General features: G+C 43.9%; 1 protein-coding gene across 5 annotated transcripts; it reads left to right on the top strand.

The window, feature by feature from the left end:
• Positions 1-12,050: 12,050 nt before the first annotated feature.
• On the top strand, positions 12,051-67,218 carry LOC147451374 (NAD(P)-binding Rossmann-fold superfamily protein). 5 transcript variants are annotated; one of them, XR_015189221.1, is made up of 7 exons: positions 12,051-12,249; positions 40,347-40,519; positions 40,600-40,669; positions 40,969-41,145; positions 49,822-49,861; positions 66,691-66,863; positions 66,959-67,218. XR_015189221.1 is itself a non-coding variant. In XM_086520310.1 (6 exons), coding segments are annotated over exons 1-6 (660 nt in total). In that variant the 5' UTR covers positions 12,061-12,194; the 3' UTR covers positions 66,960-67,218. The 5 variants fall into 5 exon arrangements, 3 of the variants coding, with proteins under 3 accessions (XP_086376436.1, XP_086376434.1, XP_086376437.1); XR_015189220.1 differs by having other exon boundaries at positions 12,054-12,249; positions 66,942-67,218; XM_086520310.1 differs by lacking the exon at positions 49,822-49,861 and having other exon boundaries at positions 12,061-12,249; positions 40,969-41,156.
• Positions 67,219-72,089: the final 4,871 nt, after the last annotated feature.

The raw sequence follows: 72,089 nt of genomic DNA, 5'->3' as shown, positions 1-72,089 counted from the left end.
ATGTTGTGCAAGAGTAAGGTTAATGGTGAGATCGATACTCCAAAAAAAATGCTAAGTTTTTTTCAGCTCATAAGGCAACTTTGTGGATATATAGCACCTAGAAATTCATTTTCATACTCTTCAAACAATTCAAGCAAAATGGTCACTTAACAGGACACAAAAATGTCCAAGGACATAAAAGTGTCCTGTTACCATTCTAGTGCTAATTAGGAAGCACACATTCAAAAGGTTTTGCACCATTACAATATGCATGGGGGAAGGCATTGAGTACCACTTTGCCAACATACATTGAGCTTAACAAAGAAGATTCTCCTAAGTCGGATGCTCAAAAGGAAGAAATGGCAAAGGTGGCATATTCCTCAACAATTGGTAGTCTGATGTATGCAATGGTGGCAACAAGGCCGAATATTGAGTTTGCAATGGGAATTGTGAATTTCTATATGGAAATCTTGGCAAGAAACATTGAGAACCAGTGAAGTATATCCTCAAATACTTGAAAGGTACAACAAGCAAGTGTTAAAGCTTTAAGAATAGTGATGCATCTGTTGTCAGATACATGGATATGGACTATGCAAAGAATGTAGACAATAGGAGGTCTACATTTGGCTATGTATTTATATTTTTTGGAGGGTCTTGTTAGGGTTATGGGATTTAGCCTATGCTTGTGTGTAATACCTCTTTTTACTACTAGGATGCACAAGTGGCATAGGACCATGTGGAAAAGGCATCTAAGGGGTGGGGTACCCATGGGGACCATTACTAGACGTTGTGGACTCACCAAAAGATAGTTAAGAGGTCCCTAAAGTAGCTTGAAAGGTCAGCCATGAGTTCTCAAGTGGATCGAGATAATTTGGAGCTTCCATATGATGTCATGTATGATGCTAGGTGCCCACTTTTATGCAATCCAATTATCAATTTTGTGTCCACACTCTACTCCAATTTCCATTGTGTAATTTGCATTGTCATTAGCATGATATTCACATGAATTACTCTCTCTCTTATCCTTCTTAATCCTATCAATTGGTATCAAAGCTTGCTAATGATTAGTATCTCTTAATCACATTGTAGATCTTAGGCACAATCATTTCACTATGCTAGGTCACATTAGCTCTCTCTCTCTCTCTCTCTCTCTCTCTCTCTCACACACACACACACACACACACACACACACACACACACACACACACACACACACATTAATTGTGGTTTTCAACTAATTTTCCTTTTCATTGCATAATAGAGCTAGACTAATCTCTTTTTGGGGGCTTATGAATGATGGGATATGTACCCCTTTGAGAATGTTCCACTACCCACATTATTTAGTCAATGAAGGAAGATAAGCATTAAGAGTAGGAGTTTTCCTTTCATAATCCCTTGCTTTAGTGTTATTCTCCTCTTCTCCAGCTCTCAATAGAGCTCTCAAGCTCCGAGTTTAGATGTCTTTAGCACCACTAATCAATTATCTATTATTGGGTGTGTATGTTCTTGACGGACATCAATAAACGTAAGTGCAGACTACAGGTCTTGAACCTGGGCAACTATCCCAAGATTACACTCTACCAATTAAGCTACACCCTCATTGTGCTAATAAGTCAAGCTCCACACAATATATCATTAAAGTCCTCAAAAAATGAACCCAACCCAACTCATGTGTCAGATCTACCTGCTCTCATGCCCACACCTGCTTGCAACCTGAAGTCCCTGCTCACCAGTCGACCTTTGCTCTTGCCATGCTCATAGACGGCCCCGCCCTCACCTGCTTACCGTCTTCACGTGGGCACCACTTGTCATTACTTATAGTTACAAGCCGTGCTTGAGACACATCAATTATTAAAAACACCCTTTTTTCTGTTTAGAGCTATTCCTGCACATAGTTAGTGCAAACAAACTAGAGCCCATTCCCACTATTTTCCATAGTGCTCTGTTAGCAAGCAGGTCACTCACACCAAGATTGGGGCTATCTTTCTCACAAGGGTGTCATTGCTCGAATTTTATAATAAGAAAGATTTTCTAGAAGTCTGAAACGTTTATTTTAGAGCCTTTTTACACTCAAACTCAATCTTCTCAAACCTAGTGAAGCATCATTGGGCACCATCCTTTTGCAATGTATGCTTTTAAAATCTATCACAATAAAGATGTGTCTATCTGTATTGTGCTTGTGTGGAGTTCAGATACTAGCCTTGACATAAAAACCAAGATCTAAGACCGCTCCATAGCACATAATGGGAAAAGTGAGAGGAACAAAATGTATGTCAAATCTCTTGTCATTAGAAGGAACAAGTGATGCATGCTTGAGCTCGACTATGCACACACAAAAGAGAACAGTCAAAAGCGAGATTGGCCTTCAAGGGGAGGAATTGTAGTCGTATTAGTTCATCATTTCATTTTACATTACTGTTATTTAGATTTGCATTTTCATTCAATAAATCTCATTGGAAAGCTAATCATAACGAATGGAAAGTCACTGAAGATGGAAGACGAAGACGAAGGTAGAAGGATGGACAATTGATGGAAGTGATGAAGTCAAAATTTTATCTTGGAATGGAGTCACATTCGGATAAGCTTGGGTTATCTTGGTTCTAGACTTGTTGACATTGTTCAAGGGGAGGCATTTTTGGCAGGCTCTTGGATTAGAGACTTGCGGTTGCTCCTTAATTGGAGTAATTTTCACTACAACACTACATGAAGATATCGACGACCATGCTTTTCCACGTGTATATCGACGTAATTAGCGTCTGTCGCTATACGCGTCGCAGTGTGTGTCGATATACTCATGGAAAGGCTTTATTTGCCACGCGTATATCGACGCGTATATCCACGCATATAGCGACGCAAAAAAAATTGGGGGAAAAAAACGAAACCTGCGCGCAGGGGCCATTTTCACCTGCTCATATCTTGGCCGAAACCTGCTGTGCAGGTATTATGTCCATCTCCCCCCCCCCCCCCCCCCCCCCCCCCCCCCCCCCCCCCCCCCCCCAACCCCTCCCTCTCTCTCTCTCTACATTGTATGTGTGTGTGTAGGAAAGAGAGAGAGAGAGAGAGAGAGAGAGAGAGAGAGAGAGAGAGAGAGAGCAGTGTGTGTGTGTGTGTGCATGTATGTGTGTGTAGGAAAGAGAGAGAGAGTGTGTGTGTGTGTGTGTGTGTGTGTAGGAAATAGAGAGAGAGAGAGAGCGGTGTGTGTGTGTGTAGGAAAGAGAGAGAGAGAGAGGTGTGTGTGTGTGTGTGTAGGAAAGAGAGAGAGAGAGAGAGAGAGAGAGAGAGAGAGAGAGAGAGAGAGAAATGTGTGTGTGTGTAGGTAATGAGAGAGAGAGAGAGAGAATTAATGTATGCTTAGGAAATTAAAATTAAAGAAAAAAAATTAAAGAGAGAAATGAAATGAAATGTTATATTAACGTCTTCGAAAGGCCAAAGTGACCTATGAGACATGAGACAAGAAAGTTACAATGTGATGGATCTGATACAAAGTCAGAGTAAGAAGATGACAAAATAAAATATTATGGAATCCTAAACTGCTGGGTGTGGACTAAACGGCTAAACCAGCTAGCTGGGATAGGTAGATCATAGGAGATCTAGCATCTGTCGCTGGCGGATCTCATCAATCTCCTCCATGGTCAGTAGTCTGACCGGGCGTTGTGCATGTCGAGCCAAAGTGACCTAGCTAGATCCTCTGATGTAGCCTCTGTCGATGTTGTGTAGTCCTCCGCAGTCGTGGGCGTCTAGATCTCCCTAGCTCAATCGCTCATTCGATCAGTAGAGAGATAGGGAAGTAGAGAGCGAGAGAGAGAGAGAGGTAAGTAGAGAGAGAGAGAGAGGAAATAGAGAGATAGAGAAAGATATATATATATATATATATATATATATATATATATATATATATAGAGAGAGAGAGAGAGAGAGAGAGAGAGAGAGATAGGGAAGTGGAGAGCGAGATAGAGAGAGAGATAGAAAAATAGGAAAATAGAGAGAGAAAGAGAGATAGCGAGAGCGAGATCGAGAGAGAAAGAACGAGAGATAGGGTACGTAGACAAAAAAGAAACTATGGAACTAAAAGAGGCAAAGGGGTTTTGCCTGCTACATGCATTGCCATGTACACCTGGGAGTGCACGTATGTGTCTACCCATATAGGATTTGACCAATAAAGATGAGATTTTGACCCGGTGGTCCTGATCTCCGTACACCTCTGGACCGAGGTGTACGGAGATTGGGCAAGACTAGAGAATGCGAGGTAGTTTACATTGTGAGGAGTATATATATATATATTAAAACAACATTCATAATCATTGTAGATGGCAACATCATCAACTAACATGAAGGAAAAGATTGCATGCTTGTGCACGCTCTGCAAGTATCAAATCCTGCGCAAGCGTAGGATATGTAATGAGCATGTGCACAAGTACGGAGAGTTTGCTAGAGAAACTGTACAAAATCTACGATACGACTCCTACGGAACGGGCATTGATTTCTGCGACATAGCACCTACATATGAGAGAGAGAGAAAAAAGATTATGCGTGAAGGTCCGACCAATATAGAGCCACAGATGGAAGCAAAAAAAAGGGCTTACAGACAGAAGACGACGGCATGGAGAAGATGCTGGATGCCTTCTTCCAGACAAGCGAGGAGAACGCGAACGAAGCAACACCAGAAGCCGTGCGCCTATCTCCTGAAGACATGTTGAGGAAGTTGGCACGTCAACCAATCTATGAAGGCGCCAAAATATATGTGCTTCGTACTTGTCTGGCGTTTTTGAATCTTCAGTCAGTGTACGGGTGGTCAGATGCAAGCGTCACTTCTTTGTTTAGGTACGTAATTTACAAAAGAGATTTTCTGATTGCAACGGTGATGTGCTCGAAGAGCTTTTTAATTTAATGTGGCTTAAACAGGTTATTGCGGGAGCAACTTCTCCCGGCTGGCAATGAAATGCCCCCCTCCATGCCAGACGCAAAGCAGCTTCTGACCTCAATTGGCTTGGACTACAACAAGATTCATGCATGTCCAAATGATTGCATTCTTTTTCGCAATGAATTCACAGATTGTCTATCGTGTCCTAAGTGCGGAGCAATGGGCTACAAACAAGATGCAGTTGGCGAGACAGTGCCAGCTAAAGTGTTGCGGAATTTCCCTATTATTCCTAGGATAAAAAGCATGTTTTGTTGTGGTTCCATGGGAAAGTTGATGCGGTGGCATTCTATGAATAGATCCACTGACGCAACATTTAGGGTGCCCGCTGATTCAAAGGCTTGGAGGCACATTGAAGATACCTGGCCACATTTTAAGAGTGAACCACGCAATTTGCGTTTGGGCATGGCAATGGATGGAGTCAATCCATTTGGCTTGAGAAGCTCGTCATGGAGCACTTGGCCTGTGTGCCTTATCAATTACAACCTCCCGCCGTGGCTTGCCATCAAGAAGGGTCATTTGATATTAAGCGTGATTGTACCTGGTAAGTTCAAGGCAAAAAACATGGATGTTTATCTAGCTCCACTAGTTGACAAGCTCCAGGAGTTATGGCATGGGATCGACATAGCAGATGCGGTTGAACCAGTAGGACAACAGCATGCAAGGATCCATGGACTTCTTATGTGGACTATGCATGATTGGTCAGGATACGGAGAAGCTTCAGGCGGTTTGAGATGTTTTTGTTGGATGTGAAGTGGTTCAAGGTGATTACTTCTGGTCACAATGCAACGGTACGCAGAGATGGAAACAAACTTGTGCAAATAGATTCTACAAAGATTTGGACAGATGCCAGCGACACATTTGCTCTCCCCGAACATTGCGAGCAAGTGGTCTTTGTATCGGACCCTCGAGAGCAACAATGGTGGTTTGTGGTTCAGGTTGCTCCAAGAAATAAACAAGTATTTGAAGGGCAAGATCTCCTAGAGGAAAGTCAGTCAGACGACGTCCATACTACTGTGACATTAGATGAGATGGACGAAGGTATGGCAGAGGAAGCTGACAGATATACGAGGGATGACGTAGACGAGCCAGAATTGACACTTGTAGATGAAGATGCAATGGATGAAGACAATCTACCAGAACGAGTTGGGATAGAGTTATGTTTGCAATTAGAGATAGACGATGATACGGTGCAAGATCTTATCGATGATGCCTCACTCGTCGAGGCCTAGGCCTGTAAGTGTTTGTGTGAAGACGTTGATTTAAAATTAAGCTTAAAGTTAATTTAAACAATTGTGTTCTGACGCTTTATTTTACTTTCTTTGTGCAGGACTTTAGTATGGCAGACCAGATTCCAGATCCCGCTTCCATGAGTGCATATGCATTCATGGGCTTCGTTACACGGATGACGCCTGCTCAGATGGCACAGGCTTCTCAGTACTGGGTAGCCAGAGGCACGAGTACTACGCCTCCGGGCTTCACACCGGAGGGTCCGACTCCTAGGGGGGGGGACGCCTACGGGGGGGAGGACGCCTATGGGTACGACGCCTGCGTCTCCCATCACGGCCGCTTCGACACCTAGGGGTGGGACAGAGGCGGGTACGTCCTCATCTCCGCAGCACAGGCGCACTCACCGATCTCGGTGATCGTCAGGTGGAGGTGGTGGTTGCTGTGGAGGAGGGTCCACAGATGCTTCGACCCCTCCTCGCTCACGACCCCCGTCCTACCCAGGCACACCTCTCGACACACCTCTTGGCACACCTCGGACACCTTGGGGGGCACACGATCCTAGTGCCTCCAAGCTCTATACTGTATAGGCAGATGGGGTCTGTTGACATGGATAGAGTCGGGACTGAGATGCGATAGCGGATTCGCCAGCTCGCGGAGCTGCAGTTTTCGACTAGCCTTTTGACGTCTTGGGGTGATCAGGATGGGGACAAAGTCAATTACATAGTGGAGACCATCCTGAGAGAGTACCAGCCTGCTCTGGGTTCTTCCGTTGTTCCGAGGAGGTGGATCAAGGGTGTTGCACGGGACACCGTGAAACATCGACGAGATGCAGCTCGGAAGGCTTTCAGGACCAGCTCGCCGAAGCCTTCGGGCATCCCACACGAGACGTGGCTGCAGATCAGGGAGGATGAGCGGACAGCGGACACGCGGTTCAGACAGCAGCGTGAGGCCGCGCAGGTACGATAGATGACCAGGGGGACATCTCATCTTGGCAGCGAAGGCTTCGACACCTTTCGCTATGAGTTTGTGAGTTTCTAATCCAATCTTAACTATGGCGTTTTTTAAAACGCGATGAATCATGTATTCTTATTACTTTGATTTTTGTATAAACGTAGAATCTTGCGATGCATCGAGCTCCGACACGCCAGGAGGAGTCAGATGGATATCGCAGAGGTATCTATGAAGTACTGAATGATCTTGAAGCTTCAGGAGAGCCTGTAGACTGAGAGGCCTTACAGTCTCGCGATCGCTTGAGGTGAGACGTTAATATGTGTGATTTCATTTAATTAAGTAAGTATATGTGAAGTAATATCAATACTAATTTTGTGAGTTGTCCTATGTGCACGTTGCGACGCCTAGTCATTAGTGGACCGGATTTCATATATATGCTTTGTGAGACACAGACACGCTTCTGTGTCTCTTTTTTGTACAGACAGTTATTGTTTCCCTTCTAGTTATGATTATTGTCATTGTCATTGTATAGACATGGTTATTTCTCCTATTCTTGTATAGACATAGTTATGGTTCAGGTTTTGTTAATGGTTATGTTTAACTTTTTGGTTATGCTTATGGTTATTGTTAATTTTGTTTATGGTTATGGTTATCTGCATTATGGTTATGCTTTTAAGTTATGGTTATGGTTCGTTATTGTTATGCTTTTAAGTTATGGTTATGCTTTTCAGTTGGTACGGTACTTGTCTTTCATTGGCCTTAAATCTCATGTGAGATCCTACATGGATAGCATGTAGGAGGCGTATACATGATATGGTTTTTTTTTTGAAAAGTTTATGTAAAAACAAAGGGAACTCTACCGAAATTTCTGCGTGCGGGAGCATGGTTGATTTTGGTGTTGCTCGCTTTCTTGGGCAGAGGGCAGAAAGTCTGGTTGTGGCTGTGTCCATCTTTTAACTGGGCACAGGCCAGGCTACCTGCCCTCTGCCCAAGAATTTTTTTTCCTGTTATGGTCATCGCTATGTGCGTCGCTATCTGCGTCTATATCTGCGTCGCAAATAGCGACAGGTTCACAGGGACGCGGATATCGACGCACATAGCGACGCAGTGCGTCGATATCTGCGTCGATATCTGCGTCGATGACACCTTTTTTTGTTGTAGTGTTTTCTCTTTGATGCTAGATTGGAGTGGTGCTCTTGAATTGGAGTGATATCTTTTGTGTTGTCTCCTAGATTGGAGTGTTTCAAAGTTGTTAGATGTCATAGTCTAAACCCTAAAGGAAGGGTTGTTAAGGTTATGGACCTTACCCTATGCTTGTATGTAACACCTCTTGTCTACTCTGGGATGCATAGTGTGTTAGAGTTGTCAACTGTCATAATCTAAACCCCAAGGGGAGGGTGGTTAGAGTTATGGGCTTTGATCTATGCTTGTTTGTAATGCCTCTTCTCTACTCTGGGATGCATATGTGGGATAGAACCATTTGACATCATGTGGATCAAGCACCTAAGGGGTGTGTGTACCCATGGAGGTGAGACGCAATGACAGAGAGACAAAAAATGATGATTCAGAGCGGTGTGCACCCGCCAAGCCTAGCCACAACAAGATTGGTGTGGGTCAAAATTGCTTATATGTGTGTTTTAGACTCTTTGCACATGCGACCTCAATGATAGAATTGCTTTGAGCTCTATCTCCTTCACCAAGGTTGCATGCTCCACGCCTTGCATGCATGCAAGTTACCTCCAAAATAGAAGTGATAACCTATTGTTTGATACGAATGAGAAGCCTAGGGGTGTGGAACCTGATACTTCACCCTACCATCTTGCCCTCTAGTTATAGGGTAGCCCCCATGCCGGTCCCATTTAGCCCTTGGCCTCACACTCCTCCCATCGATTCTCTCTAAGAAAATCCTCTATATATAGAGGCCCTTCTCATCCTAGCTTTGTTCATAGGAGCTTTGCCTTTAATCTACATAGGACATAGATCAAAAGAGCTGCCTTTACCAAAATGGTCCCTTTCTCTCTTATTAAATTCTTCCTCATTTGCCTAAACAAGTCAAAACCCTAAGCTTGAACTCCAGCCTTGCTAAAACTTAGTACTCAAATTTAGCTTTGATTGTTGATGGGACTTATCAATCATATGATGGTGAATTGATGGGTGTAATGTAACCTTTTTCGGGGGTACAAAATTTTTGTGGTAGCTTTCCATTCTGCAAAATGCCGTGGCAACAAGAACTAGGTGTGCCTTTTTGTCATTTTGTGATAGTTTTTCTATGTTAAGGAAGAGTGTCCATAATATTGAGTTTCCAATTTACTCTTTAAATAAAAAAAGTATTGAACCTTAGCTTGTAAGATTAGCATATTACCTGATAGGCTTATAGTATCATCTCCAACCTAGATCTCATAAACTCTCCAAGCTTGCCATAGACAATGCGCTTGAAGCACTCATTTAATGTTGATGGAAATGGTGATAATGATTCTCATTTAGGCATTCACTTGCTCTTTGTTGAGTCTATGTTGAGCATGTGCTTCTCTTTCTTTTTGTTTACAATTGTGTGTGCATGTGGTTGCATGCATTGAAAGAAGACCTACGTGAATTTAAGTTTGATAATGAGCACCATGTGTTTGTGTAAAGTTCCATACCTATTTTATGGTTGCCTCCATTTCCTAGTTTGTATTAAGAGCTCATGTGATTGACCACTATGCTACATGGGCCACACACATATCCAAGTTTCCAAATACATAACCACTTACTCCCACAAATTGATGGGCACCTTTGCACATCAAATTTGAAAAAGTATATATTTTTACTTGAGTGGCGTAGCATTGTAGAAAAAGCTAGGAATAACATAACACGTCATTAGGACGAGAATGATGGTTTACCCATGTGAGAGAAACCTAAGAGGGTGCTAAATGAGATGCATGCCATTGACAACTACTTACAAACCTCAGAGATTATATAGAAGAGTTCTCATCAAGGAACAAGGAAAGAAAGGTCCTCAATTAGCAAATGCAATGGTGAAAAGAGAGCTGGATGGTGGTTGGTCACCAAGCAAACATGGCAAAGGAGGTGGAGACCAAGGGATGGTTGCATGCTTTAGAGAGAGTGCCAAGGGTGAGAGAATCTTTTGAGGTGAGGTCATGACAGAACTAGAAGTAAATTTGAATGTTATTAGGTTGAGAAAGAGGGAGCATAATGCTCTAAACATCCAGATTCTCTCTTTTTGGCAAGACCATGGAGTTTAAAGGCATCAAAAAACCGACATCTTCTTCCTTAGTTGTAGCTGTTGGTGCTATAAAAGATGAGCCATTAGAGGAGCTTGATGATGATTACTTATTATTATTGAAAAGATGAAGAGGTACCGAAGAGAGTGAAAAGAGAAGAGGTATGGAAGAGAGTGAAAAGAGACAAACATTAAGAAGGTGACCCTCACATATCACTCTAAGACTTAATACATTATGTTTAGAAAGAGTTTTTTAGATTGAGGACAAGGTGGCTACCTAGAAGAGAATTGAGGAATCAAGGAAAGGATGCTTCAAGACCCATTAGGACTTGGAATTGGATAGGTCCAAGGAAAAAAGTGATGGAGATAGTCATAAATATGGCCTTTAAGAAGCTCATACTCATTCAAGCTCAAACTCTTTCCATGGTATTGCAAAACAAGCCAAGGGAGAACATTGGCATTCATTTTCTCTATGTTATGTCACATTAAGGATTGGCCTAGTGTGCTTGCCGTTAATGTTGAGTTTATAATAGTATCCATGTCTCTTAAAAAACCCTTTGAATGACTAAGCCCTTCTGTTTTCAATAAACAACTCTAGTGTTGAAGGTTTCCAATTGCCAGTTTTGCTAGGAATGACAACTAAGTGGTTATGTATCTCGGCATAAAAGCCATGAACATGTTCATTACATTCTTTGGTATTTTCAAAACAATTTTCTATTGTCTACCTATATGATAAGATACACATGGTCAACATGAACACCTTTGAACTTGGAATTGATAGGTTTAAGCACAAAAGTGATGGAGATAGTCATAATATGGCTTTTGACAAGCTCATGCTCATTCAAACTCAAACTCTTATTGCAAAAACAAGCCAAGGGAGAACATTGGCATTCATTTTCTTTATGTTATTTCACATTAAGGACTTGCTTGGTGTGCTTGCCTTTGATATTGATTTTACAATAGTATCCATGGCTCTTAAAAAAACCTTTGAAGGATCGAGCCCTTTTGTTTTCCATAAACACCTCTAGTGTTGAAGGTTTCCAATTGTCAGTTTTGCTAGATATTGCAACTAAGTGGTTATGTATCTCAACATAAAGCCATGGACATGTGCGTCACCTTCTTTGGCATTTTCAAATAAATATATCAATTGTCTATCTATATGATAAGATAAACATGGTCAACATGAACAGTTGTCTACAAAATGTAAAAACATACTTACTGTTTGTTCATTTGTACGATGCAAAGACAGGAATGGATACCTACCCTTCATCGGATCATTGAGGACATTGTCACATTTCTCTTGTGATGAGAGCAATAGGAGAAGCACATACTCCTTCTTGAATCACTTACCCAAAAGGTCTGATTGCGAAAGAAATGTCTTTTAGGTTATGTCATTGTTTACAACTCTACACCCACTAGCCTGACTTTCGTTAGGTTGGTTTAGTGTCTCTTCTGTAGGGACCTCCAATTGCTGCAAAAAATATTGCAAAGAAAAAGCCCATTCATCAATGTAGTCTTATATTCAAACCCTATGTTGTTATTCAAGGCACAAATCCACGAGTTGGCTCTCCCAAAGTTTGTCTTTTCAACTCTTGTGCACATCAATCATTCTCCAAGATGACAAAACCCTGATATGTATTTTTGGTTTTAAATCCCTAATTTGGTGAGCAACACCATCCCTAGTTTTAAATCCCTAATTTGTTGAGCAACACAAGATTCACCATACAAAGTCTTATGGGAACCTTTTGATTACTCATTACTCATTTTAAGACTTCCCTGTCACTGATCAGTCATAGTAGGAAAGGAAGGCCGGTCACCATTTCATATGCTTTCACAAATTCCCTCCACATAATTCGGTTCAAATTCACGCGCATTCAGACATGCAGGCAACAACTCATGGTGCAGGCAAATCCTAGCAGCATGCGCCCTCAAGCTTCCCCTGCAGATACAGGTTCGGGATTTCTGGTTTCGCATACATCGCAGCTCTTCTTTCTAGGGCTGCAAAATATTTTCTTGCTTTTTGATTCCTTAACGTTTTTTCATCGTGCACGCACGCACCCACACACACACACACACACACACAACACACACACACACATAGAGAGAGAGAGAGAGAGAGAGAGAGAGGAGAGAGAGAGAGAGAGAGTCTTTGCAGTAGCGATGGAGTATAGACGAGGAACTCTGTACATGTTGCCTAGGAATCTTCATAATTTCGTGCGACACGGTTTTCTGCTGCATTACACAGTAATTGATTTTGGAAGCCTCAGTGACCCTGTGAGTATTGTCTCATGGAATATCCAGGGCCTTGGAGGACCATAGTTTGTATGTCATCGGGGCCATTTGAGATAGGAGCTCCACAGATGCCTTATGGATGGACCTATTGATATTCTTATGCTACAAGAGAATCATATGTGTGAGCCGCATTTGGTGATGTGGACACGTTCTACGAGGTAGGTATGAGACATTTTGGTTAGCGGAAGCATGGAAGGTAGCCTTGTGGACAAAGGTATTATTGTGCTAGGCAGGGCCCAATGGGTTACCATGCATGTTCAAGGTAGCCTTGTGGGCTTCTTGAACATTATGTAGCCAATCATGCAAGTGCCTCTCAGGAGCGGTATATCCAGGAATTGTTGGAAGCGTTTGGTTAGACCGAGTGCAAATTTATCTCTACTCCCATGGATCCCAATCAGAAGTTGTCATAGTTCGATCTTCCTCTTTTAGCAGATGCAACAGAGTATCGGAATCTAGTTGGCTCTTTCATTTGGGTACTCAACACCAGATTTCATGTCAGTTTCCGGTGGGTCTTCTCAGTTCCTTTATGCAGAAACCTGCCATGTTACACATGCAGCAGGACCTTAGGACATTGCAGTATTTGAAGGCAACCAAGTCATTAGGCTTTCAGTATGCTGCTGGAGGTGCGGATTCCCAGGTCATTCTACGAGGATGGACTGATTCAGATTAGGGAGGTGATCCAGATGGATGACGGTTTGACCACAGGTTTTACCTGTTCTTTTGGCTCAGCAACAATTTCGTGGAGCAGCAAGAAACAACTAACAGTTGCCTTGTCTTCCACGGAGGCAGAGTACCGTGTTGTTTGTAGCGCTACATGTGAGTCAGTGTGGATTCGGAGGCTACTTTTGGAGATGGGCTTTCCACAACAAACAACCATTATGTACTCAGGCAATCAGAGTTGTATTGCCATTGCGAGGAACCCGGTGTTTCACGCCTGGACCAAGCATATAGAGATTCAGTACCATTTTGTTGGTGAGAAGACCAAGGATGGCTCTATCCGACTAGAGTATATCCCGACTTCGGATAACCCTGCCGACATCTTCACCAAACCTCTTCCACATGCGACATTATCCTCTCATGCCAGCTCCCTTGGACTACTTCCCCGTCCAGGAGCTGAGAGGGCTTCTTGTCCGGTGGTAGCTCCGGTATCTATCACAAACTGGTGACGTGGCTGGCCCCAGACATACACTCACACACCTTGCTGCCTGAGATGCGCTGACAAGCTGACGTGGCAGCCAGCGGAAAATCCGCCGCAAAACGTGCTGACATGCTGACGTGGCAAGCTGTACGGACAACAGTATGGACGCTCCGCTTTTTGCGTTGACAGGTCGTAGGGAGTTCCCGAAATTACGCTGGCCAACTTTTGGGCACCATGCTTTAATTTTTGAGGAGCTTTTGGATTACAGTTGCTTTTAAGTTTAAGAGCTTTTGAGTTTGAGATTTTGGGACTCCGCTTTTGGGCATCCCCTGTAGAAATAAATATGTCTATTGGGCCCTCATTACTCAAAGCAGCTGGATGCAAAGTTTTGAGTGGGAGTCCCAGCAGATTCCCTTGTACTTTGCACCAAGATTAGTATAGAAAGAAATACCGAAAGGGGTGCCAGTCTTTGGGGCCAATACAGAACTACGTCGAGGCGTGTCGTCTTTTGTGAATTGTTTTAAAGTGAATCTCTGCTGTGTCACGGTAGAATCTTGACTTGGGGTGTGCAAGTTTGTTACAATGGTATCAGAGCACAGAAAGATTTTTCTTCTACAGAGGATCCGATCCTTTTTGCAGCGCACACAGCCTTTGGGAAAGAATCTTCATGTCCCGACCCCGGACTTATTAACCACTCCCACCCTTCATACATCGTGCATCAGGCGTGCTCCCGCCTTCATCGCTCTGTCTTACAAGGCATAAAGCCATAAAGAATCCCAGATTACACATGGGTTCTCGTGGAGAATCTGATAGAGATGACACCTCTCAGTGGGAAGGCAAAGAAAAGTTGAAAATCCGGCGCGGGCGGAAGAAAAGAATGAAGATTTGGGTAATTTTTTTTTCAACGGACAATTTTGCCAGAACGGAGTACAAACATCAACTGCAGATCGGCATATGTGTGAACAGATTGATTAAGTACTCCAAGGACCCGAGATTGGCGAAACACCTGAAGGATTACCCAATTGATACGATTTACTCGAGATGGCGTGTGGCCATTGCTTCTCCTCTTAGGTTAGGAGGAAAGCGAAAGAATAAACGGGTGCAGAAAAGCAGAACCTGTACTCGCAAAAAGAGATGGACAAGAACTCTTGAAAAGAAGATGAACTCAAGGACCACTAGAAGATAAACTTGAGAGTTACAGAGCAGCAGCCGAGTGTGGAAGAAAAGGAAAGATGAAAGCATAACTGGTACCACAGTGAGTGGGGCCCGAATCGAATCAGATCAACAAAAGTGTAAAACTTTGTCGCCCTTGGGGCAAAGTGAAAGATCAGGAAGACCTCATTTTTCTTTGATGGAGGAGCCAAGGCCAACTTCTTGAATTGGCGGCTCGATTTGGAATTACGCCCGACAGGCTGAGGCCACAGGTGGAGGCAATTCTAGCGGCACCCGGATGGGATGTTGCTATTACAACAATCATTGGCAAACTTCGTTTGCAATGTCAGGGGTGTTTAGGGCACGAGGACTTCTACATAATGCCCTTGGGAGGTTGTGAAGTCCTCCTAGGAATCCCTTGGTACCACAAGAACAATGCCGTGGTTGACTAAGCGACTTTTGACAAATGCAGGGCAAGAGAGATTGTACTTGATGAAATTCAGTTTCTTTACTCGATCTTTTTTGAGAGAACTTAATGATGATTGAAGGTCGAATATGTTTGACCTCGAAAAGCAACGACAAGATTTTTCTGCAATAGAGGTTGATTGTTTCTCTGAAGGCATATAAAACGAGTTACCTCCTTTACGTCTTGAAGATCACATGATTGATTCGTGGTAGTACACCACCGAACCGGCCACCTTACAGTGTTAGCTGAGGCCAAGTTAAAGAAACAATGAACCAGAACAGATTTCCACATTTCAAGGATCGATGAATACTCGACAGACTTCAGAATTCTACTTGCCAAATTGATATAAGGAAGTGATTATCATCAGATCTATATTGCTCTTGGAGACGTCTACAAGACAGCTTTCAAGAAGACTTTTTGGATTTTCAAAGAATATCGATCATTTGTGGGTTTTCCAGACACTGAGGAAGAATAAATTGCTTATACATGTGAAAAAGAGCGAGTTTTTCTTGCCCATAAATTGCTTTTACATGTGAAAAAGAGCGAGTTTTTCTTGCCTAAGATACCTTTCTTGGGACACATGTCTCAACAGAAAAAGTACAGATAGATCTGGCAAAAAATGACACTGTCCGCGATTGGCCTGACGATTTGAAGAATGTTCATGAAGTTAGAAGCTTCTTGGGCTTGTGTTCTTACTACCGGTGGTTCATTCGAAAGTTTGTAGAGGTCGCTTCCCCCTTTGCACATTCTGATATAGAAAGGAGTTCCTTTCTTGTGGGGACCCACAAAGGTGACTGCCTTTCAGACACTTGGAAAGAGAAATTGACTACGGGACCAATATTGACTTTGCCAAATTTGCAAAAGTCATTCAAAGTGTATTGTGATGCTTGTGGTTGTAGTCTGGGCACGGTCTTAATGCAAGAAGGCCATGTCATTGCTTATGAGAGCCGATTGTTTTCAAGGCCGGAATTGACAACACAGATTTATGAGAAAGAGCTTTTGGCAGTGATTAATGCTCTTACTCAGTGGCGATGTTACCTACTCGGAGCCGATTTTACGGTCTTAATTGATAATCAGATTTTACGCTACTTCTTGTCACAGAAGCAGTTTTCGGAAAAGCAAATGTGGTGGGCTAATATCTTGTCACAGTTTCACTTCCAGATTGTCCATGTTCAGGGACAGAAGAACTTGGTGGCAGATGCTTTGTCCCGAAAGCCGTTAGTCTTGGCTATATCCGCGCTTCATCATAGAAGCTTCGAGGATATGGTCGATCAGTATGCCACAGATCCGGATTTTTCAGATGTATTCACTTGAATACAGAATGGGGAGATAGTAGCAGGATATTCCTTATGGGATGGCTACTTCATGAAGAAAACGATGTTGTGCGTTACACAGCCGTTGAGGGAAAAGGTTTGGACAGAGTGCCATTGTCCACCTTTTACGGGTCACCGCGGCATTGACACCACCTTGAAAGGTGTGGAGCGTTATCTCTTTTGGCCGAGACTCAAGAAGGATGTGGACGACTTTGTACGCAGTTGCTTGGTATGTCAGAAGGTCAAGTTTGACAGGCATAAAGCACAAGGATTGTTATAGCCTTTACCCATTCCCACCCGCCCCTGGGAAAGTATTGCTAAGGATTTCATTTTTGATCTCCCGAAGAGACAGAATGGACATGATGGCCTTTGCACAGTCATCAACAGATTTAGTAAGCAGGCTCACTGCTCTACAGTAAAGAAACAATTAAGCTCGATTCTTTGGCAAAACTGTTCGAATATATGGCATGTCTGAGTCCATTGTTTCAGACAAAGATCCCCAATCTACTAGTTGTTTTGGACGGCAATCTGGGAAAACATTGGCACATGGTTGCAGCTCTTGTCCTCGTTCCACCCGCATACAGGTGGGCAATTTGGAAATAGCCAATTCAATGGTTTTGAATTTGTTGAAGTCTTCTTCTTTGGATCAGAAGACTAAATGGGAAAAGTATTTGCCCTTGGTGGAGTTTGCCTACAACGATACACGGGAAAGACGCCATTTGAAGTGTTCGAGGGTGCTAAGAAGCTTCTTCAATTTCTAAGCACCTAAGACAAGATTCTTTTGAAGAAGATTTTTGAAATACAGTCTAGAAGGCATGGAAGGCCATCTAGCCGTTTAAAGGAGGAGAAGTCGTCCTCTTTTGACAATGACCAAATCAACAAGAAAACCAAGGAGTTAAAGGAAGGGAGTCAGGCAAGGACACCCATCGAGCCCTTGAGTTGAATAACAGTTTGATGTCGCCTTCTCTGGAGTGTGGTTCTTAGAACATTCCAGGGAGCGAAAGACGCCATCTTAGTTGAAAAGAACGACGAGTATGCAAGAGATATCATCATGCCTTGGCATCACTTGAAAATGAATGAGAAAGATACATTGGATGACTACTGCCAAAGATTTTGGGATACTTGTCGAAGATTCTTTTGAAAGACCAGATTGAGCGGTTTTGCTATGATTTGCTAAAGAGATTCAAGACTATGCTTTACATCAGAAGTCTTACTCCATGGGACATGACTCAGCAACGATTTGGAATGCATGCCGGCTCATTGACTTATGCGACAGACAGGATAATATCAAAAAGGCAAGAGTCTTTCGGTGAAGAGAATGAATCAAGGGAAGCAGATGATAGCTCATCACAGGATTCTGGCGAATCAGAGGGTTCCAAAGAACTAAGGAAACCAGATGCAAGTTCATCAAAGGATTCCAGAGAAAGAGGAATCAGATGATAGTGCGTCTTAGGGTTTCAATGATTGACTCTGACGTGCCAATGGACAGGGAAGCAAAAGACGCTACCCATAGGTCCCAGGGCACAAGGAAAGAAAGGAAAAAGGGAATCAACTCGTAGATCAAAACATTCCCCAGACCCAGGATAAGATTTTTGAAGCCAACCAGTACACGAGGGACTTGGACACTGCTTTTGCCAAGGTCTAGGAGGCTTTAGAGAAATCTCAAGAAAGACATAAGAAGGCAACAGATTGACATCGTTGCGATTTGGATTTAAAGGAGGACGATTGGGTGCTCTTGCATTTTGAGAAGGCACGCCTAAGAAAACGAAAAAGAAAGGAGCAGCTTTTTCCAAAGCTTGGCATGAGGTATTATGGCCCTTTCCAGATAAACGAAAAGATAAATGATATCTCCTTTAGACTGAAGTTGTCCGATACTTGGAAGATTCACAATGCTTTTCATGTGAGTCTATTGAAGCCTTTAAAAGGCGATGTGCCTGATGTTAGGGAGCCAGATGCGCAACCCGAAGTGGAGGAAAGCGAGGAGATACTCGTTCCAAAACAGATGTTGGCACATAAAGATAGAAATATTTAAGGTAAAGTGATTAGGCGGTTCTTGGTTAAATTCAAGGACTATCTTGCAGTGAATGCGAAGTGGATGGAGGAGGAGGACCTAGCAGATAACCCTTAGATTTTGGAACTTTATCTTGAAGCATTTGGTTTAGCATAGTCTACTCCGATAGAATCCCGATCTCAGCATGGGTGAATCTAGTGCAGCGGGCTTGCAAAAGAGGGGAGTCGCTCTGCTCCTTTGTCAACGGATTATCCCGATTTTTGATATAGAGTCATTGATGTCCCTTTGGGTTTCAGGGATACTATTGGGCTGACAGTATTCTATTGTACCACTTTATGAACTGGAATTCCCAAAAATGATATTGATTTATTTGTACTTGACTTGTTTGAGTGCAGGATCTGAAAGACGAAATGACTGCAGCATTTCGGTCTCATAAGTCTCTATAGACATGATTGCATTATGGATTAGTTAATCGGGCATCTGTGAGGTCCCGACTGGATCTAGATACGATTACTAAATACGTTGGCGATTAATCATGGTCTGAGATTTGGAATGAATTTGAATGTGATTTGTCATGTGATGTCCTCTGATGTCAAGTGATGTCCGGTGATGTGGCTGTCGATTGGTACATGTGCTAGATGTGTTGTATCTAGTGCGTCGATGCTAACAGTCAGTGTCTACTAAGACAGTTTATGGCCTCTGTCTGTTTTGCAGGCGTAATCGAGGGCGATTACAATTCTTTCAAGAGGGGGGTATGTCACAAACTGGTGACGTGGGTGGCCCGTGGACATATGTTAGGTGCAGCGGAATGAATGTTGTATTTTCTCAAGATTAGTGATCTTTATTGCTCAAGGTTCCTTTTAGTTCTTAGGGAAAGAGAGAGCTTTCCGTCTTATGGAGAATGCTATGTCACGACAAAGTGGTTGGATATTGTGCGTGCAAGTGAATGAGATTGAGAGAAGGAGAGAGAAGAGATACGACACTCGAGAGGTTGTAAAACCCTCCTCCGAAGGCCCCACTCTCGTTGGCGAGAGTGGTCTATTCTTTGATTGCACAAAGGTGTACAATGCGTATGCAATGGGACTATGCCGATGACGACGACGCTAATGACGACGACGACTCGATGGCTGAAATCTGTAGGCTTCTAATCGCTGAATTCGGTGGCCGTTTCGAGGCTGAAAATGACTGTTTTCTTGCTGTGGTTATGGCTGTAAATGACTGTTCGGGTCGGGGGTCATGCTAGAGATAAAAACGCTGATGTGGCTGGCTGAAAATGCTGCAAATCTGCAAGATAGGGCAGCGTTTTCAAAGGGCTGCCAACCTGCTGCAAAAACGCTATCAGGCTGAAGTCTTCATGCTGATAAAACTCCACAGAATGCTGAGGTTTTGCTGTGAATGCCTAGCATTAGTGGAAGCTGAAAAACACTTATGGAGGTTAGGTAAAAACGCTAGGTTCAAAGCTTTGATGGCGATGTCTGCTAGGGAGGGAAAACGCCAAGCAAGGTTGGTTGTTGGCGATGCTGGATCTAGGGATTGTGGGAGAAAACGTCAGGCATGGGAGGTGGATGGCGAGGGATCTTGATGCTGAGGGGGGTATTGCTGAGAAGTTGCATGTTGAGCGGGAAGCTCCTGCTGCCTCTTCTGCCAGAAAGTGCTAACTTGGGTTTGCTTATATATTAACTTAGCAAAATTGCCTTATCTACCTTTGTTGGAAAGTCACTTAAAAATAATAAGTGAAAATCCCAATAAATAGGAAAATAGGCTAAATGCACTGGAAAATTCTCCTAACTGATGCTAATGGATTCTGATGGGAATTCCGATGATCATGCTGTGTGCAACCGGAGGATATGCATCTAAGCTAAGTGACTGGGCATGCACGGTCTATGAATAGACTCACAAAAGTGCCAGATCACTGCTAATCTAGACTTGATTGAACTGACTGAACCCTACTGTGGTGTAGCTTGTCCACGGACACATAGGGTTGGGATGTGTCACATGACAACATACACTTACACACCTTTCTACCTGAGATGCGCCGATAGGTTGTGGTAGCCAGCGGAAAATCCGTCGCAAAACGTGCTGACATGCTGACGTGGCAGGCTGTACGGACAATAGTACGGACGCTCCGCTTTTTGCGCTGACAGGCCGTATAGAATTCCGAAATTACATTGGCCAGCTTTTGGGCACTATGCTTTAATTTTTGAGAAGCTTTTGGATTACAGGTGCTTTTAAGTTTAAGAGCTTTTGAGTTTGAGATTTTGGGGCTCTACTTTTGGGCATCCCTTGTAACAATAAATATGTCTGTTGGGCCCTCATTACTCAGAGCATCTGGATACAGAGTCTGAGTGTCAGTCCCAAGAGACTCCCTTGTACTTTGCACCAAGATTAATATAAAAAGGAATATCGAAAGGGGCGCCAGTCTTTGGGGCCAATACCTCTGGGCACGGAACTATGCCGGGGCGTGTCGTCTTTTGTGAATTGTTTTAAAGTGAATCTTTGCTGTGTCGCGGTAGAATCTTGACTTGGGGTGTCCAAGTTTGTTACAATGGTATCAGAGCACAGAAAGTTTCTTCTTCTATGGAGGTGTAACAGACTTGGACACTCCAAGTCAAGAATCAACCGCGACAGCACCAAATAACCACTTCAAAACAATTCACAGATCACAATAGATTTGCACTGACCTGGCGGAGTTCCGTGTCTATAGATATTGGCCCCAAAGACTGGCGCCCCTTTCGGTATTTCTTTTTATATTAATCAGATCAAAGTACAAGAGAGTGGGTCGGGATCCACTCTCAGACTCTGCGTCCAGATGCTCTGAGAAGTGAGGCCCTCACCACTAATTTAAAGGTTACAAGGGATGCCCAAAAGCAGAGCCCCAAAAGCTTCAAATCAAAAGCAACTGCTCTTTCTCTCTCACAGAGACTCAAAAACTTGAAAGCAAAAGCATTCTCTCTCTCTTTCTCATTGCACAGAAAAAGCGATTTGCGTTGCTCATCATTAATTTTAAAAAAAAAAAAAAAAAGCCTCCGTGATTTTCGGAAATTAGGGTTTCTGGTAGAAATTAGGGTTTGTCGGACTTTTAGGGTTTTTGCTGTCCGCCACGTCATCACTTTGTGACATACCCCCCTCTTGAAAGCATTGTAATCGACCGCGATTACGCCTGCAAAACCGACAAAAGCCATAAACCGTCTTAGCAAACAGTGACCGTTAGTGCCTACGTACTAGGGACACACATCTAGCACATGTACCAAATCGACAGTCACATCATAGAACATCACAAGACATTCAACATTCATTCGGCTCTTAGACCATGATATATCGGCAATGTAGCTAGCAATCACATCTAGGTCCAATCGGGACCTCATCAATGTCCGATTGACTAACCCCTATTGCAACCATGTCTATTCGAGATCAAGTAGACCAAAATGCTGCAATCGTTTCGTCTATCAGTTCTTGCACTCACAAGAAGTCAAGAACAAATCAGTATCATAATCAGGAATTCCATTTCATAAAGTCATCCAGCAGAATACTGTCAGCTCTCAGTATCCCTGAAGCTCAAAGAGACATCAGTGACTTTAGTATCAAAATCAAGGCATCTGTTGACAAAGGAGCGGAGTAACTCCTGTCACGTGACACATCCCAACCCTATGTGTCCGTGGACAAGCCACACCACAGCAGGGTTCAGTTAGTTTAGATTAGTAGTGATCTGGCACTTTTGTGAGTCTATTCGTAGACCGTGCATGCCCAGTCACTTAGCATAGATGCATATCCTCTGGTTGCACACAGCATGATCATCGGAATTCCCATAAGAATCCATTAGCATCAGTTAGGGGAATTTTCTAGTGCATTTAGCCTATTTTCCTATTTATTGGTATTTTCACTTATTAATTTTAAGTGACTTTCCAACAAAAGTAGGTAGGGCAATTTTGCTAAGTTAATATATAAGCAAACCCAAGTTAGCACTTTCTGACAGAAGAGGCAGCAGAAGCTTCCTGCTCAACAGGCAACTTCTCAGCAGTACCCCCCCCCTAGCAGTAGACCCTCGCCATCCCCATCCCTCCCTTGGCGTTTTTCACAGCATTACACATCGCCTCGAAGTCACCCCCCTTCTGGCGACAGTTCTCTGTAGATCGGCCCAAAGGCTTAGCGTTTTGGGATATCAGCCCATCAGCAAAAACGCCAGCAAAACAGATCAGCCTTTTAGCGTTTTTGCATTGCTGCCCTTCAGCGTTTTGGTGAGGAGACATATCCAGCCAGCGTTTTTGGTTTCAGCACTTAACCGCCACAGATGCCCACAGTTTCAGCCCTAAGACACAATAGCAGAACTCCCCCTAGACGGTTGCAGATGTTCCCCCATTTTCAGCCATAAAGCGCAGCCAAAACAGTCATTTTCAGCCACCGAAACAGTCCCAGAATTCAGCGAATAGAAGAACTCAGATTTCAGTCATCAAGTCGTCGTCGTCACTGTCGTCGTCATCGGCATAGTCCCGTTGCATCAGTCCATTGCATTCGCATTGTACACCTTTGTGCAATCAAAGTAGACCACTCTCGCCGACGAGAGTGGGGCCTTCGGAGGAGGGTTTTACAACCTCTCGGGTGTCGTATCTCTTCTCTCTCCTTCTCTCAGTCTCATTCACTTGCACGCACAATATCCACTCACTTTGTTCGTGATCATAGCACTCTCCATAAGACGGAAAGCTCTCTCTTTCCCTAAGAACTAAAAGGAACCTTGAGCAATAAAGATCACTAATCTTGAGAAAATACAACATTCATTCCGCTGCACCTAACAACTCCCCTCTTGTGCATTCCACTGCACTTGATCTTCGGCCAAGCTGAATTTCTGGGTTCCGTTTGGAGTAGACTATGCTAAACCAAAACATCGAGGTAAAGTTTCACAATCCGAGGAGTATCTGCTAGGTCCTCCTCCTCCATCCACTTCGCATCAAATGCAGGAAAGTTCTTGAACTTAACCAAGAACTGCCTTCGGACTTTACCTTTCTTCGTATCCGTATGTGCCAAAATCTGTTCAGGAACAAGGGTCTCCTCGTTTTCTTCCACTGCGGGTTGCTCATCAGGCTCCCCATCATAAGGCACATCACCCTTAACAGGTTTCAAGAGACTCACATGCAATGCATTGTGAATCTTCCAAGTATCTGGCAGTTTCAATCGAAAGGAGACATCATTTATCTTTTCAGTTATCTGGAAAGGTTCGGACTCCGTAGTATCGCATACTAAGCTTTGGAAAAAACCTCTCCTTTCCCTTTTCCTTTCTTAGGTGTGCCTTCTCAAAAGTAAGAGCACCCAATCATCCTCCATCAATTTCAAGTCGCGACGATTGCGATCCGCTGTCTTTTTCTGTCGTTCTTGAGACTCCTGCAAAGTCTCGCGAACCTTGGCAAAAGCCGTATCCAAATCTCGTGAATATTCATCCGCTTTAAATATCTAATCTTTCGCGCTCAGGAAGGATGGAACCTTTGCAACACTGTCAACAATCTCACATGGCATCTTCCTCGTCGAAGAGTGTATCGTGTTGTTGTAGGCAAATTCCACCAAAGGTAAGTTCTTTTCCCATTGAGTCTTCTGATCCGAGATACAAGACTTCAATAAATCTAAAATCACTGAATTGGCAATCTCAAATTGCCCATCAGTCTGCAAGTGGAACGATGACGAGAACTGCAACCGCGTGCCAATGTTCTCCCAAATTGCCTTCCAAAACAAACTCATAAATCTGGGGTCTCTGTTGGAGACAATCGTCTCAGATGTGCCATATAATCGTAAAATCATCGTGATCATTCTGCGTTCTCGGGAGATCAAAAATGAAATCCATTTCAATACTTTTCCAGGGGCGGGTGGGTATGGGTAAAGGCTTTAACAATCCCTGTGCCTTATGCCTGTCAAAATTGACCTTCTGGGCCCTGGCATACTAAGCAACTGCGCACAAACTCTTCCACATCCTTTTTGAGTCTCGGTCCAAAGAAGTATCTCTCTACCCCCTTCATGGTGGTAGCAATGCCGCGGTGACCCATAAAAGGTGGACAGTGGCATTCAGTTATAACCTTTTCCCTCAACGGCTGTGTAACGCACAACATAGTCTCATCAAGTAGCCTTCCCAAAGGGAGTATCAAGCTACTGTCTCCCCATCTCGTATCCGTGTGAAAATATCTGCAAAATCTGTATCTGTGGCATACTGATCGACCATATCCTCGAAGCTCCTATGATGTATCGCGGAAATAGCCAGAACCAACGGTTTCCGAGACAAAGCATCTACCACCACATTCTTCTGTCCCTGCACATGGACAATCTGGAAGTGGAACCGTGACAAGATGTTCGCCCACCGCATCTGCTTTTCCGAAAGCTGCTTCTGTGACAAGAAGTAGCGCAAACTCTGATGGTCTGTAAAGACAGTAAAATCCGCTCCGAGTAGGTAATGCCGCCACTGAGTAAGAGCATGGATAACCGCCAAAAGCTCTTTCTCATAAATCTGTGCTGTCATCTCCGGCCTAGAGAACACACGGCTCTCGTAAGCTATGACATGGCCTTCTTGCATCAAGACCGCACCCAGATTACGACCACAAGCATCATAATATACTTCAATGACTTCTGCAAGTCCGGCAAAGTCAAAATAGGTCCTGTAGTCAATTTCTCTTTCAATGTCTAAAAGGCAGTCATCTCTGTGGGTCCCCACGAGAAAGGTACTCCTTTCTGTGTCAAGATATGCAAAGGGGAAGCAACCTCTGCAAACTTTCGTATGAACCACCTGTAGTACGAACACAGTCCCAAGAAGCTTCTAACTTCATGGACATTCCTCAAGTCGGGCCAATCACGGATAGTCTCTATCTTGGCCGGATCCATTTGCACTCCTGCTGCTGACACAATGTGTCTCAAAAAGTGTATCTCTGGTAGGAAAAATTCACTTTTCTTTGCATTAATCACTAACTTGTGATCTCGTAATGCCTGAAAGACCTGAAGCAGATGATCTCTGTGTTCTGCCTCATTCTTGGAGAAAACAATGATGTCGTCAAAGAAAGTGCCAACAAATAGCTTGTACTCGAAAAATCCTGTCCATCAGCCGGTTAAATGTCGCAGGAGCATTGGTTAAGCCAAAAGGCATCACCAAAAACTCTAATAACCCAAAAGTCGTTCGAAAAGCTGTCTTGTAGACGTCTCCTGGCGCTATCCTGATCTGATGATATCCACTCTTCAAGTCAATCCTGCTAAAGCACGAGGATCCTCGTAACCTGTCGAGTATATCATCGATCCGAGGAATCGGAAATCTGTTCGTGATGGTTATTTTGTTGAGAGCTCTATAATCGATGCACATTCTCCAAGATCCGTCTTTCTTCAAAACCAACAACACTGGAGAGCAATACGGTGAAGTACTAGGCTGGACAAGACCCTTTTTCCAAGAGGTCTTTCATTGGGTTCATAGTCTTTTCATTCTGTACTCGGCTCACACGGTAAGGTGGCCGATTCGCTGGCGTGCTTCCAGGTATCAGATCAATGGTTTGATCTTCAGGCCCTCTAAAAAAAGCAATCGGCATGAGTGTGGAGAAAAATTTTGGCGTTCTTTTGTTCAGGTCAAAACATATTCAACCTTTATCCATCGTTCAGTTCTCTCCCAAAAGAATGAGTAAAGAAAATGAAGTTCATCAAGTACAATCTCTGAGCCCTTCATTTGTCAAAGTCGCTTTCTCGGCCCGATAGTCAACCACGGCGTAGTTCTGGTGGTACCAAGGGATTCCGAGTAGAACGTCACTCGCGTGCCCTGAACACCCCCTGTTGTTGCAAATGAAGTTTGCCAATGCTCGATGTAATGGCAACATCCCATCCGGGTGCTAGTCGAACTACCTCCGCCTGTGGCGTCAGTCTGTCGGGCGTAATTCCAAATCGAGCCGCCAATTCCAAGTGAAAAGAAGTTGGCCTTGGCTCCTTCAAAAGAGCTTTCTGATCCTTCACTCTGCCCCAAAAAGCGGCAAAGTTTGTACTTTCATTCATTTGATTCGGGCAAGTTCCACGCCATGTGGTACCAGTTCTGCTTTTCTATCTGCCTTTTCTGCCACGTTCCTTAGCTGCTCTCAAACTCTCAGGTCTGTTGTCGTCTTTATCATTCTTTCCTTTCTGTGCCTTTTTAGGGCACTTCGCGGAGATATGTCCATGTTCCCCGCATCCAAAGCACTTCCCCTCTCTGATGAAGCGAGCTCTCTCCTTAGGAGTAAGCTTGGGTCATGCATCCTTTTTCTCTGGGTTGCTCTTTTTCTTTCTACTTTCATTCCCAGAAGTCTGTTCGGCTCGTTGTGTCATGGCCTCATCTGTGGGGTAGGTCAGACTGCCAGAGTGAATGGCAAAGCCCCGCTTCGCATGACTCATCAACTCCTGAATAGAAGCTGACTTCTGTTCCAAGCAGTGATCTCGGATCTCTGTAGGTAGACCCAAGGTAAACCACTCAATCTGTTCTCTGAACGAGATCTTCTTGAATGAAGAGGCAGGTAGAAAAGAGCTCCAAAATCTTTCACAGTAAGCATTGATTGTATCTTTCTTGGTTATCCGAAGATGGTTCCAAGCAACTCGTATATCTCGTTCATATTCTTGCGTCAACCAAGAAGAAATAAAAAGCTTCTTAAATTTCAGCCATTTAACTGGCGCAGTCTTGTTTAAAAGAAGCGTGGACCACCAAGTACGAGCATTCCTCTTAAAGTAAGAGGCAGCTCTCCGAATCTTGGAGTGCTTTGAATAGCGTCCTCCCCGCGAAAGCGGTGTCAAACTGTTGTATAAAAGACAAAGCCTTCGAAGCATCTGAGTATCCTGAAAAAGTATCAAACTTGATCGAGTGGCCACCTTCCTTAAACTCTCGGACTTTCTTGCTTTTATCTTCGAGAAAGTCATACTGGTTAGCTTTGTAAAAAAAAAAAATTCTTGTTCGCATAAAAGTTTCCGTCATTGGAATCTGAGCTGTGTGTAGACGAGTCCTCAGTAGAACTGTCAGTCTCTGGGCGAGTAGCCTTCTTTGCCTTTTTCTTGCCCTTTCCGAAGCTTTGTTTCTTGCTTCGCTTTTTGCTTTTTTCTGTCTTCTTCGCTCGAGTCTGAAGAGCTAGAAGAACTGTCACAAACGGGAGCGCATAACAATATAAAATACATTCGGATAAATAGGATTTATCACTTATTACTGAAGCCAGAGGATATAGAGAGAAATAAATAGAGAGAGAGATAGAGTGAGAAGATCGACACAGTACTGGGGACCAGAAGATGGGGCTGGTCCCCCCCGTAATAGTATCTTTATTACTGAGGAGAAGTCATACAAGCACTTGAACCGAACGTATTACCACATTCGTTCTAGAATAAGACTCGATGGTTCCCGGAAGCCTCAGCTTCCGATTCCTAGGGCAAAACCCTATTCCAAGGAACTTCCGTTCCTTATTCCAATTCCTCGAGAACCTCCTCGAGAATCAAGGTTCTCGCCTCTGGATCTCACCTTCCAGACTCAGGGCATGGCATCCCTGCAACTCTTTTCCAACTCTCTTTCCAGAGTCCTCTTCCCGCAGAACAACTCTGCTTTCCCGGACACAAAGTCCTTACCTGGGAATCCCAACTTCTTGAGAGACTACCTCTCTCCGATCCGTGGATCTACTTCCCAAACTCGGGTACGAAACCCTTGGGCTGATCTGGCTCTAGTTCCTCAGAGCGCTTTTCTTTTCTCCTGCAGAGGCTCATGCCTTCCTCTGCTCCTACTCCCTCACGAAAGAGGAAGTACACCTGCAATCAAATACTGAAAGATCATAACATGAAAATTGTTACCTTCAAAGTCTCGACGCTTGAAACGCAACTCGATTCTCGAAAAGCAATTCCCCGGAAGAGATCTCTACATAGAAAATTCCTCTCTTCCAATCCTACACACAAAAGAGGTGTGTTCTCGGGTTCCTTCTCGTAAATCAGCCCCGTCTACGACGTTTATGGGCTGAAAACAGAGAAAAACAGCAGCTTGTCGCGATGGAAACACGCTCCGTAGGCACTTCTTCGCGAGGGAACTCCCGCACTGGGTCTTGGCGACATCGGGTACACTTGGAACAGCCATGGGCATCACCGGCAAACGTCTTCTTTGCGGGTGAACTCTGCAGCAGCATCTCCTTCTTGTAAAAACTGATCCTTTCCTCTGAGTGAGGGCATGAGATGCTTTTATAGCTCCCGGCCACGGGCACCAATAGCTGCTCACGTAGAGATCGCGGCCGTTTTTTTTTTTTTTTTGGGGCGTTGTTCCGCCATGAAAAAAACGAGAGAGAGAAAATGCTGGCTGATCTGTTGCCTTATTTATCGGATGGCTGCCCACTTATTAAGTGGGCGACCGATCACCTTTAAAAATGGTCTGAATCTGTCCAAAAACTCAAGGAAACCTTATAAGTTAAAAACAATGCTTTCACTGCACTTGCCAGGCGTCCCTGGATGCAATCACACGCATAGTTGCAATGCAGACATAGACTTCCTCGCAGGAAAGCATTTGCTTTCTCGAAAAGCAATTCCGCTTTCTCAAAAAGCATCCGTTTTTCCTCAAAGTTTCCTCTGAACCCATCTTCATTCAAGTGCTTGCCTTTCCTTGTGCACAATTCTAACACAATTCGGAATTTCCTCTCGACTATGGATATTCCCTTTCCGATGCACCCGTCACCCACCTTGTGACGCATCAGGAATACCCATCACCTAGTCACTTCCTACCGAACCTACGGTACAATCTCCTTCGCGATGCTCTATGTCACCCATCCTATGACGCATCAGAGATGTCCGTTCCCGGATGGTCGGATACTTCTTCCCGATGCTCCCTGTCACCCATCCGATGTGACGCATCAGAAGTACCCGTTCCTGGTGGCCTTACAAATATTCCCATTCACAATGCTCCCGTCATTACTTTGAACGACGCACTAGGAATACTCTGTATTCGGATGTCTCCAGTGAGAAAAACCCTCTCACTTAAAATTCCAATAATTCATTTAGAATTATTTTTCCTGTTGTTCCAAGCGAGAAAACCCTCTCACTTATAAATCCAATAATTCATTTAGAATTATTTTCTTGTCAAATAAAGCCAGTTTAGCAACAAGAACTGTCAGAAGAAGAAGAAGACCTGGGTAAGCCTTCAAACTTGACACGCTTCTTCTGTTTCTTTGCCTTGTTGAATGTCAACCGACGACCCAAATATCCCGGAAGTCAGTGCCTTTCTTCTGCTTTTTTGCCGTGCTTTTTGTCTTTCTTTTGCACGTCGAAATGCTGAGCAATCCGTGCATCAACCACGTTCTCGAGGTCCTTCTCCGTATATTTCTTGGAGGCAAAAGGTTTCTCGAGAGCGGGTTTCGGGAGTGGTGTTGTGGTTCTCTGTCATTCCATCTGTACCTCTTCCAAAGAGGTCTGGTTCATATATTTTGCCAATTTCGGATCCTTCGCAAAACTGAGCATCATCTTTGTTGCATTGCCAATCAATTGACGACGCTTCATCTCTATTTGCTCCGCCTGAGTAGGCCGAGGCGGGCCATACTCTGTCTGAATCTTCGTTGTGATCCCAGCCCGCATCTCCATATGTAGAGGGAGTCGAATGATCCTTGCGTGAAGCCATAGGTGCCGCGGAAAAAAAAATTGGGGATCGGATTTCCCATAGAAGAGAAATTGGCCGTGCTCTGATACCATTGTAACAGACTTGGACACCCCAAGTCAAGAATCAACCGTGACAGCACCAAATAACCACTTCAAAACAATTCACAGATCGCGATAGATTTGCACTGGCCCGACGGAGTTCCGTGCCTAGAGATATTGGCCCCAAAGACTGGCGCCCCTTTCAGTATTTCTTTTCATATTAATCAGATCAAAGTACAAGAGATGGGTCGGGATCCACTCTCAGACTCTGCGTCCAGATGCACTGAGAAGTGAGGCCCTCACCACTAATTTAAAGGTTACAAGGGATGCCCAAAAGCAGAGCCCTAAAGCTTCAAATCAAAAGCAACTTCTCTCTCTCTCTCTCTCACAAAGATCAAAAACTTGAAAGCAAAAGCATTCTCTCTCTCTTTCTCATTGCACAGAGAAAAAGCATGATTTGTGTCGCTCATCATTATATATATATTTATATATATATATATTTATTTATTATTATTATTTTTAAGCCTCCGCGATTTCCAGAAATTAGGGTTTTTGGCAGAAATTAGGGTTTCTGTTGTCCGCCATGTCATCACTTTGTGATAGGAGGATCTGATCCTTTTTGCAGCGCACACAGCTTTTGGGAAAGAATCTTCGTGTCCGGACTTATTGGCCACTCCCACCCTTCATACATCGCGCATCGGGCGCACTTCCGTCTTCATCGCTCTGTTTTATAGGGCATAAAGCCATAAAGAATCCCAGATTACACATGGGTTCTCGTGGAAAGGCAAAGAAAAGTTGAAAATTCAGAGCGGGAACTGAAGAAAAGAATGAAGATTTGGGCAATTTTATTTCAACGGACAAGTTTGCCAGAACGGAGTACAAACATCAACTGCAGATCGACATATGTGTGAACAGATTGATTAAGTACTCCAAGGACCCGAGATTGGCGAAACACCTGAAGAATTACCCGATTGATACGATTTACCCAAGATGGCGTGTGGCCATTGCTTCTCCTCTCAGGTCAAGAGGAAAGCGGAAAGGACAGACGGGTGCAAAAAAGCAGAACGTGTACTCGCAGAAAGAAATGGACAAGAACTCTTGAAAAGAAGATGAACTCAAAGACGATCTCCCTCTTAGCCTCTAGGGATTCCTCTCCCGAGTGGCCTACACACCCTCGTGGTGTTGCTTCACACTCGATGAGATCCGGTGCCCATTTGGTGGGCGGTACGCGCTACTACCTCGACAGGGAGGAGATTCATCGCAATAGATACGAGATCTATTGGCTGCCTGTCATGGAGAGGTGTCTTGATCGCGGACGAGTTTCTCATCCGATTCACCCTTTTTCCGTTGCACCTTTGACAGGGAGCTCATTTGCGGCCCGACACTGTGGTTCATGTGGTGACCCCTTGCTTCCACATCTTCAAGGCTCAACCCGTCCCACCAGGTTGAGCCTTGGGTGTAGAGTTCCTTGAATTGTTTATGATTTGACTAATTTTCAAACTTGGGTGGCATAAGATCGTTGCAAAATGACCAAACCAATAGAGATCACATCGCACACAAAAATTGTACCAAAATACAACGATGCAAGAAAAAGAACCTCTAGAAGCTAGGTGGGTGAGTCATTCTACAAACCCTATCTCATAGTTCTATTGTCCTGCATTATACTTTCAAATGCCGAAGCCTACATACATCAAACCATGTCTTGCATGAGGAATTGGTTGTCCCACCAGCATAGATTGTCCGTGACATTTGGCTGGAGCCGATCCACCCACTTAGGGGCTAGTTTGAGAGACTCGAGGGCAGCTCCAACCGCATGCAAGAGCGCCACGAGGCCTTCTTGCGACTTTGGCATTGCGACTTCTTCGTCATGGTCCTTGGTGCACCTAAATGGCAGTACCGTCTGACAACCATCAGCGTGGTTGTTTCCTCCTCCCATCTTGTGATTTAGCCATCTTTGTACATATGTTGTTTTTCATTGGGAGTTTCCCCACATGTTGACGTAGTGTCTTTAGTAGGGGCAGATTGTAGCCCATTGGGCAATTTTCGTAACTAATAGAAGGATCTTTTTCTTGGGAAAAAAATGTTGCTGATATCTTTACCAAACCTCTTCCATAGGCGACATAATTTTCTCATGCCAGCTTCCTTAGATTTTTTTCTCGTCTAAGAGTTGAGGGGGGTGTTAGAGATTCCTGTCCGGTGGTGGCTCCAATATCTCCCAGGAGCAGATTAGGGAGTGAGGGCTGTTTTGTGGCTGTGCCCGGCCGTATCTGAGGTAGACGTACCTTTTCTCGGCGGTGCATTCCACGGTGTTGCCCACCCGGTAGGCTGGCATGGGGCGGGACCCCCATTCCGAGAGTTTCTTGAGATCAGAGTCTCGAGTGTTTTGCACTTGTGCTACTAAATGTGTGTTGCAGGTCACTTTCAGTGAGTTTACACATTTATTAGCATTTTTAACCATTTTGGGATCTTGGGTTTTTCTGGCCGTGTAGGGCAACCTATAATATATGCAACCAAACCCCGATGAGATCTGGGACCATGCCCCAGAACCGTTGGTATGATGATGAGTGTAGGGAGCTTTACAGACGTCTTCGCAGACTGCAGGCTTTAGGAGAGATCACTCAGAGAGAGGCCATATAGCAGATGCGGTCCCTTACACGCCGCAAACGGCGAGCATACGAGGAGGCACAATATTGGGATATGTATCATCTACTTATGAGCCGAGATGCCGCCACAGCGTGGCGAAGGATTAGAGAGCCTCGCTCTCCTACCCCCATATTGGATCCGCATACATGGCACACATATGCTAAGAGTCTTTACCATGTACCTCATCAGCCTCCGATCCCCCAGCCATCAGTATCCCGTCCTACCACATCGACTTTCTTTACAGAAAGTATGGTACAGAGAGCCATTAGACGTCTACAGCATGGGAGATCAACAGATCGTACAGGCATGCAGAGTGAGCACCTTATATATGCAGTTGATACACTTGCACCTTTTATTGCCCGCTTGTTTAATAGGGTACTAGCAGAGGGCTTCCCAGCAGAGTGGACCATGCACACCATAGCTCCTATTCACAAAGCTGGGGACATGACAGACCCCGGGAACTACAGGACGATCATGATTGGTCATACATTGGCCAAACTATATGGGGCAGTACTAGAGGCAGAGCTGAGTACACTTGCAGAGAGGGAGGGACTACTCACTCCAGGGCAGGCAGGTTCTCACGGGCTTTCTCTACTATTGATCATATCTTCACTCTCCATTGTCTGATTGACCAGGCAAAGGCGAGGAAGAAGAGGCTATATTGCTGCTTTGTGGGTTTTCGCAAAGCCTTTGACAGAGTACCACGGGAGCGCCTCTTTCATCGGCTTCAGTCTTTAGGGATACCCACGGAGATGATATGGGGCATCTATGCATTGTATGAGAAGGTACTGGGTCGAGTACGCTGTCTAGGAGGTCTATCTGAGACCCTTGCTAGCACTATTGGTGTGAAGCAAGGATGCTCACTATCTCCCACTCTCTTTGGGCTCTACATCGACGAGGTAGCTGACTTCATCATACACAGAGGAGGAGGAGGAGTTGACATCTCAGGTACACTTGTCCATGTTATGCTATATGCTGATGACATCATTCTAGTGTCTGAGTCACAGGCGGGACTCCAGTTACACCTACAGGCTCTAGATGATTTCTGTACACAGAGAGGGCTGTCAGTGAACCTTGGGAAAACCAAGGTTATGATATTTCACACATCTGGACACATTAGACGACAGGCGATCTTCACCCTTACAGGAGGCCAGATTGAGGTGGTGGATTCATATGTATACTTGGGTATTACATTTGCTGGCAAAGCGGGATGCTTCTCTATGACAAGAGCAGTGAGGGATAGATTGACACGAGGATATGCTGCTCTGGCCATGCTTGAGCGACAGTGTCATCAGGCACACTTTCAGGAAACCCGCACAAAGGGGTGGCTTTTTGATACTTTGGTCACACCAGCATTGATGTATGCAGCGGCAGTTTGGGCACCTGGGCTCTCTACTTCCTTTTGGACACAGATTGAGAGACCACAGATCTTGATGTTCTCACGGGTGATTCGCAGTAAACCTTCAGTACCACATGACATTATCAGAGCAGAGTTTGTTGCCACACCCATGCTAGTAGAGGCTCTCTTCCAGGTGGTCTGCTTTATTCACCGAGTACGAGATATGGACCCTGATAGACTTCGCAATCGCCTATGTACCACATATTACATCCTCATTATGGGACTGGATGGAGCTAGCTAGTTTGCATTGCATTCTTGTACACCCCTACGCATATATTTCACATACCCTTAGTGTTAGTGCTCCATCTCCCACCCCACTCCACTCATCACTCCTATCCTACTAGTTCAATCCTATTTTATTTTATTTCATGTTAGATTTTGTCCTTTTTCTGGTCACCCAGAGGCATTGATAGTTGTACATCGATTTTGTCTCATAGGTCGAGTTCGGCCTCTAGTAGACATTAATAAAGCTCTCTCTCTCTCTCTCTCTCTCTCTCTCTCTCTCTCTCTCTCTCTCTCTCTCTCTCTCTCTCTCTCTCTCTCTCTCTCTCTCTCTCTCTCTCTCTAGCGCTCCCCTTCCCCTCCGTGCTGAGCCCCTACTTGCAGGTACTACACTCACAGTTTGTTGCCGTGCCTATTTGGTGGGCGGTATGTGGTAGGAGGTCGATTCCGAGGAGATTTGTCGCAATAGATCTGAGATGCATTGGCTGCCCAGTCCCAAGAGGAGGTTTGCTCGTGGTTGCAAATGAGATCGCCACCCGATTTACCCTTTTCTGCTGCCCCTTTGACGGGGGGGAGGGGGATTTTGGGCGCCTTGCTTTTATGGAGGCTTGCTATTTGTGTGGGTCCCCAAGGGCTATAAAAGCACCCTGCCCACTTGCAGACACAAAATTTGCAGATTGTGATCGAATAATTGCTTGAGCACCTAGATTTTACCTTCCGACTTCTTGTATCAGAAGAGATCTATGAAATGAACCGAACGGGGATGTAGACAGTGGCAATTCAAGGCTATTGACTATGTGCAGGGGCATTCCGCTCCAACTCTCTCTCTCTCTCTCTCTCTCTCTCTCTCTCTCTCTCTCTCTCTCTCTCTCTCTTTTGTCAGAACAAGCAGCGGAAGATGCAATGAAGACAAGAACGTGGACACCTCAACTCCGATGTGGCTCGACTCCGATAAGATCTCTGACTCAAGAGAAGACTTGCAATGCCACATACATGAACAAGGCAACCGCGGAGAACAAAGATCATTGAGGTAGAAAGAAAGAGAGAGTACATTTGAGAATGAGGGAGAGAGCGAGAAAACAGAGAGATCTGGGAAAGGCTCTCCATGTTGATAAAAAACTGCTTATACAATTGACCAAGGGTGGTCCATCATAGAACTCCTTACATGCCCCAATGGATATATTGGAGGTAGACACAACTGCGATTGCTACTGCCATCTGCTCTAGCACATGAGACCATTGATACGGCCTCGACAAAGACATCCAACCCTAAGATGCTACTCCTCTTGACACCAACCCAGAAGGTGACGCGTGGAGGGAGGCAGTGGGAGGTTTGGGGGCCCGAGGGGGGGGGGGTGTTTGCGTTGTAGCAAGGAGCGAGGGGGATTGAACTCCAGAAGAAGGGTTGGGGTGGGAGCAGATTGCAAGGGGCAAGGGAATGGGGACTGTAGAGTGCACAACAAGCACCATGAGTGGTTACGTCCCCAGATATCAGGATGGGCGCTTGAGCTATGTCCGTCCAAGTATGGTGATCACACAAGATAGCTCACAAATGAGCTTAGGCCCTAGGGTCCTATTTATAGGATTCCTTAACCGTGCTAACCATAGAGCCATGTTCACACTTGGCCAAACATAGCTCAAGCGCCCATCCTAATGTTTGGGGACGTGGGAGCGGGGGCTACAGAGTGCACAACAAGCACTAGAGTGCTACGTCCCCAAACATCAGGATGGGTGCCTGCCATCCAAGTGTGGTGATCACACAAGATAGCTCACAAATGAGCCTATGGTCCTATTTATAGGATTCCTTAACCATGATGGGAATTGGATCGTGCTAGCTAGGGTGGATGAAAGAGAAACATCGTGCGCACAAGTGTGTGTAGGTTAGATTATCAGTCAAGCGAATTAGGTTCCAAGATCAATTAACTTGGACTCATAAACGGGATCTTGAGTAATTGCTAACCCATCACAAGCTCACCATAAATAGGGGAGATGTAATGCAAAATGGAATTGAGTTTGCTTGTTCATGAAGTGAGCTTTAAGTAGCTCTACAGCCTTGCACCACTGTATGTGGGATAATTCCACTCCTCTCCTTGACTCACACTTTAGTACTCTAGGACAAAGCTCACACCTTACAATCCTCCCCTTGAGGTTTGGACTAGGACAATACATTGAAGGTTCTTTATCCACTAAGGATGACACATGGTATCCACTAAGGATAGGAATCCTCCCCTTGAACTTTGGGCTACAACTTCATAAAGAAAGACAACACTCCAATCCAGGAGCACAGACAACATACATCCCCAATCCAGGAGACAACAGCATAACACTCCAATGCAGGAGCCACACTCCAATCCAGGAGCAAAAACAACGCTCTAATCCAAGAGCAAAATTGTGAAAAATGTCTGCTTCGCTCTAATCCAAGCAGCGAAACCGCGAAACGCGTTTCAGCAGGCCTAAAACGCGAAACGGGTGAAACGGCCGAAACGTTTCACCTGCAGGTGAAACGCCTTAAAAAAAAAAATCCCGTTTGAGAATTTGGGCATTAAATAATTATTGATTAATTATGTATATGCTATTTCAAGGTTAACATAGCATGTGTCTTTACTCACTGCACTGTGAACACCTATTTTGTCTATACATAACGCTATATACACACAAAATTGGCGTTTCGGTCTGACGTTTCAGTGAGGCCTTAGCCTAGGGTGAAACTTTTCGGGGTGAAACGCCACGTTTCGGGGTGAAACGTTTCGCGGTTATGCTGAATCCAAGAGCACCTTCGTCTTCTTCAATGCTTTGTCTTCAATTGCTTTGTATCCTTCCATCTAACGGGCACTTCTTTCCTCTTTTTTTAGCTTTATTCCATGCGTCATAATGACATGAAACAATATGCTAAAAGATCCTATATAAAAAAAACTTATGCGAAGATGTAATGTCTCCCCTTTCATCTCTAATGTTCCTTTGAGAGGCTTGAAAAGAACTCCTTTTTGAAGCTTTGCTAGAATGCCTTTTGAATGCTCGCAATTCTTCTTTGATGTGCTCGAGAGAAAACCTTTTTGCTTTGTGAAGCTCCTCTTCACCGGGTGAAGCCCCTCTCACAATAGTCTCCTTTGGTTGATGTATTGGATGCTAGTGCAATGGGTGCAATTGGGGTCTTACCATATTTTTGATGGCAATGTCTGGTCCCGTGTGCATAGTGATTTTGTGCACAGATATTGCATACATTTTTATCATGACTTAAGTGTTGACATACATCTCAATGACAAGTTGTGTCCATAGACTTGCTACAAAGGTAATGTGTGAAGCAAAAGATAGCCTTTGAAGAGGCTGAGCACTTGATGCTTGGGAGATTTTGGTAAGAAATGTGGGAAAGAGCCCTTGGCTTTTCCTGAATTTGTGTTGCTTGCAGCTGTAACCAACACATAGTGTCAGTAGGACTATTGCTAAATGAGTCTTTGTGAGCTTCGATCCGTTGCTTTTAAAAAATGCCTCTTGCAACTCCACTCGGTAGGAACCGAAGCGTAAAAAAGTCAATTTGATTGTTGACGAGCGATGTCATGGACTCACGGCAGCGAGCATTTGATCAAATGGGCACGAGTATGGTGATGCCGATAGTGGTGGCACATGGCCTTAGGCAAATGAGTGAAGGTGGAGCTGATGGCGGAGTTTTAACAACAGAGAGTAGGGGTTTACGAGCAGGTTGAGGTGCATATGACGAGCTTAGTAGCACAAAAGGAAGACTTAAGACGAGAAGGATGCGGGCCAGCAGTACAGCAAAAAAGGACAAGGCTTGCAAACGGGTGGCGAGCACTCAGCACGTGCCAGAGGCCAAGGAGCGTGGGTCGAAGTAGTTGAGTGTATGCAGAGAGGTCTCGCTGTGTCGGATGATGAGGGTTTGCAGCAAGCTCGCCACTCACGCATAGCAAGGCAATCAGTGGGGTCGACCTTCGCCAAATGACTGTTTTGAGTGCAGATGGGCCAAGGTAGAAGAAGCGGGCTAATGGTGCAGCCGTTTCGCTCTGGTGCAGTCGAGACCCGTAGCCGATCCAAAAAAATGGGTTTGAGTGCCCACGTGGTTCTTTAGCCTCAAAAGTCAACCCCCCCCCCCCACCCCCCCCCCCCCCCCCCCCCCCCAAACCCAAATTGAGCGAGTTACCCATGCAGTAGACAAAGAAACATAAAATAGTTCTTCTTCCACCTAAAAGGTTCTTTGACCATTAAATGTTACAAAATCTCCCCCCCCCCCCCCCCCCCCCCCCCCCCCCCACACCCCCACACACACACACACACCCTGAGTTTCAAACTGCAGGTACTACATAAGCTAATAATGCACTTAAGGGAGCAAATTTGATCAAACGATTAAGTGCAGTAACGGAGTCGGATTTGAGCAAGGAGAGAGTCGATGGAAAGCTCTCGATGATGGCTTTACACACATGTAGAATCCCAAAGCAACTGAACAATACAGTGAGAGCATGGCTAATGCAAAATTGGGTTGAAAGTGCACAGAGGATGCACATTAATTGAAAAATTGCACATACGATCAATGCAAAAACGTAAGTTCCCCCTCACCTAATCGCCATAGGGTAGTGGAGCATGCTCTTGCCCAAGTGGCGACTAGGGATGGGATTTTTGAGCTATTGCAAATAAAGATTAAAAAATCTTAATCACACAAATGCATACTAATGAATCTAGCTAGAATATCCTGGTGCTCTGATACCACTTGATGGGAATTGGATCGTGCTAGCTAGGGTGGATGAAAGAGAAACATCGTGCACACAAGTGAGTGTGTGTAGGTTAGATTATCACTCAAGCGAATTAGGCTCCAAGATCAATTAACTTGGACTCATAAACACGATCTTGAGTAGTTGCGAACCCATCACAAGTTCACGTAAACAAGGGAGATGTAATGCAAAATGGAACTGAGTTTGCTTATTCATGAAATGAGCTTTAAGTAGCTCTACAGCCTTGCACCACTGTATGTGCTCTAGGACAAAGCTCACACCTTACAAACCATCCTAACCATAGGGCCATTGTTCACAGTTGGCTGGACATAGCTCAGGCGCACATCCTGATGTCTGGGGATGTAATAAGAGCTATCCCTTGAAGGTCAAAACTGCAGGCTGTTGGTGCTTTTGAATCTTAAACAAGCATTTATGGCAAAAAAAGGCTGATTTGTAGCTGACTCTCCATGGTTGCACATGCTTTCCCGCATACATCCACAGAGTTCAATGCACAACCAATGTTGGTCAAACTTGCCAAAATTTGGTCAAAGAGTCTTTCCACTATTTTCTTTCATAATCTCTTATCATGTATGTGCAAGAAATGACTTCTTTTTGGCGGAAATCCTCGGATTTGTTTGCTTCTAATTCCTCTTCACTTGAATGTTGTCTGTTGAATAGAATAAGATATTCTGCACATCCCCATTGCATGATTGTGAGACCTCATACCTTTATCCAGTGTTGTCTGTTGAATAGTTTAAAATTATTATGCACATCTCATTCACATGATTGTGAGATCTCATATCTTTATCCTATGCATGTGTTGACATCTTGCTTTGACCTCATGGGGATATTGTTCTCTTCTTGGAAGGATCAGTGTACATCTTGCGATGCTTCCATCATTGTTAGACTTTTTATCTTTATCATATGCCTGTCTTTTTGTCATCCTTTTGACCTGCAGGCAGATGCTACATAGTTTTAAGTATTGGGCTAGAGTCTAAGCAAAAATTGGGACGAGCTTTCACCAGACACGTTGCAAACAATAGAACTGTAATTGTCTTTATTTGTGTTTTTGGTTTTTGTCCTAGCTGCAGTTGTGGTGATCACTGGTGTCAGCGGGGGATTAGGTCGAGCCCTTGCCTTGGAGCTAGCACAAAGGGGCTACACTGTGGTTGGCTGTGGTCGAAATGAAGCAAAGCTTTTGGAATTAGAAAAGATTTTGAATGGAGGGACAAAACATCTATTAAAAAAAGTGGATGTGGTAGAGTTTTTACACTTCTAAGCTTTCATTATGTGCGTAAAGTTTCTATGCACTTTGTGAAGTTTTGGATGTGCTTGCAGACTTCTGACAACAGCGTTAAAGAGTTTGCTGAGACTGTTATGGAAACGAAGGGTGCCCCTGATATTGTTAGTAAGTTACACTTGCTCTTAATCTAGCTTGTCTATGGTTGTCTTGTTGTGAAAATGGAAGGGAGCCATCTGTCTTGTATCAATCCTTTTATGTTTAGCTGCTCTAAACATAAATATGGATAGCATTTTTATCTTCTCACTTGCAGCAAAACTCTTCAGTCTTGTTGCGATTGCTTGGTTAAATCATAGTCCGCTCATGTAAATTGCTAGTTAAGAACTCAACAAAAAGGATGAGTAAGATTTTAGTGGTCTGTCTTTTGAAATTTTCCTTTTAAGAGTGTACCTTTTGGTTGGTTGAAGTTAACTTTGCAGGTATCATAAACAGAAATGGAAAGATTTGGGAGTTGTCAGCTGCTGAATTTGATGCTGTTTTAGATGTCAACGTCAAAGGGGTTGCTAACACAATGAGGCATTTTCTTCCTCTTATGGCGAAACAAGGACTATTTGTCAATATAACCTCAGGATGGGGCCGCATAGGTGCTGCAGATGTAACTTCTTACCTTTCAGGATCTTGTATTTTTGACACGTCTCTTATTCAACAAGAAATCCTTTGTTGTCAAATTTTGAGTTTCGATGTCTCCAGAGGCTCAACTAGAAGCATATGTCTCAACTGTATAAGAAAGGCATACATATTTGAAGTTTTGATAGATTGCAAGAGGATTCAAATTAAACTTGTCAATGTTGTGAGAAGCAAACTGGTGATTTTCTTATTTGAACTTGATATACACATAGATTCTAACAAACCATGTCTGATCTACGAATATAACATGTCCTTATGCTTTGATGAATTTTAGGTAGAGAAGGGAGGGCTGGTCCACCATTGTAAAGGTGAACTGGGCAACCACTAAAAATGGAGCTCATTATGCAGGAACAAGTCTGGATATTGTGGATATGTAATTGTAGAACACTCCTGTAGCAATTTCAGCATGAGCTGCATTTTGGTTTATTCAAGAAACTATTGAGGGTCATAGTGCAGGAGTTGGGGCTGCTAGTGGAGGCAATGCTGAAGGCAGTGACCTTTATACAGAGAGTGTGGGAGCTCCCACACTCTGGTGTGGAGGCGATGCTGAAGGCAGTGACCCTTCTACAGAGAGTGTGGGAGCTCCCACACCAGAGATACTCCAGATGAGCTATGACCTCCTTCAGGCAGTCATCATTAGAGGGAGATAGAGATGGTTGGTACTCACAGATGTCCTCTTGGATGAGTTTGCATGGGCTGGACATTGACCGACTCCCACCCTTTGACTATAGTCCAGACTCTAGACTGCCCCGTACTCCCCCTTTGTCAGACTAAAGTGAACCGAGTCACAAGAGCAGATATTATGCGGATTGAGATAGAGAGTACATGGACGCAATCGCCACTTTCTATGGGTAAAGATGGAGTTCTATACCTCTTTAAGGATGGTTACATTATTAGACCAGAGTACATCGACATCCAACTTTCCCACGGCATGCGAGTTGCCATTGAACAGTTTCGCACCTCTTCACACAGACTGAGGAAAGAGACAGGCAGATGGACAGCCACACCAGTGGCGGACAGGATGTATGAGCTTTGCAACACTACTACGAGATCGGAGACCACCCGCTAAAGGCACCTAGAGAGAGAGCAGTGACAAATCTCTTTAGTAGACCAGACCCCACACCCACCATATCAACAAGAGCCACTTCAGCGCTTACTCCCCCCCCCCCCCCGGCTGTGGAGTCACACTCGACAGAGCCACCACACTTTGCCGAGCCCGACGACCGTGCCTAACAGGGTGACGCCCAAGAGGCCCATATTATGGTCAGATCAAAGTGATCCTAGTGAGACACTAGGGACACAACACGAGACACCTCAATGGGACAGTCATGTGTTAGAGTTTAAGATTCCTGTCCGGTGGTGGCTCGAGTATCTTTCAGGAGTAGATTAAGGAGTGAGGGCTGTTTTGTGGCTTTGCCCGGCCATACCTTAGGTAGACACACTTTATCGACTGTGCATTCTACTATTGCCCACCTGGTAGGTTGGCATGAGGCAGGACCCCTGGTCCTAGGGTTTCCCAGGGTCAGAGTCTCCAATAATCTGCATTTTTCCTATTAAATGTGGGCAATATGTTACTTTTCCGTACATGCTTTGAGTGATGGAAGCATTACTTGCTTGATGCAGATTTTACAATAGACACTTCTAAAGTAATTCTTGTCACAATGGAGAAACAGATAAGATGGGTGAATATTTTGTCTCAATTTCACTTCCAAATTGTGTATCTCTAAAGGGCAAGAAGAATGTGGTCGCAAATATGCTATCTCGCAAGCCACATATGTTTATAGTCACAACATTGATTTGACTTTGATGATATGAAGGAGCAATATGTTTTTGATCCAAATTTTGATGTCATATTTAACAAAGTCTAGAGTGGGGAGATAGTTTCAAGATATCCTCTCAAGGATGGTTACTTGATGCGGAAAGCTAAGTTGTGTGTTACGGGGTCTTTGAGGCAGGAGGTGTTGATGGAGTGTCATAATCCACCTTTTGCTGGGCATAGAGAGATAGATATGGTACTCAAGTTCTCTTTGTCGTTTCATCTACAAACCGATCGGCACTTAGAGTTACCAATTGAGTGGTATTCTTTGATCATAAGTCTCAGTGGGAGTGGTACTTTACTTTGATGGAGTTGGTATACAACAAAACTATATGGGCAATGATTGGGAAGCCACCATTTGAAATAGTCTATGGTGGCAAGAAGATTCTTGGAAGCGCCCCTTATTACTATGGAGTGCCTATTTCTTATGTATTCACTTTGTAAAATTTGGAAAAAATATATATAACAAACACCAAAGAGAGAGCAGAGAGAGAATGAGGGTTGAAGATGGGCAACCCCCCCAAAGGAAAATGTATTTCTGCTCAATCCAAGTACCTTAGAATTGAATTGAGTTACAATCAACCCAAGAGTGAGCTAAAGTAACTCACAATCGTAGATCGTGCAGAATGTCATATGTCATGTGCATAGTGACAACCCGAAACGGAACGGTCGAAACAGAAATTGAAAAATCGGAGTTTTGGAGTTTTGACCTCGGTTGAAACAATTAAGAAACGAGGTTTGTCTATTTTTTTAAAAAACCCAATATAATACTTAAAACAAGAAGCATAGAAAGATAAAATAATTTCATATTCTACAAAACTTCAGATTTATATGACAAAAACTCAGAATCTTCAACCTACGGTCTACCAACCTGCGGTCTACAAGAAACCTGTTGTCAAGCATCTCCCCGAAGTGCAAAATGTGTTGGTAGGCACTACAGAGGTCTTGACCAGGTACCTCCCAGTACTCCAAGAAGAAACTCAAAGTCAAACTATCCTTCCCTGGGCAACTATCCCTTTAGAGTGCCCTGAGGGCCTCCTGTAGGGAGTGAGGGTTGTTTTGTCGTTTGTGGGACAAGTTTGCTATCTCTAATGGGTGGTAGTCTTGGTGTCTGAAAAGCAGGTTTGTTGAGATCCTTTGGATGATAGGTTTGCACGCAGTGTCGGCAGTTAGTGGGGACATATAGTTCTTACTTCCCGCAATCAACAACATTCGGAGGTCTCTCCTGTACATCCCTTTGGAGAGCTCCAACCTTGGGGCAGCCATTTATGATCTTTGCGGGCATGTTGCAAGATCCCTAAGTGGTCTGATTAATTGATCTTGTGCTGCTTTGGATTTGATTGAGAGAGACGAAGCGGAGGCTATAGACCTCCATCTACGACTTCCCCTTATTTTCTCCTTGATTACCGCGACCTCTCTTCACCGAGGGAAACCTGATGGAGAGTTGAGGATGTGGAGCAGGGCTGGATTGCTTCCGTTTTTCCAGATGGAGCTATGTTCCCGTTTGGTTCTTGTGCCAACCTGGAAGGGGAGCAAGCATGCGACTTTGGATCAAGAGGGGGAGCCATTTTTTCAGCTTTCTTCTAGAAGTCTTTGGACAATAGTGGGATCTTCTTCAACATTTCTAGAGCAGGTTTCTGTGGCTATGTTTTCTGTGTCTTTCTTGGAATTGTTGACCAAGCTATCTATTCGAGGGGTAGCATGTGATGATTGAGTTACACTTTAGAGTGTGGATTATGGATGACATGGGGATTTCGTTCCTCCTAGAAGTAGAGGATGTCCTTTGAGTTTTTTTAATCTTTTCCATCCTCTATAATGTGCAGCGGTAGTGATTTATGGTGATAACTTAGGGTGAGTGCTCAATGCGTCCTCAAGATTCTTTTTACTTCATGAGGGAGATTAAAGCATTCCATTTTAATCCCATGGCAAATAAAGAGGCCCTCTATAATATGCAATGGAAGTGATTTATGGTGATAACTCAGGATGAGTGCTCAGTGCGTACTCAAGGTTCCTTTTACTTCATGAGAGATGTGCAATAGATTAGAGAGAGAAGACAGTTACTGTGAGTGAAGGTTCTATGAGTGGTAGAGAGAGAAAGAAGACTAACACTGGTGGATGGGGTCCCAAACTTCCTGTCACAAACCGATGACGTGGCGTGTCCATTGGGCAGCAGATACACACACCCCGGCTGGCCAGAAATCAGGTTCCGGAACCCGTGATTTGCGGCTCGATTTTCGTTGACAGCAGGCTGAAGTGGTTGAGCGTACAGACCTCTGTGATTTGCGGGATTGTACGGCAGCAACTTTTTGCGTTGGAAAAAAAAAACAGTTGAAAATCCTATGCAAATTGTTGAGAAGCTTTTGGGGAGCATTGCTTCATTTTAAGTGGTTTTTAAATGAGACTTTTCATTATGAAGCTTTTGGGGCTCTGCTTTTAGAATCCCATGTAACCTTTATTAGAAGCCCAAGGGGGCTCCCTTTGCAGAGCATCTGGACGCAGAGTCTGAGAGCGAGCACCTGCGGGAGTTGTACTTTGCTCGAAGATTAATATAAAAAGAACTACCGAAAGGGGCACCAGTCTTTGGGACCAATATCTCTTGGCACGGATCTCCGCCGGGCCGTGTCACATCAATTGTGAACTGTTTTGAAGTGAATTTGTGTTGTGTTGCAGCAGAATCTTGACTTGGAGTGTCCAAGTTTGTTACAGTGGTATTAGAGCGCAGAAAAATTCTTCTTCTACGGAGGATCCGATCCTTTTTAATGCACACAGCTTTTGGGAAAGAATCTTCGTGGCTTGACCCCGGACTTATTAGCCACTCCCACCCTTCATACATGGCGCATCGGGCACGCTCCCGACTTCATCGCTCTGTCTTACAGGGCATAAAGCCATTAGAAATCCCAGATTACACATGGGTTCTAGTGAAGAATCTAACAGAGATGACCCCTCTCAGTGGGAAGGCAAAGAAAAGTTGAAGATCCGGCGCGGGAACTGAAGAAAAGAATGAAGATTTGGACAAAATTTTTTTTGGACAAGTTTGCCAGAAAAGAAGTACAAATGTCAACTACAGATTGGCATGTGTGTGAACAAATTGATTAAGTACTCCAAGGACCCGAGATTGGTGATACACCTGAAGAATTACCAGATTGATAAGATTTACTCGAGACGGCGTGTGGCCATTGCTTCTCCTCTTAGGTAGGGAGTAAAGCCGAAAAGACAGACGAGTGTAGAAAAGCAAAACCTGTACTCGTTGAAAGGCATGGACAAGCGAAGCAAAAAGCAAAGCTTCGGAAAGGGCAAGTAATAGGACTCCGACGATCACATGTTTTATGCAAAGAAGAAACATTTTCATAAAGCCAACCAATATGACTTCCTCGAAGATAAAAGCAAGAAAGTAAAAGAATTTAAAGAAGGTGAACACTCGATTTGAATTCTTTCCGAGATGCTCGAACATGGTGGTTCACTCTTCTACTGAGAAAGGAAGCTCCGGTTAAATGGTTGAAAGGCTTTGTATTTCTTCTTGGCTGACTGGGGAGTACGAAAGAGATATACGAACTGCTTGGAATCATCTGCGGATGACCAAGGGGGATTCTTTGGACGCTTATTGCGAGAGATTTTTGAACTCTTTTTACCAGCCTCTTCATTTACGAAGGTCTTGTTTAAGGAACAGATGAGCGGTTTTGTTGCGGACTTCCTACAGAGATCCGAGACTACTGCTTGGAACGAATCAAATGAACGAAAGTACAAACTTTGCCGCACCTAGGGCAAAGTGAAAGAACAAGAAGCCCTCATTTTTCTTTGATGGAGGAGCCAAGGCCAACTTCTTTTCACTTGAATTGGTGGCTCGATTTGGGATTATGCGCGACAGGCTGAGGCCATAGGTGGAGGTAGTTCTAGCGGCGCCTGGACGGGATGATTCCATTACATCGATCATTGGCAAACTTTGTTTGCAATGTGAGGGGTGTTTAGGGCACGAGGACTTCTACATAATGCCCTTGGGAGGTTGTGACATCCTCCTCGAAATTCCTTGGTACCATACGAACAATGCCATGGTTGACTCTCGGGTTGAGAAATCGACTTTGACAAATGAAGGGCACAGAGTCGTACTTGATGAAATTCAGCTTCTTTCCAAAAAATCTTTCCTCGATTTTTTGGAGAGAACTGAATGATGATTGAAGGTCAAATATGTTTTGACCTAGAAAAAGAACGCCGAAATTTTCTCCACACTCATGCCAATTGCTTTTTTGAGGGCCTGCCAGGCGAGTTGCCACCAGCTCGTCCTAAGGATCATACCATTGATCTGATACATGGAAGCACACCACCGAACCGGCCACCTTACCATGCGAGCCCAAAATGAAGAGATTATGAACCAAGTGAAAGACCTCTTGGAAAAGCCTAAAGGGTCTTATCCAACCGAGTACTTCACCTTAATGCTCTCTGGTATTGTTGGTTTTGAAGAAAGACGGATCTTGGAGAATGTGCATCGATTATAGAGCTCTCAATAAAATCACCATCAAGAACAGATTTCCGATTCCTAGGATCGATGATATTCTTGACCGACTACAGGGATCCTCGTGTTCCAGCAGGATCGATTTGAAGAGCGGATATCATCATATCCGAATCGCGCCGGGAGATGTCTACAAGACAGCTTTTCGGACGACCTTCGGTTTAATCGAGTTTTTGGTGATGCCTTTTGGGCAATGCTCCAACGACCTTTAACCGAATAATGGACAGGATTTTTAGAGAGTACAGATCTTTTGTGGGCACTTTCTTTGATGACATTATTGTCTTCTCCAAGGATGAGGCAAAACATAGAGAACATCTGCTACATGTCTTTCATGCATTACGAGATCACAAGTTGGTGATTAATGCAAAGAAAAGTGAACTTTTCCTACCCGAGATACACTTTTTGGGACACATTGTCTCAGTAGTAGCAGGAGTGCAGATGGACCCGCCCTTCTTGAGTCTCGGCCAAGATGTTGTGCGTTACACAGCCGTTGAGGGAAAAGGTTTTAACCGAATGCCACTGTCCACCATTTACGGGTCATCGCGTCATTGCTACCACCTTGAAAGGTGTGGAGAGATACTTCTTTTGGCGAGACTCAAGAAGGACGTGGACGATTTTGTACGCAGTTGCTTGGTATGCCAGAAGGTCAAGTTTGACAGGCATATAGCACAGGGATTGTTACAGCCTTTACACATACCCACCCGCCCTTGGGAAAGTATTGCAATGGATTTCATTTTTGATCTCTCGAGAACACAGAGTGGACACGATGGTATCTGGACTGTTATTGACAGATTTAGCAAGCAGGCTCATTTGATTCCAATGAAGAAAACAGTCAAGCCGGATCACTTAGCGAGATTGTTTGTGGCCCAGATCTTTAGATTACATGGCATCCCTGAGACAATTGTCTTCGACAGAGACCCCAGATTCACGAGTTTGTTTTGGACGGCTATTTGGGAGAACATTGGCACGCGGTTGCAGTTCTTGTTATCTTTCCACTCGCAGACAGATGAGCAATCTGAGATTGCAAATTCAGTTGTACTGGATTTGTTGAAGTGTTCTTCGTTGGATAAGAAGACTACATAGGAAAGGTTTTTTTAACCTTTGGTGGAATATGCCTACAATAACATGATCAATTCTTTGATGAGAAAGGTTCCATTTGAGATTATTGAAGGTGCTACGAAGGTTCCACCCTTCCTAAGCACGAAAATAAGGTTTTCTTTTGAAGCCGACCAATTCACGAGGGACTTGGACTTGGTCCGGAAGGCTTTGGAGAAATCTCCGAAAAGACAGAAAAAAGACAGCAGATCGACATCGTTGCAATTTGAAATTAAAGGAGAACGATTGGGTGCTCTTACCTTTTGAGAAGGCACGCCTGAGAACTAAAGAGGGAAAGGAGCGGCTTTTTCCAAAGCTTAGCATAAGATGCTATGGACCTTTCCAGATTTCCAAAAAGATAAATGATGTCTTCTTTAGACTGAAGCTGCTTGATACTTGGAGGATTCACAATGCTTTTCATGTGAGTCTCCTGAAGTCTTTTAAAGGCCATGTGCCCGATGATGGGGAGCCAGATGAGCAACCCGAAGTGGAGGAAAATGAGGAGATACTCGTTCTAGAACAGATTTTGGCACATAAAGATAGAAAGGTAAAAGGTAAAAGGTAAAATGATAAGGCGGTTCATGGTCAAATTCAAGAACTATCCCGCATTGGATGCGAAGTGGATGGAGCAGGAGGACCTGGCAGATACTCCTTAGATTGTGAACCTTTACCTTGAAGCATTTGGTTTAGCATAGTCTATTCCAAACCCCGAACTCAGATGGGTGGAATTTGGTGCAGTGGGTATGCACTTGTTCCACTCCTTTGTCAATAGATTGCCCCGATTTTTTGATACTAAAGCTAATGTCTCTTTTGAGTTTCAGGGATATTGTGGGCTGACAATATTCTGTTGTATGACTTTATGAACCGGAATTCCCGATAATATGATATTGATTTGTTCTTGACTTATCTAAGTGCAGGAACTGATAGACGAATGACTGTTGCATTTCGGTCTGAATGATCTCGATAGACGTGATTGTAATAAGGATTAGTCAATCGGGTGTCTATGAAGTCCAGAGTGGACCCTAGATGCGTTTGCTAAATATGTTGCTGATTAATCATGGTCTGAGATCCAAATGAATTTTAAATGTCTTGTGATGTCAAGTGATGTCCTGTGATGTGACTGTCGATTGGTACATGTGCTAGATGTGTTTTCCTACTGCATTGGTACTAACAGTCAGTGTTTGCTAAGATATTTTATGGGCTCTGTCTGTTTTACAGGTGTAATTGAGGGCGATTTTCAATGCTTCCAAGAGGGGAGGTATGTGTTAGGTGCAGCGGAATGAATGTTTGCGCTTTGCTCAAGATGAGTGCTCCGAACTGTGCTCAAGGTTCCTTTTGTTCTTATGGAAGGTAGAGCCTTCCGTTCTTAATGAGAGAATGCTATGATCACAAACAAAGTGAATGGGCAGCATGCAAGTGAATGAGACTGAGAGATAGAGAGAGAAGAGAGATACGACACCAGAGACGTTGTAAAACCCTCCTTCGAAGGCCCCACTCTCGTTGGTGAGAGTGGTCTACTTATTGATTGCACAATCTGGTACAATGGTATGCATGGATTGATGCAACTTGGGACTATGCCGGTGACGACGACTCTAGGGCTGAAATCTGCGGTCTTCTATCTGCTGAATTTCGGGGCTGATTCGGACTGCTGAAAACCGCTGGTTTGCTGCGTTTTTGGGAGGCTGAAAATGGGGTGTTTCTGCAGGTACTTAGGGCTGAATTGACTGCCATACTTGATGCTGAAAATGGGCTGTTTGAACTGCTGCAAAAACGCTGTCTAACTGCTGAAAAAATGCTGATTTTTGTCTGCTGCGTTTTGGGCTGAAAAACGCTAATGGTACTGCTGCGTTCTGGCTGATCTGGAACGCTAGGTTCAAGGTTACTGTTGGCGATCAAGACAAGCTGAAAGCGCCAGGGCTAGGGCGCTGTGGGTGGTGACAAAACGCCAAAGCTGAATGTGGGCGATGAGTATGACCAAAAACGCCAAGGGGTGCTGAGGGGTTCTTGCTGAGAGAGAGGGAGTACCTGCTGCCTGAGGGCCTGTTGTGCTCCTTGCTCATCTGCCCAAGAGTGCTAGTCTAGGGTTGCTTATATATTAACTTAGCAAAATTGCCCTACCTACTTTTGTTGGAAAGTCACTTAAAAATAATAAGTGAAAATGTCAAAAATAGGGAAAATAGGCTAAAATCATTGGAAAATTCCCCTGACTAATTCTGATGGATTTTGATGGGAATGCTTATGATCATGCTGTGTGCAACCAAAGGATATGCATCTACACTAAGTGACTGGGCATGCACGGTCTACGAATAGACTCACAAAAATGCTAGATCACTTCTAATCTAGACTTGACTGCACTGACTGAACCCTGTTATGGTGTAGCTTGTCCACAGACACATAGGGTTGGATGTGTCACGTGACAGTATGTCATAGACCGGTGACGTGGCGTGACCATTGGGCAGCAGATACACACACCCTGGCTGGCCAGAAAACAGGTTCCGGAAATCCGGTTGATTTACTGACATGACCTATACGGAAACCGGTGATTTGCGGCGCGATTTTTGCTGACTGTAGGCTGAGCGTACGGACCTCCGTGATTTGCAAGATTGTACGGAAGCAGCTTTTTGTGCTAAAAAAAAAAACAATTGAAAATCCTACGCAAATTGCTGAGAAGCTTTTGGGGAGCATTGCTTTATTTTAAGTGGTTTTTCAACGAGGCTTTGATTTTGAAGCGTTTGGGGCTCTGCTTTTAGCATCCCATGTAACCTTTATAAGAAACCCAAGGGGGCTCCCTCTGGAGATCATCTGGACGCACATCTGGACGCAGAGTCTGAGAGCGAGCGCCCGCGGGAGTTGTCCTTTGCTCGAAGATTAATATAAAAAGAAATACCAAAAGGGGCGCCAGTCTTTGGGGCCAATACCTCTTGGCATGGAACTCCACCGTGTTGAATCAATTGTGAACTGTTTTGAAGTGAATTTGTGTTGTGTCGCGGTAGAATCTTGACTTGGAGTGTTCAAGTTTGCTACACTCACTCCAAGGGCCCCCCTCTCTATTGCTAGAGAGGTGCTTGCTTTCGATTGCACAAATGTTGATACAATGCTCCTACATGCTGATAGGATCTTGCGGTAGATGCTTGGATATGCGAGGCTAATGATGAGGCTGATGGCTAAATAGTGGAAACGCTAGGGCTTATGGCTGGAATCTGCGAAAAGGCTGGTGCTATGGGCTGAAATCTGGAACTGCTGGCGATGATCTGCAAGTGCTTGGGCTAGAATCTGCTAACGCTGGGCTGATTCTGCTGCTAAAGATGGCAACGTGCTGATCTGGTGTTGGATGGCTGGAGGATGCAAAAACGCTATGCTGACTGAGGTTTTGCTGATGGAAAACGCCATGCTGAGGGTGCTGAGGGGCGGGTGGCTCATGAGGTACTGTTGGTACTATGTATATATGCTGGAAGGGTTGGGTCGGGCAAAGCTCTAGAAACCCCACGACATGCTAATTAAAATGCTTGTCGCTTATTAATAAGTTAAAAACTCATTCATAAGAGGTGCTTCGTATGCGGTAACTACCTAGGTCAGGTACTAATGCTAGACTATGGGAACACTCCCCAATGCCTACACCTACCAAACACTGGTTCTGCTCATGTGCAATCAAAGGGTATGCAACTAATCTAGAGTGTCTGGGTATGGAAGTCTTGTGTATAGGCCCACGAAGGTGCCGGAACACTTCCTAGAGTGTCCTAAATCCTAGAAGTAGGAATTAGCTTGTCCACATGCACATAAGGTTAGTTGTGCATGTGACACCCTCCTATACCCCGTTCCCTTCCTAATAATTTGTCTAATACCGTGCATCTTGCAAGGAAACTTCCCAAGGAAGTCAAAAGAGTTGAAGCTCAACTTCAGTCCATTGATCAAAGCCATGTCGATGCCCAAGAAAAGATCCAAGATCCTCTCCCTAAGGCCAAGAGAATGCTCCTCTGTAGGCAATATACTTTTTGTACTAAGGTCCAATGATAAGTCTTTGTCCACCATCGGATGGTGGTGTCTTTTCTAGCAAGTTGATGTTCCCATATGGCAATATGTGGTGAGTAACAAGCCAGCTTCTCTCTTTGCATAGAGTGAGGCATTGATATCATATCCCTCGTGGATATCAAGGTATTTGGGAACGACTCCCTGCCTTCTTTTCATGCGCTACGTGCCTTGCTCATTGATCAGCCTTGGCAAGCTTGGAAAATCAAAGGCAAAAAGAAGCTCATTATTGAAAGCTCTGCAAATTATGTCTATGACTCTCTTATTGGATGGAAGCATTGGTTGGCTGGAAAGGCTTGCGGATCAAGAAATCTACTGCTTGGTGGAGAGATGTATTGTTTTGAGGTTGGCATGCTCAAGTTCCTTATAAGGGAAGGGTATTTCTTTTGCGGGCTATGGTGGGAGGGCTTGCATTGACAGCGAGTTTGCACCATCGTCTTTCCAATCGTGTTTCTTTCAAAGAAGACGATGGACATGGCTTTATAACTCGCCCTCTTGCCAAGAAAATATGGGCCTTTTTTCCTTGGTTTGGTTTCATGTTGCTGGTGAATCGCTTTCAGAAAAGCACACGCCAGAAGCTCTGATACCACTGTTACAGGACGAGCACCACGTGTCAATAGAAAAGAACAGACTTTTAGCACTTCAATAAAAACTGAATTGAAAAAGAGAGACGACATGGGGAGTGACAAAGTTCCACCCAAGAGAGTATTGGCCCCAAACCTTGGCGCCCCTTTCAATATTTCTTTATATTACTTGGAACTCTGTACAACGCCGATACTCCATCCCCTGCACCTCACGCGGAGCATGCCAGAGAATGAGCCCTTGGCTCATATTTAAAGGCCCTTTGCCATAAAAAGCAGTTACAAGAAAAGCTTTCAAACTCAAAAGCAACTGGTCTTCAAAAGCAAGTACTCAAAGCTGCCAACGCAAAAGCAAGAATCCGTACAACTCTGCCACGTCAACAGGCAACGTAAAACGCGGATGTGGCAGGAATCCGTACAGCTCTGCCACGTCAGCAGGTTAGCACAAAATGCGGAATTCCGTACAATCTGCCACGTCAACAAGCCAACGCAAAATTCGGGAATCTATAGTTCTCTGCCACGCCATCACTGGTTACACTATCTTTTGTGTGTGTGAGGGTCTTGCTCTATTTTAATGCCTTTATGTCACTTGACAGGGTCCCATAGGTTGGTAGGACTTCTTCTTCTTCTGCTGCTTGTTCTTCTTAGGGTTTAGGCCGGCTGTGATCTGAAGGTTGGCTCCGTTCTTCAATGGCTTGACACGTCAGCAGTTGTGACACTTTGCTAGGTGAGCACCTCCGTCTTCCTCTCTCTCTACATAGTTTGAAAACTCATCCACATACATCTCAAAAAGAGTCGGAGATAGGGGGCATCCCTGCTTCACCCCAATAGTGGAGTGGACCATGTCAGACATACCCTCAGTAGTGAATACCTGCCCTACCACTATCCTTTATTAAGCTAAGATCCCCCAAATCATCTCCATGGGCACACCAATGTCCTGTAGTCTGCGTATAAGTCTGGCTTGCGGCACTGTGTCGAAAGCTTTGCGGAAATCCACAAAGCTACAATAGATCCTCTTGCCATGGTGTCTACCCTCCTCAATCATAGCTCTAAGTGTCAGAATCTATTCAAGAGTGGAGAAACCTCTCCTAAAGCATGTCTGCCCTGACGCTCGTATGCCTCTCTTTGCTCATTTACTAAGCTCCTTCTCAAGAATAGATGCATACAGCCTAGCCAAGGTGTGATCAACCATGATGGTGCGATAATTTCTAGGAATCATGGGATCGCCTGACTTGAAAATAGGCACAATCGTGGACATACTCCAAGTCTCAGGAAAACCCTCATATATGGCTCGATTAAACTTCATAACAAGAAGCTTTGCAAGCATATCTCTTGCATGGATGAAGTGCATTGCTATTGGACCTTCATGATCATTTGCTCTCCCAGTCTTCATCCTGTCAATGGCTTTCCTTACCCTCTTAACAGTATAGAAAGTACAGGTCTCAGGGCAAGTATCCAGTGGGTCCGACAAAGGTGGCTCCCCTGATGCTGTGTAGAGAGATGTGGCATACTCACCCCATGTCTCTGTGGAGGTGATGACTGGTGGTGGTGAATGCTCATGGAATAGTCTCCATGCCTCGCGTGAGTCCTGACTCATAAATAGCTTATACATATCCCGCTCTAGCTGTCACAAGGATGTGGCAACTGCTAACCTTAGTTGTTGGTTTCTTTTCGATGATTTTCGTTTAATTTTTTAGACCCTCTTTTTGAAGTTGCAAATGGCCGGACATTGCATGGCCAGTGTGAAACAATAGTTTCACCCGCAGATGGGCCGGCACTCGAATTCGAGTAGTAAAAGGGTGTCTAGGCTCAGTTATTAAGTTGGTGGATACTAGGAAACTAACTCAATGGTGGCACAGTGCCAAGGTGGGGTCACCCAGAGAAAATCACATGAGAACTGGGCTACATTGCATTTTTGGACGTGGTCCCAGTGGTGTCAGATGACCAGTGAGAGTCCAATGGAAGCATCTCGTAAAATTTAGGGAGCTGCTATTTTGGGCCATGAAATCTGTTCGCGTTATTGCTCGGGAATGACCTTTCGACTTATTAAAAGCCCTAAATTGACGCTTCAATTCTTCGTCACGTGACCATTTCATGGAAGCTTCAGAACTTCATTGGAGAAGCCCAAGTAGTTATTTGAGGAGGGGAAACCTTAATTGGTGGCCTCACAGCCTTGAACGCGTAGTGGAAGTAGCATGGGACTGCACTAGCACCCTGGATTGGAATGGTTGTATCTCCTTGCTTATATGTCCAAATGAGCTTCTTCTTGACTCTATAAGTTCCTTCTCAGCTTGAGCAACGACAGCATTGTTGTTGATGTGGCATTTTGAGCCATTTTTTCGCTATTTTTGACCATTTTATGGCCATTTTTTTGCCAAAAAATGCCACTTTTTGTCCGTAAAATGCCCAAATGAGCTGGGAAAAATCCCTAAATTTGTGGCAAAATCCTATTGGGCTCAAATTTCATGTTGAACCTCATTTTCTCACTTGGCAAGCACTTTGGACACGTCTTTTACGATCGCGCATAAAACCTGCTTTTTTGGTGGAGATCGCTCGTATTGAACTTTCTAGGCAAATTGAGCGTGCCACTTCAAAACACTTGACATTTGTACATCTTTAAAGCAAATTAGGCATGAGGTGGTAAAACATTCAACGGTGCCACGTCTCGGGCCTCGTCTGCTCGGCAAGGTATACACACGCCTGCAACCGTGGCATCCAGTTTTGCATGTATCACACTATGTACATTGTAGCATTTGGTACAACACATCAAAAGCATTAAGAGTGAGGTAGATATTTTAGTTTCACATTATGCACGTGCCACGACGCGACACCGGTACACTGAAGATGTGAGGTCTCCACCCCGTCGTCTCAAACGACGGATCTGATGATAAACCTAGTGGCCACTAGATCTACAACGGAAGCAAACAAAGTGGTTTATGGTTCATCTAGCGGACGATCTCTCATCACAAAGTGAGTCGAGTTCGAGCCTAAGTTCGAGCCTATTAGCATTGAGATCCTAAGACCCGCCTTCCAAGAGGAGAGAAGTCCCGAGTGCCTTTTTTCCCATGTTTTAGAGGCACGTACACTTGAGACCTTACCGCTCTAGGGGCAATGAGTAATACTAACGTTCTTATTGCACTTATGGGGACGGAGAGTTTCCGACCAATCGGGACCATCCTTCTCATAGGCATTGGAAACTTGAGCCAAGCCCCCACTTTCCACCCCATACTCACACTTCCTTTGTTACCTAATTACTACCACACATGGTTGTTCAACACATAAGTTCATTGATTAAGTTCCGGTTCACAAGTTCCTTAATACAGCCCTTCAACCAGTATTGCAAAGCGGCACCAAGATAGTAACTCTAATAAAAATTTTACTCAAGACTTATTCATCAAAATTCCAATGCTTTGGAGGTACAACATCCCCCCTCCAGCGAGAGTTTACTCCTCCCGTTGTCGCCTAGCTGCCCATACAACTAGGTATGTCCACTGCATAGAAAGCACGACATGGACATTTCCACCGCATAGAAAGCAAGACGTGGGTTCCCACCGCTTAACCAGCAGACGTGGGTATCCACCGCTTAACCAGTAGATGTGGATTCAAGAGCCCTTAACCAGGAACTCTGCCCCTTGTGATCAGGAGGGGTTTCGGACTAGTATCAACATTGGAAATAGAAATGAACATGCCGAGCTAAATTTTCCCTAGCAGACATTCTTTCCTATTTCAAACAGTATATCAATCAACCATTCTTTCCTACTTAGAATTTAATATACACTTCAATTCAAATGCCGAGGTTTCTGTCGGATTTCTTCAACATGTTTAGGGATATGTTCTTTCCTAACTTATCGTATGCAATGTTAAATTAAACAAATTGAATAAAAAAATGTGACCTACCTCCCCCATTTCCTCGTCATTGGCCCGTGAGATGACCGGTACTTGGTCGACCATGGGAGCTTTTCCTTTCCCATTCACGTTGCTTGTTCCCGCCTCGCGGTCGTGGACACCACCGAAGCGAGTTCTCTTTACCGGGGCCATTTTATACTCACTACTTAATTGACAACTTGGAGAAAAGAACGTGATTAGGGGCTGAAATCCACTCGAATTTCTGATCCAATGGAGTTTTCAAGACGAGAATCGCGCAGCACTTTCCTCCTTTGCTTCTTCTCCAAAAACTATGTGTGCCGGCAGCACCTCCTCAAGGTGTGTGTGTAAGTGTGTGTGTGTACTAAGTGGGTGTGTGAGCATAGGTGTGTGTGTGTGTGTGTGTGTGAGCACACTCTTAAATAGGCCCCTTCATGTTGAAAATCGACCCAAGCTGCTGTAAGCATCTGAATGAGCACTCACTTCATGCATGGCAAGTCCAGTTACATGCCTACCAAGTGTCCAGTTAGGTAGTATAACTGACTCTCACACTCTCTCTCAAGCAAGTCAAGTCTTCCACCACTCCCAAGAGAAGAGAGGGTGTCCCCTAGCTGCTAAAGTAAGCTCTGAGTGGCTTGGAACCTGTTCCTACACAGCCTCGAGCCACGGTGCCTCCCCGCACAACCTTAGAAAATTTTGGTTTTAGGCTAAAATGGGCCATACAAGTCGGAATTTAATGCCGTAAATTGCTATACTAAGCTCTAACTAAAGTGTATCTGTCCAAGTACTTGCCATATTTAGCAGCCCTCGGGGTCCGAAAATGCATTTTTTTCAAATTCGAGGTAGAGGTGCAGTTTTTCGAGACGGTCAAAACTAGACAGGTCGGGTAACCAAAAACTTACTATATTTGGATTTTTTCACAAAAATTATTTCAATTCACATTTTGGAGCTTTATAACATTTTAAACATCATGGCACTGACAAAATTTGAAAAACTGCTAAAAATAGTAACTTTTTTTATTATGATCTTTTCATGGTACAATGGTGCTCTTTTAGCTTGGGGTCGGAGACCTTACAGAAGACTACTCCAAGATAGGTGTATGCATCTGTATACTCCATCGTCTCCTAGCTATATGTAAAAATGGGTGCTGACCTCCTAACCCACTGTGGTGTGGTATTAAACACCATAACCTTGGTTTTACCTAGGTTAACATACAATGGTGGGCAAATGAGTACAAAGCATCTAAATGACGCTGCATCCCCTCCGGGGAGTCATCAGCATATAACAATAGTGAGATTTATGTCCCGGCCGACTGTGCTCCATTCCTCTCAATGTAGTCAGCAACCTAATCCACATACATGCCAAATAGTGTAGGAGATAGCGGGCAGCCCTGTTTCACCCTAATAGTGGAGTGAACCAAATTAGAAATCCTCTCTGGAGTGCGTACATGTCTCACTACTGACGTGAATAGAGCCATGATCCCTTAAATCAACTCTTTGGGTACTCCCATCTTTGCAGTTTGTGCCTCTGAAACCGGCCCGTGGGGCGGTAGGAGTCGGCTTTCACCCGAAATTCTTTACTTTAGACACAGACACAGAGCACTTTGCAAAGGAAACCTGCGACAGGAATTAACACTTAATCACACACGGCTCAGAAGCTAGAATGCTCTAAGCAGACGCCGACAACCAATAGGCCCCAAAATTGGCGCCCCTTTCGGTATTTCTTTATTCTTTGAGACGGTAAATTTACAAAGTAGAGTCCTGGGAATCCTTTGTCTATATCCAACTAGACACCACTTGATCTGGCCAAATTTCGGCAGCATAACAGCCCCAAAACTTGCGCGAAACCAATTCCCCTGTTGGAACTCACTTCCACCGGCATAAACCCTTTGATTCCTGCCCAAAAAAAGTAAATTCAGTACGCTGTATTTACTGGTTTTTGCCCTGTTTTCAGCCCCAAACAGTCCCCTAACTCTGCCAGTGGGGCACTATTCCCAAGAGTTCTAGCGTCAGTATGGCTGAAAAACAGTCAATTTACAGCGCATTCACAGCGCTGAAAATGCACCTGTACGGTGAGGTTGACCCTCACCGGTGCCTGCTTTGGAGTAGCAGTTAGCTAACCCTGTTCCTGCTCAAGGAGGCTCTTGCCTCAACACAAAAGCATAAAACCACACAGTTGTACATCAGTCAAATGAAGAACCCTCTTGTGGGGCATCACATAACTGCACGTAGGGGGGAGAGAGAGCAGTGTGTAGCGTGCAGGGCATCACTCCTAGCACCACACTGTACATGGGAGGGAAAGAAAGCACTCCATAGCTCTTAACCTGTGAGACAGGTTTTCAATGAAGCATCCCCCCAGCATAAATCGAGCGCCCTCTCTTCTGCCCTTTATCTGTAATGCATCTATGAACAAATAGATGCAAAAAGGAGAAGATTTCCATGGCTGCCAAAACTTGCGTATCGCTGAAAACGCAGCAAAACAGCCTTGTAATACGCATCTGATGCCTTCCAATGCTCTCCGTGGACCTAGGTAAAGCCATGGGAAGCTCAAAAATGGAGAGAAATGGTTGAAAATCACAGTTATCAGCTTCCAAAACTGCTCCAAAAAGTCAGTTACGAGTTTTGTTCTCCCAAACTTCGTAAATTGACCAAAAAGTGCCACTTGGCACTCATACATGCAATTTCCCCGCATTGGGCTTCTTGCTTAAAAATCTCTCAACTGGTGCTTCAATTGACTTTGCAACAGAATAATAAAATGTTCCCCTGGTCATACCGAAGGTAATGACGTGAACACATTTCACCGCCCAAAAAAGCAATTCCCTAATTTTTAGGAAATGATTCCGTTGGGCTCCCACTGGTCATCCGACCATCTATCCTCATTGTGACCGCATCCAAAAGTGCAATGTGGCCCAACTATCGGATACTTTCTGTTGGTAGTCTCACCTTGACTTTATGCCTTTATTGAGTCACGTCCTAGTATCCACCAACTTGCTAAGTGCGACGGGGATACCTACATGATCTTGCTCTCAGCCTAGACATCCTCTTACTATATGAATTCGAGCGCCGACCACTTCCCATCTGTGGGTGAAACTACCGTTCACATTGGTCATACAATGTCCGACCATTTGCAACTTCAAAAGAGGGTCTCAAAAATAAAACAAAAATCATTGGAAAGAAACCAACAACTAAGGTTAGCAGTTGCTACGTCCTCGTGACATACCCCCCTCTTGAAATCGCAAACGTCCTCGATTGCATACCATAAATACATGCCATAGATGATCTTGTGTGGTAAGCACCCTTCTATCATCGCAGGTATCCGCAAGAAAGACTGTCAAAACATATGTACAAATGACTTAATGAGACCTTCATACTTTTGTCAAACTGTACACTGCTGTTGCACTGAATCCATGAGTACATTTGATGTGCTAGCTCTATCATTACCCCTCCTTTGCAGACATTGGGTTGGGGCATACGTAGGCTATAACCCAAAGGCCTCAAGGTAAAGCTGTAATACATTTGGTGACTCTGACAGTTCATGTTCTTCCATCCACTTTGCATCCATAGGTGGATAGTTCTTGAACTTCACCACATAGCATCTTGCAACCTGTCCCTTAGCTTTTACGTGTGCAAGAGGCTCTTCCCTCTGCAAACGAGCATAATTCCACAACACTGACGTACCACCCACGACCAAGTAAGCTTAAATTTCAAGATGATTTATCGATGCGTCAAAGAATCCAAGCAATTGCCTCAGAGAATCGGCAAGCAGCGTGTCACCCGGTAGACCCACATCACTCCCGCAGGAGATCTAGTGGCCAATCTACCACCGTGAGACCTCTCCCTATCTCATCTTGGTTCATACTTTCAAACCCTAAAAACGCAGCAGAAAATCAGCCCTAATTTGACCACTTTCTAGCAGGGCGTACATGCGGAATTTCCTGTTTGTCCTGTGAAGAGGAACCCTCTTCCATAATGCCCTTCCCTTTGTCGGCCGTAGTGTAATCGCTTTTCTCCACTCTGTGTCTTTACCCAAAACAACCGAGGCTCACTCTTTGAGGAAAAAGTGATTGCTGTCCAGGCAATGAAACCTTGAAACCAGCCCGTGGGGCTCTAGGCGTTGGCTTTCACCCGAAATTCTTTACTTTAGACACACACACAGAGCACTTTGCAAAGGAAACCTGCGACGGGAATTAACACATAAGCACACACGGCTCGGAAGCTAGAATGCTCCGAGCAGACACCGACAACCAATAGGCCCAAAATTGCGCCCCTTTTGGTATTTCTTTATTCTTTGAGAGGGTAAATTTACAAAGTAGAGTCCTGGGAATCCTTTGTCTATATCCAACTAGATACCACTTGATCTGGCCAAATTTCAGCAGCATAACAGCCCCAAAACTTGCGCGAAACCAATTCCCCTGCTGGAACTCGCTTCCACTGGCATAAACCGTCTGATTCCTGCCCAAAAACAGTAAATTCAGCACGCTGTATTTACTGGTTTTTGCCCTGTTTTCAGCCCCAAACAGTCCCTTAACTGTCCTCTACCAGTGGGGCACTATTCCCAAGAGTTCTGGCGTCAGTATGGCTGAAAAACAGTCAATTTACAACGCATACACAGTGCTGAAAACGCACCTGTACGGTGAGGTTATGACCCTCACCGGTGCCTGCTTTGGAGTAGCAGTTAGCTAACCCTGTTCCTGCTCAAGGAGGCTCTTGCCTCAACACAAAAGCATGAAACCACACAGCTGTACATCAGTCAAATGAAAAACCCTCTTGTGGGGCATCACATAACTGCACGTAGGGGGGAGAGAGAGCAGTGTGTAGCGTGCAGGGCATCACTCCTAGCACCACACTATACATGGGAGGGAAAGAAAGCACTCCATAGCTCTTAACCTGTGAGACAGGTTTTCAATGAAGCATCTCCCTAGCATAAATCGAGCGCCCTCTCTTCTGCCCTTTATCTGTAATGCATCTATGAACAAATAGATGCAAAAAGGAGAAGATTTCCATGGCTGCCAAAACTTGCGTATCGCTGAAAACGCAGCAAAACAGCCTTGTAATACGCATCTGATGCCTTCCAATGCTCTCCGTGGACCTAGGTAAAGCCATGGGAAGCTCAAAAATGGAGAGAAATGGTTGAAAATCACAGTTATCAGCCTCCAAAACTGCTCCAAAAAGTCAGTTACGAGTTGTGTTCTCCCAAACTTCGTAAATTGACCAAAAAGTGCCACTTGGCACTCATACATGCAATTTCCCCGCATTGGGCTTCTTGCTTAAAAATCTCTCAACTGGTGCTTCAATTGACTTTGCAACAGAATAATAAAATGTTCCCCTGGTCATACCGAAGGTAATGACGTGAACACATTTCACCGCCCAAAAAAGCAATTCCCTAATTTTTAGGAAATGATTCCGTTGGGCTCCCACTGGTCATCCGACCATCTATCCTCATTGTGACCGCATCCAAAAGTGCAATGTGGCCCAACTATCGGATACTTTCTGTTGGTAGTCCCACCTTGACTTTATGCCTTTATTGAGTTCACGTCCTAGTATCCACCACTTGCTAAGTGCGACGGGGATACCTACATGATCTTGCTCTCAGCCTAGACATCCTCTTACTATACGAATTCCAACGCCGACCACTTCCCGTCTATGGGTGAAACTACCGTTCACATTGGCCATACAATGTCCGACCATTTGCAACTTCAAAAAGAGGGTCTCAAAAATTAAACAAAAATATTGGAAAGAAACCAACAACTAAGGTTAGCAGTTGCCACGTCCTCGTGACATCATCAATCTAGCTCTGGGTACTGTATCGAAGGCTTTGCGGAAATCCTCAAAGCAACAATAGAGCCATCTCCCACATGATCTCCCCTCCTCAATAATGGCTCTGAGTGTCAGAATATGATCAAGAGTAGAGAAACCTCTCCTTAAACCTGCCTGTCCTGTTGCTCGTACACCCTCTCTCTCTGCCCATCTACTCAAGTGTTGATGTCACAAACTGCTGATGTGTCAAAGCCCTGGAGAATGGAGCCAACTTGTAGATCCCGGCCGAAGGGCCTAAACCCTAAGAAGAACAAGTAACAGAAGAAGAAGAAGTCCGTCCTACCAACTTATGGGACCTTGTCCAATGGGGCCCAAGGTGACATAAAGGCATATGAATAAAGCAGGATTTTCCGCTGATTGTTGACGTGGTAGAACTATACGGATTTCTGCGTTTCACGCTGACAGTGTTGACATGGCAGATTTCCGCAAAACGCGCTGATAGTGCCGACATGGCAGTTGTACATATTTCCGCAAAGCACACTAGCAGATTTTGGCGCTTTTTTGACCAGTTGCTTTTGAGTTTGAAGCTTTTTACTGTAACTGCTTTTCAAGCCAATGGCCTTTAAATATGAGGTTAGGGCTCATTCTCTGGCATGCTTCCTGGAGAAGGTGCAGAGTCTGGAGTACCGGCTTGTGCTGTGTTGATGCAATATAAAGAAATACCGAAAGAGGTGCCAAGGTTTGGGGCCAATACTCTCTGGGGTGGAATTCCGCCACTCCGTGTCGCATGTCGTCTCTCTCTCTCAGTTCAATTGTTATTGAAGCGTTAAAGGTCTGTTCAGTCTGTTCTTTTCTATTGGCACATGGTGTCTGTCTTGTGACAGTTTCTCAAGGATGGATGCGTACAACCTTGCCAATGTGTGTCTAATCATGATAGTGCGGTAGTTCCTAGGCTCCGTAGGGTCCCTTGACTTGAAAATAGGTATGATAGTGGACAAACTCCAAATATTAGGTAGGCCCTCGCACATGGCCCGGTTGAACATCATTGCTAGAAACTCTACAAGCAGATCTTTGGCATGTATAAAATGCTCTGCTACCAGGCCATCGTGATCATATGCTCTCTTGGTCTTCATCCTGTCATTGGCTTTCTTTACCATCTCGGCGGTAAAGAAAGCACATGTGTGTGGGCATGGCTCTGGTGGATCTGGAAGAGGTGGTGGCGCTGTGACTGTGTAGAGGGATGATGCATATTGAACCCATACCTCCGTTTAAGTGATGACTGGTGGGGGAGAGTGCTCATGGAAGAGTCGCCATGCTTCGCCTGAATTCTGGCTAAAAAACAACTGATATAAATCCTGCTCTAGTCGAGCTAGAAATGCCCTCTTCTTCTGTCGTACCAAACGCTGAAAAGCAATCCGTGACTGTCTGTGAGTAATGACTCCTAGAAGCACCTCCCTCTGAAGTCGGGTTGTAGTCTATCTACACTCCTCATCATAAGAGCTATTCTAGGGTGTGCTTCTAGAACGTCGTCGCCGCCCAGGCTCAGTGTGGGTATGCCTCTGCTGTTGCACCTTGTAATGTCTCTGTCAATATATAAGTGAGCTCCCCGAGAGGTCTTTGTGCATAAGCGTCTATAGATACCATGTATGTAGACAGAATCAGTCTCCGAAGTAAAAGTGTATCGGGTATGTATAGATGTCTGTGCCAACCGAGTTGTGCTGAACTGGAATGAGACAGTAAACATGAGGAGGGTGTAACAGACTTGGACACTCCAAGTCAAGAATCGATCACCATAGCACCAAATAACCACTTCAAAACAATTCACAAATCACAATAGATTTGCAATGGCCCGGCGGAGTTCCGTGCTTAAAGATATTGGCCCCAAAGACTGGCGCCCCTTTCGGTATTTCTTTATGTATTAAATCAATGTCAAAGTACAAAGAGCGGTTAGGGTTTCACTCTCAGACTCTGCATCCAGATGCTCTGCAGAGTGAGCCCCTCACCGCGTATTTAAAGATTACTAGGGATGCCCAAAAGCAGAGCCCCAAAAGCTTCGAGTTCAAAAGCAAAACTTCTCTCTCTCTCTCTCAAGAGAGTAAAAATAAAGCAGGTATTCCCTTGCTCTCTCTCTATCTCCAAAGCATAGCCCAAAAAGCCTTCAAAATTGCGTCGCTAGGGAGAAAAGCAATCTCTGTGATTTTTGGAAATCTGTACATTGCTGCCACGTGACATTTGGCGCTTGCTTTTAGGGTTTCCAGCCACTTTAGGGTTTCAGCACCAGTTAGGGTTAGGGTTTCCAGAAATTAGGGTTTCTGCAAAATTAGGGTTTCTGGCAGAAGTTAGATTTTCTGGCAGAAATTAGGGTTTCTGCTGTCGGTAGCCACGTCATCACTTTGTGACAAAGAGCACTGTCTATTGCTAGCCCAATAGACCTGGGCCCGACTGTAAAAGTGTATCAGGTATGTGTAGATGTCTGTGCCAACCGAGCTATGCTGAATTGGAACGAGACAATAAACGTGAGGAGGGCATGGTTTATTGCTACCCCAATAGGCTTGGGCCCGATTGTGAAGTCCTGAATAGAGGGTATGAAACTGAGCCAAAACATAATCCACTGTGCTAGCCCCATGTCTATGTGGGAAACAAATGAACCCACTCAACACTGGAAATCTCTGGAGGCCATTCAAGATGGCCAGTCCATGTGAAGTCCCAAAATTTGTCAGATATCCCCCATATACAGTGTGCTCTTCATCCTGCGAACACCTTGCCAATCCCATATCATTGACATCCAATTCTCTCAACATTTCCTCTAAGGTATCGTAGAAAGTTGTCTGAGACTGGCCCGTCCTGGCATTAAAGTCTCCCAAAAGAATTGACATCTCTATCCCTAGAGAACTCCCATATGTCCTCATCCAATATCATGTAGGGTGATTGTCCCCTTGGGCGATGCGTAATTAGATGTGCTGGGGCAAAATAGCTTATTGCAATGTAGAGTGGCCTCCCTGTCTCCGCTCTCACTCTGACCCACATAATCTGGCTTGCTCATCTCTCCGAACAATACGAATGAGGGGTTGAAGCTCCTCCCCGAATAGGATTGCCACTCCTCCTGACCCCGTCCTCTATGCATTGATCTCACATCCTGCCTACAAGTAGTCTCCCAATGGTATCCTGTCACTCTGAGTTAAAAATAATGTCTCTTCCCTTAAAGCTATCCTCAAATGCGCCTACATCCAACTTCATTGATCCATTACAATTCTCTGCTGCCATTTTAAGACTGGTCCCATAGGTCTCGCACCGTCATGCGGTGCGTTTTTCCAACACCACTTCTCTCCCTCCCCTGTAGAAAGCAATTTCCCTTTCTCCATCGCTGCCTTGATCTCTAGCATCAACTCTTGCATGTGTGCTACTTGTGTTAGAGTGAGGTCATCACCCAAAAATATCCCAGTTTGCTTGAGTGTTGGTCTCTTCTTCAAGAATTCCTTCCTAGCTTCCAGCTTAGTGAAACGTATAATGAGTGCTCTTTCCTTGGGCCTTCCTTTCTCATCACTTCCCTTCTTGCTAACTCTCCAAGCACCTGTGTGGCTTCACGCATCTTATCTTTTCCTTTCTTTGCATCCTCAATCTACTTTTCAACTTTATCAACCTTCTCTTGTGTTTTGAAAAGGTGCTCCGCCCATGAGGAGAGAGAGAGAAGAAGAAGAAGGAAGAAGAAGAAGAGGAGAATTTTTAACGTCGTGGGAAACTATCCCAAGAGACTTCAAAGATCTATCCGACGAGAGTTGAACTCAAGACTTGTTAGTCGAGAGAGAGAGAGAGAGAGAGAGAGAGAGAGAGAGAGAGAGAGAGAGAGAGATCATGAACAGGTTGCCCCTTATTGCGCATCGAAATGGGCGATTGAAGGGCTCACACAAGCGGTTGCAAAAGAGGTCCCTCAAGGGGTAGCAGTGGTTGCCTTAAATCCTGGAGTTATTAATACAGATATGCTGGTCTCATGCTTTGGCCCGCAGGCTGCACTTTACCAAAGTCCAGATACATGGTAACTTAATATTTCATGATTTGATAGTAAGGTTTTTTGGTTTTAAAGCCTGTTATATGAGAGCTTGAATATGTGCAGGGCGCCTATTGCGGCAGACGCTATTTTGAATTTAACAGCAGCTGACAATGGATCATCCTTGAATGTTTAGGAAGAGTTTTGTAAGCTGATTACTCAGTATAATGCTAAATCATTTTTGACAAAAAAGAGAGAAGCTCCTCTTTTTAGTGCCTCAAACATCCCTTTTAGAAGTTCCCTGTATAGAATGGCTGATGTTGGATACCCTAAACCCTAAACCGGCAAAGGTGACACCTTGAACTATGCTCAAGTATATGAGAAAATGTGATTTATTATATCATCTCATGCTCTCCTTTGTCCTCTTCCCATCTATACAGTAGTAATTTGGTTTGTTTTACTATTTGCTAGAAAGGATTGTGATCATGAGGGCATGCATGATTTTTCATTTTTGTATGTACGGCATGTTATAACGAAAACTTATTTGCATTAATGCACATTTGATACAAGCGATTCAGTAAATAAACAACTGTTGATCCAATCTTACATTGCTTCAGTTTGTATTGTACAGAGATTATCCTTCAACTCGATGGATTGAATGACTTTCTTATGGTGGGTTTACCCATGGTCTAGAAAAGAGTACAGGACCAAGGGTAAGAAACAACTGTTGATCCAATCTTACATTGTTTCAGTTTGTACCGTACAGAGATTGAATGACTTTCTTAAGGTGCATGGGTTTACCCATGGTCTAGAAAAGAGTACAGGACCAAGGGTAAGAAAACCAAGTATTATGAGGCTTTTAGGTGACTACTAGAAGGGTCTAAATCTTTGATGATATGATTAAGAAGAATGGCAAATAGTAGGTCCTCTTAGGAATCCGCTTAAGATTGCCAATTTATCTTGTCCTTTAAACCAAGTAAAGAGATGTGAGGCTTTGGTGACCAGCAAGGCTGAGGGTTTGAGAGGCTCTCTCTAGTGAGGACTTTAAGAGAGCAAAGTTAAGGGTCCTCATGTACATAATTGATTGGAATGATAGTGGCTCAGAATACTACCACACACAAACATATCAATTCCATGATGCATGGAGAAGGCAAAGATGTTTGGGGCATTGCTCGCCCCATTTTCTCGGCCTTGAATTTTTAGGTCAGGCTAATCAGACAACAGGTTTATGCCAAAATCCAAGGTAATTATTGGGATGTATTACTAGGATGCCCAAATTTAGACCTTCAAAATCAAGATCCGATGAGATTTGTGACCGGGAAGAATGCTGGTTTGGGACACTAGGGTCGAGGATGTCGCATATGAAGTGATCAGGAACACATTGTACCTTAATTCAAGGTATGAATATGAGTTGTATAGACGTTCTTCTGAGTGTTTCAATAGCCAACGTAGCTCTTTAAAGCATACTTAAGATATGAAAAAGTTATTTTATTGCAAGGTAAGTGGAGTGCTATTGGAAAAGTCTATTTCTTCTTTTAATTGTTGTGTGGTTGTCTTGTAACCAACTGTCCTGCAAGAGGTGTTCAACTTTATGTTGGCAGCACTCATACTAATTATTCTTAATGTATTCAAAAAATTAAAAAGTATGCCTTTTAATGGCTTCAAAAAAAATTAGAAGTATTCTTGATTGAAAGATTCCCTCAACAACAACAGAACGATGTGTTAGTCTATGGCACATAGCAATGGGCAAGCACGTAGATTTGTAACAGTATTAACTAGGAAGGATGGATACAACATTGAGGAGAGAGAGAGAGAGAGAGAGAGAGAGTGCAAGGACACTTTAAAGAGAAGAAACCGCAATTAAAAAAAAAAAAAACAAGGGAGAAGAGAAACATCTCTTTATATGGACACAAAAGGTCTTTTGACCACCTTCATCTGTCTTTTCATCTTAAACTTACCCTTCACTTATGCACTTTATCTGTTTTGAAAGAATTTTCATCTTTTTGAGATTGGGGAGATCTAATAGCCCCTTTACAATTGTTTCCTTTTATCCCCAATCAGACTAGGGCAAAGAATGTCATAAAGAAGATTCTTTAGATGGACTTTGACAAGGTGTGCCTTGATCCTTCTTCCTTTATGGCCAACGAAGGTGGTCGACTTCTTGTCTTGTTGGTCAGCTTCAAAGCATTAGCAATTTCTCTTTTGAGTTTCTTAAATTTACATTTGAGTAAATACCATTTGCAAACGTGGAGCTCAAGAAATGTTAGTACCATTTGCAACCATGGAGCTGAGGGTAGACAGAAGCAAGGTAGCAATCAATGATGAAGATGATAGGTAAGAAGCAGTGGCAAGAATCTAGTGAGGGACATCGAGAGGAAGAGTTGTCAAGGACGATGTAGTGGACATGCCAAGCACAATAGAAGGTAGTCCACTTGTTGAAGGTGGCTACTATAACTCAAAGTTGTTGAGGTTATCTCCAAGGAGACAACAAAGGAAACTTGTCAAAAAAAATTAGTTAAAGGGGCTAAAATTTACATTGCATTTTCCTTGGTTTTCACCTCCTCGTGTAAAAGGAGTGAAAAGGATCCAAAGCTCGTTCCAAAAAATCATTTTCAGAGCCTTGCTTAAGGGGGATGTACCTCTTTCTTCAATGAAGATTTTGTGAGGGCAAGAAAATCTGTCTATATCAAATGGTCACAAAAAAGAAGAATTCTCTTAGGACCATACAAAAAACATATGACTAGGGCAAGCGGAAGGAGAAAGTTGCACTTATGGTCCAAGTTCTACCTTTGATTCCTCGCTAATTAGCTATCCAAGTCACATGCACACATTCTTGATAATGACCCAACTCAGAAGGAACCATAAATCTTTTCCCTTTTAACACATCTCAAAAATCCGTTATACACTACCATATATATATTAAGGTACAAGTACTACAATAGATATAGAAATCGATGTAATTTTGAGATAGGAGTGTTTACCTCATTGAGACAGAGATCTTGTTCATCTCTACTCTATATCGCCTAAAAGGTTGTTTGATTGAGAGACTTTGTGGTTCAAAAATCACGACAAAGGAATATGCAAAAAATAGGAGAAGATTGAAGAGGAAAGGAAAGAGGGAAATCAAATGTTTCAACGCAATTTTTTGCGGTTGAAAAAGAGGGGTGAAAGTGAAAAAGGCAAATACCAAATAGCTGGTAGTTGAAAGGGACAACTTTGGGTGTGAAGGGAGCACAAACTTTAATTAAAGGTCTATCATGCAGGCTAGAATTGAAAGCTGCTTTGCTTGGCATGTGTCAATGGTGCTTGAAAGCTTTGATAAGTAAAGACTTAATGCTAGCCTTATTATAATGTTTAGCTAGATTCATTTGCATGCTATTGTTTTGGGAAAATTACCAAAATACCCTTGCTTTCTAGAACTTCTCAAAATACCCCTCAAATTTCAAAATTTCCCAAAATACTCCTCAAATTTTAATAGGAATTCCCAAAGTTCCCTTCATATTTTCCAAAAATCCCAAAATAGTTCTTGGCAATGTTGCAGACGTCTCCAAAAGATTTTATTTTTGCAATTCTTCAAACACACATTGGTTCTCCTTCAATGGGAGATAATATAAGTACGATTTTTTTTTTGCAATGTAGGCTCTTGAGATGAACTACTTTGTAATTTGTAGATGCAAATATCTCTATGTGTCAACTCATTGATGAAAACACTTGTCCAAAGACACTAAAAAGATAGATCTCCATTGTCAAAACGAATAAACTATACAAAAATTGGAGCACTCCATGCAATGTTGGTACAAGGGTATTTTGTGTATTTTAGAAATTTCAAGGGCATCATGGGAATTTCCACAAATTTTGGGGGTATTTTAGTAATATTTCCTATTGTTTTATTGGTTGCTATATCGATCCTTTTAGGAGCCATTTACCTATGATTTCCCTCTTCCTATCACTTGCAATCATACACAAGTAATACATGGGATTTTCTTACATCTCTCACGATTTCAAGCACTTTGGTACCATAAGCACCTGTGAGAAAGATGGGCATTAACATTGACGTCAACTTAAATAAGAATATGATGGCATAACATCTTCCAGTCCTACTTAAAAATAGAACTTTTTCCCCTTGCTTCTAATAAAATCTTGTACTACTAGTGCTTTTTTCTGAATGCTCTTGACTAGAGTGGTAGTGAATTGTCCCCCTAATTGCATGATGCATTAGGTATTGCATAGTTAATGGCCCTCGCTTTCATCATGCACATAACTAGATGGCCTAGATTATAAGGCTTTTGAAGTACATGTATTTTAGGGTAAATCATAAAGATTATGTTTGAACACCTATTATGTTCTGCTTATCTTTTGTGTAAGTCTTATCAAACATGGATATCACATCTGCATGAGGTAATGGCACATACTAGTGTTGTCGGTTGGTAGTTGAAAGGGATAACTTTGGGTGTGGAGGGAGTTGAAACCTTTATTAAAGCTTTATCCTGAAGACTAGAATTGAAAGTTGTTATGCTTAGCGTGTGGAAGCCTTGATAAGTAAAGACCTGATGATAGGTTTATTGTTGATTTGTTTTATGTTTAGCTAGATTCGTATGCATGTTCTTGTTTTTGAAAAATTACCAAAGTACCCTTGAAATTTCTAGAATAGACCCCTCAAATTTCAAAAATTCCTCAAATTTAATTGAAATTTCCTAAGTGCCCTTCATATTTTCCAAAATTTCCAAAATATTTCTTGGCAATGTTGCAAACATCTCGAAAAATTTTTAGGCAAATTGGTTCTCCTTCAATGGGAGATAATATAAGTACGACTTTTTTAGCAATGTAGGGGCTTGAGATGAATCAGTTTGTTATTTGTAGATGCAAATATCTCTATTTGTTATCTCATTGATGAAAACACTTGTTCAAAACACTAAAATATAGATATCCATTGTCAAAACACATAAACTATACAAAAATTGGAGCAATGCATGCAATATTGGTACGAGGGTATTTTGAGTACTTTAGAAATTTCAAGGGCATCGTGGAAATTTTCACAAGTTTTGGGGTATTTTAGTAAATTTCCCTATTTTCTTATTGGTTGCTATATCGATCCTTTTAGGAGCCATTGAACTACGGTTTTGCTTCTTATGTCTGACCATCATACACAAGCAACATGACTTTTTCTTCACATCATTTGAGTCTTGCTTTTAGGAGCCATTTGCCTATGAAAGAAGAGTGGAGGTGCCACATATGAGTGCACCCTTGATGAGAGGATTATTTTAAATTTCGAAT

This window comes from Adiantum capillus-veneris, chromosome 9 (assembly GCF_014529385.1).
Source record: "Adiantum capillus-veneris isolate H3 chromosome 9, ASM1452938v2, whole genome shotgun sequence".
Lineage (NCBI taxonomy): Eukaryota > Viridiplantae > Streptophyta > Polypodiopsida > Polypodiales > Pteridaceae > Adiantum > Adiantum capillus-veneris.
This window is presented reverse-complemented; position numbering and strand designations above follow the sequence as displayed.

Bases quoted from the DNA above. Each gene is read 5' to 3' on its own strand.
- LOC147451374 (XM_086520308.1), top strand. From the start codon at position 12,195: ATGGTGCAGGCAAATCCTAGCAGCATGCGCCCTCAAGCTTCCCCTGCA. The intron at 41,157-66,690 runs GTAACTTCTTAC...GATCATGAACAG, and splicing joins GCCGCATAGGTGCTGCAGAT to GTTGCCCCTTATTGCGCATC. The intron at 66,864-66,941 runs GTAACTTAATAT...GAATATGTGCAG, and splicing joins TACCAAAGTCCAGATACATG to GGCGCCTATTGCGGCAGACG.